Here is a 61,464-nt window from a genome sequence, read left to right as displayed (position 1 = left end):
TTGACTTTCCTTTCTTATTCTTTCATAAAACTGTGCATGAATCTATTTTAAGTAGAAAGGTGAAGTGTTCTTGTCATAGAGTTTGCATTGGGATGGGTTTTGGTAATCTTGGGACTATCACAGGCTGCTTTCCCCTTTTTTTTGCGTTATGAATCATCACACCCAGCTCCAGGGCTTGTGTCTGCAGAGTCAGGAAGGTGCCTGGTGCCAAACAGCATCCTTTGTTCTCTACCGTTGCTCTTCAGCAGCTTCATACCTCTCAGTGCTCCATATGGCTCAACAGTTCAACTTCCTCTAATAATATGTGGTGGTGTGGGAGGAAGGAACATGCCAGAGCCCAAGACTGCTGTCCCCAGAGCTGTGGAGTGTGCTCTTCCCTGCCTTCCCTTTGCTATCCCTTTGAAAAGGCAGGTTTTGTCTGTGGGTATACAGACACAGCCGGAGCCTCTCTTTCCTGCTGCTTCCCTCCTGTCCCACTAAGCAAATACTTGATGGTTCTCGACGCAGGTTTGCTCGTCAAGACCAAAAGGTGATTCAGAGACCATGGGAGGTCCCTGGGTGCTGGGATCAGCAGGGGAAGGGTTGAGGCTGAGCACTGCTGGGGTGGCTGGGGGAAAACCTCTGCCAGACCGAGCCCTGATGGGTCTGTCAGGCTGCTGGATACCAGCGGGCAGGAGGAATGGCAGAGGTGGCCTCTGCTTGGTTCAGGGGAGCTTGTGGGGCCTTCTCAGCACAGCCATGGGGAGAGCAGAGCTGTGCAGAGCGGGCTGCAGGCAGGCACTGGTCCCATCCCTTCCCCATGGCAGCAGGGATTGTTCCTTTGTGAAAGGTTTGCTTCTGTGTACTGAGTGAATCCCTTCCAAACTGGAAGGATAACCCCCAGCATGGGCCCAGTGCCAGTTCCTGTGTGTGTCTGTGCTCATGAGGGGTTTGCTGTGTCAGAAATAGGAATTGGGATCCGAGCCCTTGTCCCAGCCCCAGGTAACTTTCTTCTTCCTTGCCATTTGCTGCTGGCTGGCGGTGATGGAGCCATCCAAAACAGGAAAGAGATGAAACGAGCCTGGTTTTTCATGCAAAAGGTTTTAATGGTAACATGGAGCTTCCAGGGGGTGGGAGGAGCGGGAGCAACGCCAGGGCTGGGTCCCCTGTTCCCCCCCTCCATCCTGAGTGCCTGCGCTGCCACTGCAGGAGGGGCTGCGATCCCTTCGCTCCATCTACAGGCTCCAGCTCTGAGCAGTGCTGCTCGAAACTGACAGTAAGAAATGTCCGAAAGCTTAAAATGGTTTTAACCGGTTGTTTCCCAGGTGCAGAAATACAAAATAAATATCTTGAAGATTAATACAAAACAAACAGAATCCTTTGTTCATCGGCTTCTCTCCTCTCCCCAGGAGCGCGTGAAATTGAAAAAGCCTCGTTAAAAAATGAACTTCACATCATGGAAAAAATAGTAAGCATCACAGAGTTTGTACAAGTGTCTCTGAACCAGCAACTAAATGTACGTATCCTATTGATTCCTCCTACCCACCACCAAATAAGAGATGATTATATATCCTACCGTTCCTAAGCATATACATGTGAAAATAGGCATTTCTGTTTTCTCACTGTAGTGACACGACTGCAACGTTTCTGATAACGATTCCTGGGCTCAGTGCCAGAAGAAGACAGCAGAATTCCCTGCTCTGCTCCCAGGGTCTCCAGGTGAGCACTGCCTGCTCATCCCTGCTGCCTTCAGGGCTTATTTCAGTTGGGACTTTGGTATAACAGGGCCTTTCCTCCACTTTTATCACATGGACAGTCCTCACCAGCCCCACCACTGCACAGAGCCGTGCATGCTACAGAGCTCCCCGATCCCTCCACAACATCCCCTTTGGAGCAGGTACAAAGCCATGGGCTCGCACAGGTATGTCCCCATCGCTTCACCTGCACAGGTTTGGGTTCTGACAGTGACTCTGGGTATTTTGGAGTGTGGCTTTTTAAATGGGGGAGATACTGAGACTTAAGGCAAAACCCCTGAAAAGCGTGAAGTCAGAGCTGTTATTGCACTTAAAACATGGAGCTGCACAAACGAGCTGCAGTAACTATTTGGCAGTGAGAAAACCTCCTAAAACAATGATCATTGTACACCTGAGCTTCCACGTTCCTGAGCTGCTCCAGCACTGTCTGCATCCCCCTTTCCTGGAGCTGGTGGAGGCGGGACCAGCTCTTCAGGCTTGGGGTTGTTTCATGCTTTATTCTCCCAGATTTTTCTCTTCAAGCTCAATTCTTGGGTGTGCTGGATCTGGAGGAGGTGCTTGGTGCTTCAGCAGTTCCTGTTTTGCTTTGGCTTATGGAAAATTAACCAGGATGAAGCCAGGAAATAAAACATCAGTGTTTATGAACATACCTGGTCACCAAGAACGTGGTGTGGATTGGAAATCTGGATGCACAACAGCCTTAAGGGTGTTTCTCTAACAGTGAACATCATCCCCTGGGGCCCTGTGCTCCTGAAGGGGCTGGGCTGGCTCCTCTTCATCCTTCTCTGCCTGGGGTGAGCAGCTTCTGGCTGGGGCCGGGGGGATGTGGAGGGATCGGTCAAGGATCCGTTCCTATCTTTGCTCGTCATCCATCAGGAAGCACAGCAGCCACTCACACGCAGGGGTACTTGGTTACTGAAGCACTCCAGGGGTTCTGCCAGGCTGGGCAGGCGGTTGGAGCTGAGCTGATGGATGGTCTGGTCCAGGCTCCAGTTCATCACTGATCATAAGAAACTAGGAGACTGAAAATAAGCCCCCATTCAAGAGCTTGTAGAGGTTCATTACTGGTCCCTCTGTGCCGGGTGCTGCTTTATGTGCTTTTCCAGAGCTTTTCCAGTGTTTTCCTCCCGTGTGCTGGCAGCAAGCCTGCTGCTCCGGGTGGGAGAGCCCCACTGGCCTGTGTCTCCAGCTGGACGATGTGTCTCATACACAGTGCACTCTGGGTGTGTTTTGCCTTTCCTAACGCTGTTTCTTTGCACTCCGTGCTCCAGGTGATGGTTTGTGGACAACATGAGTCTGCAGACTTGGTGGATCCACAGTGCCAGGGCTTGGAACAGCCTCTCCCCACCACTGAGAGTGTGGAGGGGAGACATCACGAGGGGAATGGGGTGGTCTTTCCTGTGAGCCCTCCTGGCCAACTGGGAATGATAAACAGGGTCCCTATGGCAATGACTAACCTCTCTTCACTGGGGAAATGGGCTGAAGAGAGTCTGGAGGGTGGGCAGGCAGGAGGGAAGTTAAATAGCTGTGTATATAAAAAGAACAGAAACCCTTGAAGTGCTTGCCTGCCTCCATGTGAAGCTGCCACCCTCCTGCCAACATGTGATACCTCCCGTTCCACTGCTGCCCAGCTAACAAAAATGAAAACAGGATGAAGGGCTTGGAGCAGATCCCCAGGGAAGATGCAGCCCAGAGCTGAACCAACCATGCAACATCTGCTCATGCTCCAGGGAGCCGGTGGGCTGATGCTGCTTGCAGAGTCAAGGTGCTTGGAGCTGACTGTTCCAGAGCAGAGGGGTTTAGTCTGGTGCACTTGGAGAACTGCTCCTGCCAGACCCAGCTGATGTTGGTTTCTCCATGAGGACTAGGACCACTGCCTTGCTCCGTGCCAAAGCTCTGGGGTAATTCCAGGAGGTCCTGCTTTAGCCTGCGCTTTTGGAAGCAGAAGGTCTGAGTTCTCGTCCCTCTTCCTTGGGATGTTCCTGGTGAAGTAACAGGGTCCAGATGCTTCCTCCGAAGTGTTGCCAGGGGAGGAGGTGAGGAGGACTTGGCAGTTTTGCTCAGGGGGCTGCAGTATGAAACCCGTGGGCAGGTATGACTATGGGGACCAGATGCTTATTAGAGCTGTTGCTTTAAAATATGCCTTGTTTTCAGTTCTCTCTCCCTTACATATTTTGAATATATTTAGGGCACTTATCACCATAGCATCAAAGCACTGAAATATCCTGTGCAAGGAACTGAGACATCTGTCCCAAAATAACTGCCTGCTCTTTTACCAAAGCACTGGTTTCGCTCACTGCTCCCTTTCCCTGCCATTGCCCATGACTGTGTGTGCACACGAGTGCTGGAGCTTTCCCTGTCCCCATCAGCCCAGTGCTGTCACTTGTCATAGCAGTGGGTCAGGGGCCAAGTCCAGGAAAGATTTGTGATGCATTTGCCTGAAGACTTCAGCATCGTGTGGTGGGCTGAGAGGTTCTGCATGAGCACTGTGAAGAATTATTGCTGTTTGTCTTGCTATGAGAGGATAGAGGGTGGCTTTGTCCTATGGAAGCAGTGTTCTGACCCATCATGTGAGCAGAATGTGGCTGTTGGAACCCAGACAGATGTGCAGAAAGATGCTAAGTTGTGTTAAGCCTTAAGGCATGCTGAGCACCTTTAGGTTTTCCTGGTGTTCCTGGTGTCCCCTGATGCTTACTGTGTCCATTTGGTAAATGGAGCTGAAGAAGCTGCTGTTTCTCCTTGTATTTGGGCTTTGGCAGGACTGAGGTGTGAGAAACACAGCTGCAGCCACCTCTGCTGCTCTCTGAGACTTTCCTTTTGCAGCCCCAAGCTGAGCTTCAAATCCTTCCTCCCTGCTGGTCCCGTGTGCCTGCTTCCCATGGGAAACCCTGCCACAATGGTGGCTCCCTTCCCAAGGGGACCTCCTTCAGTCACATCCCTCTGACCCAGGTGAGTGATGGGGCATTGTTTCCTTCCTGCCCCTTGTCTTCAGCTGCCCGCTGAATGCAGACTGCACTGAGCTCCCCTGGGGCTCAGCAGTCCCTGGTTGCTCCCTGGTCTGCAGGAATCTCCTCCTGAGCTCCTGATGGGACGGGCACTGGGGTCCTGCGGGGCAGGGTTAAAGGACATCAACATGGGGAGCTCTCTGGCTGGAGCCAGTCCCCGGCTGCTCGCCTCGTTCCCAGCTCTCCAGGGCCATGGAGCTGCTCATCCTCTCTTTAGCGCACAGGCAGTGATCACATCTGGTGCAGGTGTGGACAGGCAGCACCTCTGCCCCCTTCAAACCAGAAATCACCTCCTGAGTACCTGTACAGGGTACACATACCTGGTACAATCCTCTTCATTTCTGAACGTGCCTGGGGGAGGTGGATGATCTTGGGTGCAGAAGCAGCTGATGAGGTGCTCTGGGAGATGGGAAGTGTCTTCGGCAAAGAACTGGTGTCTCTGAGACGCTCGGCTGTCCCTGAGGAGGCCTTGCTGAGAGCTATGTTCACTCTGGTTTGCAGCTGGCACCACCTTTTGTACCTGGGCAAGCTGCACATTCTCAGATTGTCAGGAGCACAAGCTTAAGAGCTCATCTGTGCCTCTGGTGGCTTGTGTGCCACTGAAAACCCCTGCCGGCAGGCGCCAGCATCCTGCTCCACAGGCAGAAAAAGGGCTGTAGACCAGGAACTGATTTTGTGTGTTCCCTTTTCTTAGTGCAGGAAGAAAACAGAAGACAGTTCCAGGGCTGTGCCAGTGGCTTGGAGCGTTCCTGTTGACCAGTGGAGTTGTGTGCTGTCCTCTGTGGATGTGGTTCTTCAGCAGGTTGGGATGAAGCACAGCCGCAGGTTTGGGGATGGAGCCATTGGTGGTTGCAGCAAGGGTGGGAATTGCTGGTCTGGAAATGGGCAATGAACCCAAGTCTGAGCCCCAGGAACTGCTCTATGGGGTTTGCTGGGGGTAGCCCTGCCTGGGCCCTGTGTCCCCATGGCTCACACGGGGAGGCTTGAACTGGGGCCAGCTGAACACTGGAGTGGGTGCTGCGGTGGCAGAGGCTGGGCTGTGGCATGGCTGGTGCTGGGTTCTGCTCTGTCACGCAGTGTTTCATGCATCTTAGTGTAGCTTTGAACCCATGAATTCCCCTTCAGATATTTACAAAAGCGGTATCAAAATGGGAAGGAGTTGGAGGGAGCTTGTGGACTGCTGGGAGGTAGCTGATGGGTAATTAGAGGAGGTCAGGCAGTGAGGGAGAAGCAAGACTCGATACCCCTTCTGCAGAGTCTTGCCTGTGTAATGGCACATCCCTTTCATTGTCCCTTTCCTCTCCAAATCACCTTTGGAACTGTATTCTGGTTGGAAGTCCTGGACTAAAATCAAACAGAAAAGCAACCACCCAACAGAAAAAGGATAATCTGCGTGACTCCCCCTCCAAAGGCACCACGAGCCATTAGCCAGGAGCTGACTGATTGCGATTTATGGTTTCTTTACCCAGCAGAAGCAGGAGGGTAATGAGCCAGTGTTTTGATCTCTGTGGGCTTCCCTGCAGCAGGGAGGAGATCAAAACAAGCTTAACTATTCCTGATTCCCACACGTGCTCTTCCCCCTCCCGCTCCTCCTCTGCTGCTGTCGGTAGCCTCACAGGGCGCCAGGGAGCATCAGTCTTGTGGGTGCCACAAACCCGCCTCGGCAGGGCCAGGACAGGGCTCTCCCATGGGGGACCAGAGGTTGTCCTGTCCCGTCCCGCTCCCTCGGGAGCAGCCCCAGAGCGGGGGGTGCTGAGGGTGCTGGTGGTGGGAGACGCTGGGGGTACCTGCGGCGGCAGCAGGATGCTGCGGGTCCGGGCTGCTCGCCCCTCGCAGCGCTGGGACGGGCGCAGGCGTGTGAGGGAGGCAGAGCGGGGTCGCCCTCAGTTGGTGGACACGCTGTAGCTCTTCCTGATGGGGAACGTGAGCTGCCCCGAGAGGTCCAGCGACAGCGCCTTGGGGTGCAGCGCCCGGCGCTGCGGCAGGGGGCTGGCGCTGGGCCTGGGCGAGTAGAACACGGCCAGCTCGGGGCCCGCCAGCCCGGCCTCCAGCGGCACGGGCTCGGGCAGCGGCTCCGTCCTGGCGCGGGGCAGGCTCGGGGACGGCTGCAGGCTGTGCCGCTTGGGCGGCGGCGGGCTGTGGTTCTGGAACCTCACCGTCTTCACTTGCTGCAATGAGAAGAGACCTGAGTCACCGTGGGAAAAGCAGCCGCGCACCCCCTCGCTGTGATCCACCCTGGGAGCCAGGGGGGCTCTTTCCCGGGGGCCGTCTCCATCTAGTGATGCTCTCCTGGGGGCTCGGTTGGGCTTTCAGGGCCTTGAGGAGCAGTTTGCCCTTTGGGTGCCACGGGAAGGGAAAGCTGCTGCGAGGGCAGGTTGCAGAATGACTTTTACCTTTATGAAATTGCCCTCTAGCCACCGGAGGGGAAAGAACTTTCCCTTCCAAATGGCTCAGCCAAAGCAATGTGGGGAAGATGAGGGCAGCTCTGTAGAGACCAGCTTGATGTGAGGTCTAGCACCCAGGTCTGTGGCATTTGCTCATTCACCCCCAAACTGTTAGGGACCTCGGTGGGATTCCTGCCTGATTTAAGACCTCAGAATAGTCTCAAGATTTGATCATGACAATGTGAGTTTACATGCAGGGGCTCTGCAGCATCTTGCCTTTCTAAAGGGCTTAACCTGGTCAGCAGCATCAGCAACACAAATACCCCATTTCTTAACGTAGGTACCAATCCCAGTGGTTTCTCTCAGTAGAAAACCTGTTGGGAATGGGCAGCCCTGGTGGGATCTGGGGTTCCCACATTCCTGGAGCTGCAGTGCCCACTGGCCCTACCTTCTCGGCGCTGTTGCGGGAGGATTCAGGCTTCACCAGGATGGACGGCGGGGCTGAAGCGGGCGGCTTTGGGGCTGCCTCGCTCTTTGCCGGGGGGTCTTTGGCATCCAGGACCAGGGAGCTGCACACGGAGGGGGCTCTGCTCTCCCCTCCTCTGACCACGAGCACCGGGGACGCGTCGTGGGAGAAGTTTGTCCTCGCTCCTGTCTCGGCGGGGATGCTGTGCGGCGCGGGGCTGAGGTGCGGGTAGAGCTGAATCTGCTGAGGCCGCAGCACCGTGGTGAGAGGACGCCGGAGGGAGCCGGCAAGGTGGACAGGGGTCCCCGCCTGCCCCGGCCTCTGCAGGGATCCGTCTGGGGAGCAAGAACCCGTTGGAAAGGAATCAGCAGGACTGAGCATGGCACAGACAAAGCACGGAGGCAGAAGTGAGCAGTGGTTACAGCCCTGCACCAACAGCCCCCTCCATAGGGATGCTGCGGGGTTGTAGCTCCCAGGGATCACCACGCGCCCAGTGTATGCAGTAACTCCATGTGCAGCAGCAGTGTCTGCGTCCACAGACTCTCCTAGGGATGCAGCCACCGCTGGGCTCTGGCAAGGACAGCAACCCAGAGCCCTCAATCCCCTTGTACTGGCACAACAACTTATGCCACTAATTCTCCTGGACGGGAGCGATCTGGTTTCTGAGAGCTTCTCCTGGCCTGCAGGCACGCTCTGTGCACACACTGAAGTGCGCTCACCCTGACCACGGGCTGCAGAGCCCTAGCACCATGTGCTTGGTCGTTCGCGCCCGGCTCCCGAGCTGAGGACCCGCTGTGGGCAGCGCTGCGAGGAGCAGGTAAGGACCGGACACGGGGTCCTCCCTCCAGCCCCCCTCCCGGCACTTACTCTTCCTGGCGCTGCCGCGGCCGCGCCGCAGCGGTGCCGATCCCGGGGCCGCCGCGCTCCGCCCGGGCGAGGGCACAGGCACGGGCACGGGCAGGGGCAGGGGCAGCAGCGCCGGCTTCAGCGGCCGGCTCTGGCGGGGGCCGTGCTCGGGGGCGCTGCCCTGCGAGGACAGCGAGGAGGTCGAGAGCGTCCACGCGGCGTAGAGCGAAGGCATCTTCGAGTCGGAGAGGTTCGGCTTCCTGTGCGAGAAGGGGCAGGGGTGAGCTCGTGCGGCGCTCAGGGTTTGCCCAGCAGCGATCCCGGGGGCTCTGACGTGCCTGCGCTGCCCCGGGCCGGGGCTCTGCTGGGGAGCGCTGTGGACCAGGTTTCTGGTTCCATTAGAATGAGGGCTTTCATCTTTCTGCACCTCGTTTACAAGAGTTATTCCCATGCAGGGTTTGGACTCATTACACAAACCCCATGGCATTTCAAAAGGGGCCTCCAGACACCAGCCCTGCCTTTGTGCTTGGCCCAAACCTCCTGCCCTTACCGCTACCCCATCACCATCCCTCTATGAGCTGAGCAGCACCTACAGCAGTGCTGCCAGAGGCAGCAATTCCTCCTGCCTTCCCTAGGGAAATCACCATCACGTTTTCACCTGAAGCCACTAAACTGCCCAAACCCTGCAGCCTTCCCCATCAGCACAAGGCCAAACACCGCTCCGGATTCCTTGAGAGAGTGAGTGGGCCACAGTGAAATCCTCCTGTGAGCTCCTTAGGGAAGGAGAAAACATCCCTCTGATGATTCTTCACCTTTTTGGGGGTGGAGGAATGATTTATGGTTTGATAACTGAGCAGTGATTCATCAAGTAACTCAGGCATCAATCTATTATGAAGACATTTCCTAAGAAGGGTAGAATAGCAGCTCCAAACCCAGCGTTGTGGTTGGGATACTTTATGAGGCTATTTAGGGTGATGGGGCTCTGCTCTCCATTATTTATTGGTGCTGTTCTCGGTGAGGTGGGGCTGTGTTGTTATTGGAAGCTTGATGGTGAAAAGATGAGCTGAGGAGGTGGAGATTGATCCCTGGTGCTCCCGAGCATGGGGAGGGTGCAGGGGGCAGAGCTGGGTTTAGAGCAGCACTGGGATCTCTGCTCTGAACTGACTGTTCCTTGTTTCTCTGCCTGGCCTGAGCGTGTCTCAGGGGAACTGGGGGCACAGGCAAGTTTTTGCCCTTCTCCTAAACAGTGTATTTTAATTATCGCTGTTCATAATGCATGCTTGTTTGGTGAGGTCAGTGGCGTCCAGTCCTTAAATGCCAGTTCTGAACACAGTATTTTGACTCTAAAAGAACCTGCAATATGTGGTTTCTCTCCTGGCAGGAAAAAAGAAAGACTGGAATGAACCAGAAGGAATAAAGGCGAGTCCAAGCACAGACATGCTGCTGTCCATCCTGGCTCCCACACTAACTCATCAGTGCCGGTGTGTCACCTCTGCCAGAGCTCCTGGACTGAACTGCACAGTGATGGGAGAAGCTGCTGCTGCCTCTGTCGACATCCCAGGTTACAGACAAGTGGATGAAGGCTGCTGTTGTGCTGTTCCCTCATCCCGACCGTGTGGCCCCAGAGGGAATGCTGCTGGACCCCCTGCCATGGCCCTGGCTGCTGGAGGGATGAGATTCCCACCTGGTGCAGCTGAGTTGGGACACGGAGGAACTAAAGAGGTGAGAGCTGCTGGGAGCCATCCCGCCCAGAGGGGAGTCCCGGCTCCCATTAGGGCTGCGGGGATTTCTGTGGGGGAACAAGAAAACCCCAAATCCTGCGTGTTACCCACTCCCCTCCACATGTTCTTGTATCATGTAGGAAAAGCCAGACCTGAAGAGGGGAGCGACGTAGTTGCTGGGGAAGATGCCTGCTCTCCCGGTGACCAGGGACATGCCCCGCAGCCATCCATCATGGTCCTTCCCGAAGACACGGACCCCTTCTCCCTTCTGCAGCTCCAGCTCATCCGGCCCATGAGCCGCATAGGAATGGAGAGCCACGCACCTGAGGAGACAAGGTGAGGGAGGAGGATGCTGGAGCACATCCCAAGGCTCTGGGTTTAACTGTGCTATGGAAGCCTCTGCAGCCAGACCCCACCAACTGCCTGGGTGCTGCCTCATTGTGGAGAGAGCTTGCAGGGAAGAATCTGCCCCGGACTTCAGGCCAAAGGGGGTGTGAATAAGAGAAGGGCCAACAGGAATGGAGAACAAAGCAGAGCCCATCAGTGCTTTGTGTCCCAAGGGCCAGCCAAGCCAGCCATGGGCGACAAGTGTTATGGAGGACAGAGCTGCTGCTCCCCAGCTCACACAGTGAAAATACTGATCAAGGTCTCATGTGCACTTGTCCTAAGGCAAGACAGCATGAAAGAGTGCAGGTAGGATGGATGCTGTGTCCAGTGACAGCATCGAGAATACATTCGGCCTTTGAAGCAGGTGGTGAGCCAGGGGCCTTGCATCTGCTTGCCTTGAGCATCATCTGGAGGTGTGAGGCGCAGCAGGAGCACTGCTCATGCAGCTACCTGCGTGTTAACCCCATCTTCCTCGCTTTCTTCCTCCTCCTCCTGGGAGCAGAATAGTCTAATGCTGGGGCTTCAGCTGCTGCCACCAGGGCTTTGAGGACAAAGTGGGCAAAGGAAGAGGCACATGGCTCCTCTTCAGGCTAGCAAGGACACTGGGCTGGAAATTCATTTGAGATCCCCTCTGGAGCTCTCTGTTGTGATCCTGGGGCTAGAGCAGGGGATGAAGCTTTGCTCTCCACAGCAAACCACGAGCACAAGAAAATGACATATTTTTCAGAACTCTCCCAGTGTTGGTCTTTCAGGAACTTTAAGCTGTCTCCAGTGCAACACATTCCATTGCACTGTAGGTTTGGTTTTTGTTTTCAAGGGGAGTGTGATCTGCTCCCAAACATTAATGAGTTACGGACCAATGCAGCCATTACCAGATAGCATCTAGAAAACAGAAACCACGGGCTAGGGTTCGTTTAGGCAAGGGCTGCCCGGTGACTTTTGAAAGGTTTTTCTCTGGGTGTTGTTCAGGACAACCATGTGAAAGTTTGCCCTGAACCGCCTGTCTCTGGATGGTGATTTGAGTTGCAGAGGCCAGGCGAGGTTCAGCTAAGGGAGTTCTGATTGTGCAGGTTTATCACTTCATACAGGAGTCGTCTTGAGGGGCAGGACATGCAGATGCTGGTTTGCTATTGCAGGGCTGGCGAAGGAGCTGTGCCGAAGAGGCAGCTGGTTGGGCACTTTAACAGGATCCTCACTCTGCAAATTATCTTCAGGAGGAGTTTGCCTGTGCTCACGATCAGGGGTGTGTGGTAGTCTTGGGTGCCCTATGCTAATGCATGGACATAGCAAACATCACGAGCGTGGCACACATTGCAGCTATCACTCATGTACTTGTGCTTCCAGAGGTCGAGCTCGATACTGCGGAGGTGCTAATTGCCATGTAGGCAGCGTGTTGCTGTGCTGTTGTCATTAGGCAGCTCACTACAGTGCCAGGCTGATGAATCTTATCTAGGGGAAAACAAATCACTGCAATACATCAGCTGCAGATTTCAACTCTGGGAAAGTTTTAAAAGATTGGATCATCCAAAACACCACTGACCTGCTTCGAAAGAAATACCTGGAGGCACTTCAGCAGTAACTTGTTTCTTTATATTTAAAACATCTAAAATGTACTCTTGACTAATAGGCAGGACTATGTATATCTATAAATACCAAAGTGAGGTAGTGAGGTGCAAGGACAGTTCACCAGCTGGGAATAGAACAATTCAACCTTGATACTAAGTCTCTGTGAGCCCCTGCCTAGACCCGCCGAGCACATACCTACACGGATCTGCATTGGATCCAAGTGCACGGGAGCTGTGCCCTGCTCTGCCTTTACCTCCCAGCTCCCAAGAGCCTGGGGCTGGATAAGCCTGAGGTGAAGGGACAGAAAATTACATGACACCCTCCCCAAGGGGTATGGGTTTCTGTACGTACATGTAAGCTGATACGTGGTGCTGCAGGTGGGGAAGAGTGACGATGGCTGCTGAGTGCCCCAGCGATCCTGGCGCAGGGTAGTAGGATGCGCTGACCTACAGGGAGAAGGAAAGCAAAGAAAACAAATGTTAATCTGAATATGAACTGACTTTAGCCACTGGGAGAGCAGCTAAAAGCGTCTGAGAGGCTTCATCCGCCCTTCAGAAAAGCTGTTTGAGGAGAAAGAAGAGTTTGGAGCATTCAACAAAATCCTGGTGCCTGCTCCAGGAAAGAAAGGGAATTTGGAGAAACAGCATTTCAAGCCCAGACTTTGCTGACGAGGAGGAGAGCATCCTGTCTGCCAGGTGAGGACTGCTATAATGGCTGCTGTTTCACTTGTTATTTATGTAGCTCTAGCTGGGAGTACTGGCATTGTCTAAACCCCAAATAATACAGTCCTCGCCCAGTGATCTTTTAATAACTGTTATTAAAGCTCTTTAGTACGTCTGTGGCGCCCCAAGTTGCTCCATAGCCCCGTGTGTACACGGAGCTCTGGCTGTGCCAGGAAGAGCAGCAGTGTGAGAACACAGGCAGAGGCTCCTTGCCTGGCTTGGTTTGGTTTTGGGTGACCCTTTCCCACCATCACCCTGCATCCACAGGGAGGTACCAGTACCATGATGCCCCCTCTGCCCTCCTGTAGGGGTTCATGCTCTGGGGAGGAACCTCAGCTCCGTTTCTGCTGTCAAAGGTGATCACCTCAGTATGTGGAGGTTTAAGTGTCTCCTCTGTGCTTTTCCCCTGTTGGGGCCACATCTGGACCATGTGTTGGTATCTTCCCTCTTGGCCAGGAGACTCGCAGTACAGGGGGGTTATCTGTTTCAGTGATGGTGTGCTTGAAAGGAAGTATTTCCCTTGCTGGTTGCAAACATACATACCAGTCAGGGTGCAAGGCCTTCCAATGAGAACTGGAGTCTTCCCATTCCCATCAAAGCCCGGCTGCCCTTCAAATGGCAAGGGAAAATAGAACTCTTTGACCTGTCCTGGCTGGCCGCTGGATGCCCAGCAGTGAGGTGGAAGGTCAGTGGGAACAAGGACACATCCAGAGGTGGTCCCTCCCCCCGGAGGGCTGGAGCCGTGGCTGTAATGCCCTGTGGGTCTGCATTGCCTTGCTCTGCTTTGGAGCCTCTCCAGGGCTGATCTGTCCCTTCTAAAGCACAAAAAGGAACCCCAGGGTGAGCCGTTGTGAGCCAGCCGCCCACCCCCATTGGAATGCTGGGAGGCATCAGCCGTGTTGCGCTGTGGCTGCTGCTGGGATGTGAAAGCGAAGTTCCCAGCAAGGCAGAGCAGCATCCCTGGGGAATGTCAGGGCAGGGAAGGTTACTGGGCTGGGATGTGGCTGGCAGCGCTGCTCGCCAGCAAAGACCACAGCACCTTTCATGAGGAGGTTGTCAGGGCTTTAATCTCTCCTTCATTTCCAATCTAATTTCTAGTGGTCACAGCTGTGACACGGAGCTGGCGCGCTGGCTTAGCAAGGACCGGGGCAGAGCGTGAGTGACTCACCGGCGCTGCTGCTCTCCGGTGAGTTACATGAATTAAACCCCAGCAGCTGTAAGTCTGTCTCCAGAGCTGGAGCTCAGCTTCAAACCAGCTCTGTGGCCCTCCTTTTCTAGCCCAGGCAGGGGCAGAGCAGGCTCTCACATAAATGAAGCTGATTGGAAATTACAGTTGTGTTTTAGTAAACTTCATAATCAAAACCTTTGAAATTTGGGGATTTGGAGGGTTTTTCCTTGCACTGGAACAAAATAACAACCTATTGCTGTTTATCCTGGTGAACTGTGGAGAAATGTCCACTTCTGAGTGGAAAGCTTCATGTTTTCCATCTTTCTATTACCCCTCTGCATGGAAGCAGCGATCCTTCCAGAGCCTGCATCAAAGCTGGGTTTGTATTTTCAACAGAGAGGAAAAAAGACTGAATGATTTTCCAGGCACGTGTGGCTGATTTCAGCATTCCCTTGTGCTGATCTCTTGTGAGTACCTTGCAATCCCTTACAAGTACAAAGGAGTTTATTTCCTGCCTCTCCTAAAATCCCTCTCTTGCTCCATCTCCCTGTCTAGATTGTCACCAAGGGGATTTCCACCTCGGCTCCTCTGTACTCTGCTGACACCAAGAGTTCCCTGTCGGGAGGTTTGTGAGATGCCTCATGGGGAGGGAGATCTGCATTCCATCACAGGGCTGGCGGTGCTCTTGGTGCTCCTGACAGCTGGGTCCTGCAAGGGTAGCTTATTTATTATCTAGGAAAGCCCAATGCACTGGATGCAGGCGCCAGGTTTATCAGCCCCCTTCAATGAGCAGCAAAGGGTTGCACCAAAGGACACTTCATTGTTTGAGGGATACAAAAGATCCCCTTGGTCCCCCTCAAATGTCTGTGGTCTCACAGTCTAGGGCAAGTCTCATGTAATAACTACAAGGTACTGGAAAATTCCCTCTCTTTTGACTCCCACCCCAAGGAAAACAATGAACATCCACTCAAAATGTGTGGATTTGTTTTTAAATTACAAGGGAATCACATGGAATCACATCGATTAAGGATGCATTTCAACCCACTCTCTTCTTTACTGTTTCTAATACCAGTTTGATACTTGTACTCTGGGCTGAGTTTTCAGCGCTGGCAGCAGGCACACAACTGTTCTTTACTTCCAGTCTTCTGTCTTACCTGCAGTATTTTAAACTAGAGGAAACACAGACCTTTTCCTTCCAGGTGGTGTGGTGTATATACAGTTAACTGCATGGAGCAACCACACTTTTGGAGATGTGCTGCTGTTTTCCCAGAGTCTCAGCGCTTGCTGCTGAAGCTGAACTTCCTCTGAAGCTGCTGAGCCAGGTAAACCAGCCCTTGGGATCAGCATCAGTTCCCCTCTCTCCCACTACTCATCAGTCCTGCATCTTTGTTCTGATCACGCAGCTGCCTTATCCACAGATTCATCCCTGAGGCTTTTCTGTCTGATTTATACTAGGAAAAGGGACAAGTGACCTCAGCGGGATGTGGCCAGCACAGTCCAGGCTGGCAGTGCTCAGCGGGGCTTGGGGAAGGCATCAGCTCAGCTCTGCAGTCTGTCATCATAACCCAAACCCAGAGGTGGAAGAAGGGGAAGCTGCACCCTGTGTGGCCCCATGAACAACATGGATCCTGCTGTGACCCTCCAGGAGCAAAACTTGTTCAGAGGAAAGGAGATTCCAGCCCTTCAAAGGCAAAGTGTTAATGTGTTCCCTCTATTGCTTCTGCTGTTGACAATAGTTCACACTGAGACATTTCTGGTAAAATTATATTGGGTTTGTGAGACATGATACCATTGCAATTGAATTATGGTTCTATTGTAAGGCTTCATTTCCTCTCACATAAAACAGGATCTAACATCCAAGGCTCTTTGCAGGCTATTGCTAAGTACAAAACGCCTGCTGGGTTTTATTGCACAGACACTGAACTGCCAGGGGCTGGCTTATTGCTTTATAAAATGTTAGAGCAACCTTGAATATGAAAGATGTCATATAAATCTAAACAAACCCTTTTTTCCTCCCATCTCAGATGATGTGCGAAGATTCTCTATTGAGATCTTTAGTCAGAGCGCGAAGAAGGAATTGAGACTCTTTTGCCTCCTAAAGTAAAGGTCAGTCTACATTTATTATCTCTGACCCAAACCTGGCTTCTTTGAGCATGGTCCCAGGTTCAAACTGGAGCCTGGGAAGGGCTCTGGTAATTGTCCTCCCCTGGCAGAAGCTGTTCCTCAGGTGCTGTGCAGCTGCAGGCAGAGGCCTGGCTCAGGGCACGGCTCCCGGCTGCTCCCCCCGCAGGCTGGCAGCACTTTCTGAAATGAAAGCTATTGCATTTGGTAAGAGAAACTCTCTGCTCTCACCCCCTTGCCCGTGGGGCTCACTGCAGGAGCGCAGGAATCGGGATGGAGGATGCGCTTTATCCATGTTCAGTTACTCTGATAGCTTCATTTCTCTTTTGGTGAATTCCCCTGAGCTCTCACAGACCTTTCCAATTCAAAAGGAGAGGAAAATATCCCAGCAGCCTGACGTGGATGACAGCTCTAACTGGCGCTGGCAGCGTGGTGCTTTGTCTGAGCATTTGTGCTTTAGCTTTTCCAGCCATCAGCTGTGCATCGTGTTTCTACCCAGGATTTGCACTTTGGACTCCTGCCGCCGGTTCCTTACCTGGATGGGGGTGCTGTAGGGAAGCTCCGCTTTCTCGCTGCTCTGGGTGGCCACGGTGGGGTTGCTGGAGCTGATGAGCACAGGGGAGCTGATCTCCAGCGCCTGCCGCTCGGGCGAGTGGACCATGCGGTTGAGGGTGTTGAGGGCGGTGGTGATGGAGAACTGCCGCAGGCTCTTCCGCCGGGAGTCGGGCACCTTGGGGAATGCTGGAGAATCCGCGCCCTTGGCTTTGGGAGACGCCGTTCGCAGGGACGTGCACTTAAACTGGGGGGACCAGTGGCTTTTGCTGGTCTGCAGGAGCTGCCTTGCAGTGGTGTTTGGCTGGAAGAGACAAAGCGAGAGATGACGGCACGTTTCACAAGTCACGCCTTGGATTCTCAGTTTTCCCATTTTCCTCCCTTTTCCTACGTGGCAGCAGATTTCAGATGATGTTACAGGTGCTCTTTACCAACACGTGCCTCAGCCTTTTCCCTCATTGTCTTCAGGGACAAAGCCCAGATGCAAAATCACTGCTGCAAAGCTGACAGCAGATTAAAATTGTTTTACAAAGTTGTTGCTTAGCCAACACATTACGAGGCCGAGTGCTCTCCTGGCACTCTGCGGACAGCCTTTGGCTTGCTGGGGTGCAAAGAGAGCTGGCTGCTCTCCAGCAGTGCTACCATACATTGAACTCGAACTTAGAAGGGATGTTTGGGCACATCTTCCCTGTGCCTGCCAGGATGTGGAGCCCGGCAGCTGATGAGCACCAATGGCTTTCCTGGCAGCATTAGATCCACCCAGTGACATCTCTGTAGGCCTCAATATTGGTGGCTTGATCCTGCTGCTGTTGGAAAAGGCCTGGCTTGTTGGGGATTGGGCTTAATGAGGGAAGTTTGCATACAGGCAGTGTTCAAACAGTACTTGTTGGAAACTGCTGATGAGGCAGTATTAATAGCAGAGGGCATGTGGTGACAGTGTTTGTACCACGATGGCTGCCAGAGGAATTAATCCTGATTTACTGCTGACACCAACGAATTGCAAAACATGGAGATTCTCACCCACTCGTGTGGGGCAACAGGCCCAGGACCAGCAGCGCTGGCTCTCAGCAGGGGAGGTGCAGGAGGCTTCAAGTGGCTGTGTTTTAAAGCGGGGCTTGTTGTTGCGTTTCCCTTCTCCTCACTCCTGAAAGCAAGCTTTAAGCCTGAGTGTGTGCGTGTGTACACATGTGAGATGGCGATGCTGTCAGCTCTATATGCAGTTAAACTTTAGGCTGAACAGGAAACTTTTTCCTGCCTTCTCTAATCACCAGGAGATGCAATAAATGTCAAGCCAAGTGTCAAAGCCAAGACAAGCCTTGCATCTCCCCAAACAGACCTGCCCTTGCCTTCTCCATAATTAATTTCTAATTCCTTGGTGCCTTTACCGTAACTAACTTACTTCTGTTAACGCCAGGCTTAAATGAGTAATTACTGAAGCTAAAATGATTTCAGTAAATGAAAAGACATTTTACAAAATATATTAGCTCTTCAAATAGGATCTTTTACTTGTGTTCCTTTATAAAACAGCACCGAGAAGGGCTTGCTGTAATTATGATGATTACAAGTATTAATTTTATTTCTAGGAATTCTTGTTGGTGCCACTTACACCCTGCATCTCACGCCAAACTGCAGGAATACAATTAGCGCCAGGAATGCCGCCTGTGCTGCGCTGAGCTGGCGCTGGGGCAGGCTGGGGCACTGGGACCAGCAGAGCCTGGCACCAGCACAGCAGTGGGGGGCTTGTCCTGCCTTTCCAGAGAGCAGCAGCATCAAACAGCGTGTCACGTCCTCTGCTCAGCGTGGCTTTCACAGCATCACAGGGTGGTTTGGGTTGGAAGGGACCTTAAAGCTCACCCAGCTCCAACCCCTGCCATGGGCAGGGACACCTCCCACTAGAGCAGCTTGCTCGGAGCCCGTGCAGATGCGCTCTGAGCCGCCAGCTCCTCTGGCCTTACTCAGCACAATGCTCAAGCTTGGGTTTAATTTAAAGGTGTGAGCGTGGCTGGATCGGGGCCTTGGACACAGGTCTGAGGGTGAGGACATGAAAAGCTTTTGACTCGCTGGAGGTTTTCCATCTTGTGGAAATGCCTCTGTAATTGCCACACACAGAACTAATGATGCAAATGGCATTTTAGCTATACACTGAGAGAAAACCCCTGTGTAAGCACTGGGGCAATTGCTGCCATGCTGAGCAGCTCAGGTCTCTGTTTCAGGAGCTGAAATAACCTGGCGGTGCTGGGGTGCAGGTATCTGGAATATTCCAGAGGAAAGCTGCTAGTTTGTATTGACTGACAGCTAGATCTCTTTGGAAAGACATTTCTGAGCACCCCAGAAGAGTTAAATCTTGTTAACTTTTAAGACGTTTCCATTTCATCTTGTGAAGGATCCTGCCTGGGGAGGGGAAGTAAAGAGAATTTATGGTTTTCTCCCTTTTGAACTAATGTGCATTTTTCTGCTCCAGTTTTATGGACTTCAAGGCTGAGGGCTCAGAGAAGGCTCCAAACCACTCACCCCCATGCAGGACACGTGCACAGTCTCCATCTGAACTCACGGGTATTGTGTATTACTGCTGCAGTAAGGTAAGGAACTCTTTGGTTTCATTTGTGTGTCTGAATAGTGGAGGACCTGGCACTGGCACTGCCTTGAGGATACTGTGGAAGGGAGTTACTGGTAACTGCCCCAACCTGTGTCATTTCAGATGGTAACAGCCAATGGCTGCACAGAGCTGGGGGATCAGAAGATGCTCCTGCCTCTCTCCACAAGCATCTGCGTGCTTTCGATGTGTGTTAACTCCCCATGTGTGAACTCTGCTGTGGGAGCAGAGACCACGACACCTCCCAGTGCAAAACCCAGGAGTGAGTTGTGCAACCAGGGCAAATGGAGTGAAACCCAAACCAGTGCAGGTGGCAGAAAACTGAGGAAGGTGCCTCCTGCCAGTCAGTGAATCCTCATGGCAGGGAGTGCTGCTGCCTGCCTGGCTTCTGTGCTCCTCACCAGGAGGCTGAGCACCCACATTTCACAGAGCCGCTGGTGGGTGTGATGCTGCTCCTAACTGATGCTTTTCCCTTCTTTCCTCCCCTTAGCAACCACAGCTGACTCCCAGCTCCTGTTATAGCCACTCCACATCCAGCTCTGACCCCCTGGGACACCCATCCCACAGCCTTCCTCTCCTGCCTCCTCTTCCCATCCGTGAGAACGAGGAGCACACAGCAGCAGTGTGATGGAGAAGGAGGTCACTTCTCTGTGAGGATGCTGATGCCTTTGGGCAGTGCTTTCTGTCCTGCTGTGCCTTGCCTTGTCTGGCACTGCAGGGACAGCTGGCTTTGGGACGTGCAGTTACTCAGAGCGTGTCCTTTAACAGAGTCAACAGCTCTGTAACCTCTGGGGAACAAAGGGGAACACAGTGCAAGCTCAGGTATTGCTCTGTTAACGTGTGCCACAGGAGGACAGGCACGTGTGCTGCATAAACGATGTACCCCAGTCGTGGAGGCAGTTTTACCTATGTCAGTAGGTGCATTTTAGAGGAGTGCTTGGAGTGTTTTGATCCTGACAGGGGACTGCCACCATCAGCTGCTCCACATCACCCACAGCAGTGTGGGAAGGGGGGGCAGCCACTGCTTGTGGTGGGAACCTGCATCCCTGGTCCTGGTCCTGTGCCCCTGGGGATTAACTGCTGCAGCAGGGTCTGAGGGGGCCTGGGAAGCTGCCTGGTATCCAACAGGGAGCTCCTGCAGAGGTGGGGTGGGTAGGACACCCTACAGCTTACGCAAGACCCCAGCCCAGCCCTGGATGCTGCTGTTACCTTGTGCAGGGTCAGGCTCTCCTTGTTTTCGGTCCTGTCCTTGCCCCTGGTGTCAAAGCTGCCCAGCGCCCTGCTGAGGGGCACAGGCAGGGGCAGGTGCTTGATCACCTGCACGGAGCTGGCCGGGAACACGCCGCTGATGCCGTTCACCTCCCCCAGGTACCAGTTCTCGTCCAGCTGCCGGAGCAGCACGATGATGTCCCCCTTGTTGAACCGCAGCTCTCCAGGGTTGTGCCCTCGGTACGTGTACAGCGCCTTGGCTCGCGGGACCTGCGGGGTGGGAAACAGCCCTTGAGCTCATCCAATGCTGAACACAGACAGAACTCCCAAAAGCATCCCTAATTACTGGGGAAAATGTAGAGGTCTAAGTCTTCAGCATGCATTTCTTGGGATTAACTACCCACATCCTTTCTTGATGTCTTTTTCTAATGAAGACAAGCTGCAAAATACTTATGCTAAATTTGTATCAAGATGAAAAGCAGGCTGAACTTGTTTTAGAATATTAAGAAACAGTTAAAGCCTTAAACCAGTCTTCCCGTGGGCAAAACACGGAGTTTTGTACGTACTGCCAAGTGCTGAGGGCTTATGAGTAGGACCCTGCTCTGTTTTCCCAGCCATCACCACCAACAGCCTGTCAGCCCCATGGGAATGGAGCCATTGTACCAGTGACACACTGGCTTTTCCTGCCTTTTTCTGCCCAAATCCACCTGTGTCAGTGGCCAGGGCTGAGGCAGGATTTCTGCAGAGTTCACCCCCATCAGCCACTTCTGGGAGGTCAGGAAGGGGGAAGAGAGAAACCCAGCTTTTGTTTTCCTGAAGCGTGGAAAAGACTGAATTTTCCATGGAAATTTAGGTTTTGGGAAGGAAACATTTTCTAGCACTGCCAAACACTGATGCTTGGTACAGAAAAGGAACCAAGGAGAGAAAAATTGTATCAATTGGATGTACTGTGTTTACTTCAAAGCTTTTGAAACAGGAAACAATTAGTTTAATGCTTAGTTCTAATTAACTCCCTTTGCCTGTTAGTTTCTGCTTATAGGAAACATTTGGCTTCGTGACACTGAAAGTACATTGCTGGAAAAGAAAGGGAATGGAGCTGGGTAAGCTTTAAGGTCCCTTCCAACCCAACCCATCTTGTGAGTCTCTGAACTCCCACTGCCGGTGCTCGCTTGGACGTACGCACCTTCCCAGAGGGAAAACAGGCTGTGGGAATGGGATTGTAGGAGCACCGGCTCTCCTTTGGAAAGACAGTGAGAGAGTCCCTGGTGTTAAACAAGGACAAGGAGCCCAGGAGAGCTTTGATTGCCTCAGGAGCCACCAGAAAACAAACGGGGCTCGTGCAAACAGCAAACACAGGGCTTGTGAAGGAGAAGCACAAACAGATGGGATGGTGAGAGAACGGCTCCACAGCAAAATCAGGCAGAACATAAAAGGCACCAAGAACGAGTTATGGAAATATATTAAAAATAAGAGAAACTCTGAAATGAAATGCATGCCTGCTACTGACTGGGAAAGGTGAGCAAGCCATGGGGGTGCTGAGAGTCTGGAATATTCTTTCTTCAGCAAGAGAACAGATGAGACAGGAGGGCAGGCTGGAATAGAGAGTGGAAACCCAGGTTTCTGGGGTTTCCCCAGGGTAGGGAAGTTTGTGACATTAGGGCTGGCCAAAGCTCATCCCTGTGTGTCTTCCTCTGACCTTGGTCACAATCTTCACTCCTTCACCTCCTTTCTAACCCTTTCCTCCCTCTTCCATGCCCTTTCAAATCTCAGCCCCTTCTGTTTTCAGGTTTCCCTATAAGCCTGGTTTTCTTTCCCGTTGCTGTTTCCTGGAGCTTGCAGTGACCATTGATATCAGCTCACCCCTCATTTTATAGAGCACTTGGATTCGCTCATTGAAATTTGTGTGAAACTTTGGATCTCAGTGAAGAACAGTTCATATTGATGTTACTCGCTTCTTTAGCATCCAAAAATCCTTCAGAATATGGGTCTTTTGGGGCTTGCTGGTAAGTTCGAACACTCTGCAGGTAGCTAACACTGCTGTGGTCCTTCATGTACTGTCGGTGGTCCTTGACCGCCACCGCTCCCTCTCCACCAGAGCTCCTGTACTGCAGGGATGGGTTCAGCATCTCCCTGTACTTGGGCCTCTAATATTTTAATATGCTCTTAACAGCAAAAATCAGGGTAATTTAAACCAAGAGAGGAAGGATTTTTAAAAGCCACAGCAAGGCAAAGCACTTTGGTTTGGACCCAACTAAAATTCACTTGAAATGAATATTTTAAAGATCTTCAGAAACCCCTTAACCATTCAATTCAGGTGATTTTTCAGGGCCCAAGTCAGTTTTTTTCCAAGGTCTGTTGCCTTTTTGTACTGATTTTGTTTGTATGTTCAGATACTGAGCCCAAAATATCCCATTAAGTTACCAGCTTTATTTAGGATGTAAACCAAGCCTTTATCTGCCCACATGGAGCAACCCATGTGGTTTGCACTGCACTGGGTGCTTTTCTGCTTCACAGGCCCTGCACAAAATGCATCTTCCAGATGAAGCCTTCCAAAAGACGTGCATCAGGGTCACAGTTGTGTAACGTGTGCACAGAGTGCAGGAAAGGCACAGAAAAGCATCAGAGTCCCAGCAGCAGCGCCCGGGCTGAGCAGGCATCTCATGGGCACCTGAGCTCGCGCCTTATCGCTGGTGCTAGAGCGCGGGCAGCCACGGGTGCAGCTCGAACCTGAATTCGTTCTCAGGATGGGCTGGTTTCTGTCCACTCGTGAACGGGCAGGATCCTCTGCAAGGCATCTGCTTGGCTTTATGTAAAGTGGGTTAATTGCAATGGCAGAAACTGTGGTGCTAATTAAGCCCTGCGATAAGGACAAGGTGTGCCTGGAGGTAGCTCCCTGCAGGCAGAGGGAGCGGCTCTCCTGCGCGCGGGCTGAGGAGGGACCAGGTTTGTTTTGATGGAGTTTCCTCCCGTTAGCATCGCCAGTTGCTTTTTGTTAATCCAAAAGCAGCATTTGATGTAGTAGGGTGTTGTGGCAGCAAAATGTTCAGCCAAATATTGCAGTTCCTGGCGCGCTCCCGAGCTGTGGGGCCAGTGCCTGCCATTATGTTCCATTGGGAAAACACTATGGGAAGCTTTGTGAAAAAAAACAGATTTTCAAAATCAGCTTAGGATATTTGCTGCCCAGTAAAAGAGAGGCAGCAATACAGAGATAGAACATCAGAGTGAATGGAGAAGGCTTTCTTTCCCAGTCTTGCCATGCAGTACTGCAGCTGCAGTAGTAATGCTGGCTGTGGCAGATGCCCCTCAATGCCTTGCCCCCATTCCTAGTGCTTTGAGGCCCATAAGGGAGCAGGATTTGATGCTTTGCTATTTTTGGCGTCTGGCATCAGCTGTGCAAGGGCAGCCATCCAAGACATCTGAGTCTCCCTCTGTACAAAACAAAGCAAATTAAAAATATGTACATGTGTGTGAGGAAGCGATTCAAAGCATCCCTCATAGCTGGGAGAAACGCACACTATAATTATCCTAAATGAGCTAGTTATAACTTCCTCATTATTGGCAGCAGATTAATGTAAGACCACACACTCATAGTGCTGGTATTTAAAAGAAGAGAAAGACGTGTGTGAGGCTGGCTGGGGAGGGGGGCACCTGGCACAGACATGGGGAGCTGTCAAGGAAGGAGGAAAGCAAAGCTGGGGGGTGCAGTGGAGTGGAACTATCTCTGATGGAGGCTGTGAGACCCTCACCCTTGTCCCAGGGGCCTCCATCTGACACCACCCTGAGGAGCAGCACAGCCTCGTGGTGATGCTGCCCGTGTGACCAGACCGAGCTGCTGTCTGTGCTACCCCGGGCTGAGCACGAGGCTGTCAATGTCCCTGCATGTGGGGTTCATTCAGTCCACCAGCAAGGCTCATCTCAAACAGCTTCAGACAGATACAGCTGATGACATCAGATGGGATCCTCCTGCTTCCCAGATGCTCTGACTTCTCTCATGTCCATGACTACCTTGATGATTGCATGGGATGAGTGACAAATTAATCTTTGGAATAGCTGTTGATGTCCAGGATTGCTTCCTTCTGATTTACAACATGCCAAAGGGAGGGTGGCAGGAGCAAGCTCCAGGAGTGCTGCCTGCTCCGGGCATCCCTGTTCCTGCCTCACTGCCCAACCCAGTGCTGGACTGCGCCCCCCAACCCTCAGTAGCACCCTGCTGACTCCAGCGGTGCAGACAGACCCATGGGGCTGAGGAGCAGCTGGCACATGAACGGGAATGGCCTTGGACAGGTTTGAATCTGCAGCCGGTGGTTTCCCAGCCCTCATTTTCATAACTCCGCACAGGGAATGTCCTGGAGCCGCTCTCCGCTGTGGCCTGAAGGCAGAGCCATCCCGAGCATGTGGCCTCCTCTCCCAGCAGCTCCACATCTTTGCAGTGGGTGCCGAGGGCCTGATGCTGGTCTGGGTTTCGCGGGTGTCGCCCCATGGGCAGGGATGCAGCCCGAGACCTGAGCTCTGGTGCAGGGCATCTGTGGAGCCCCGGAGCCACGGCCCCTCAGGGGCTGCCCCTTCACAGCGGACCCAGGACCCTGCAGGGGAGCTGTGAGAGGCAGGAGAGCCCCGGCTGCCCCCGGCGCAGGGCCCTGGTGGGAGCTGGTGCACCCCGTGCTCTGCACGAGCTCTGCCCTCGCCTCCCACCCCCGGCGCTGCGCTATTTGTGTAGGAGCTAAACCCCGTGCTGTGCAGAGGCAGCGATATTCCTGTACATACACGACTCCTGTAGCACAAAACAGCCTCCCTGAGAGCAACTGTTTATTTCTAGGATGGTGCCAGGAAGAAGAGGAATCCGGTCCTGGATGCCTTCCAGCTTGTTTTTCTCCTAGCAGGTACTGTGGGTTCAGTTTGCAAGTGGGTTTTGATTACTTTTCACTTTGGAGCTGTTTGGAACTGGGCTGCTGTTGGTTGGAGGGGACTGGCATAGGGGAGGGCTGGATTCGCCAGGACTTGCTCCTCAGGGAAACATGTTGAATTGGATCTTGTGGAGCCTCTGAACTCCATCACACTGCTCTAAGAGGTGGTATGCGATAGGTGAGGGCATGCTTCATGGCCCAAGATCACAAGTGAGCACTAGAGGTGTCCCAGGGTGGCATACAGTGACCCCAGACAGATCTGAGAGCACAGCCCAGGCCACGCTCCCGAGGAGCAGTGATTTACACATCACGAATGGAGAACTGGCTGTTACCTGCACACTGACACCAAAGGGCACGCTGGTTTTCAGTCGATAACAGCTGCCTGATTTGATTACTAACTTCCTGCAAACTGCCTTCAGCATCCTGGACTGCCCACACTTTGGTGGGATGAATGAGCCCCACATAGTCTTCTTTGTGTGTTCCAGTAGCACAATTTCAGGGCTCTTTAGGATCCAGTCGGATGAAAAGAGCTATTTGAATGTAAATCAATTTCCATTACAATTCTGTTTTTCTGCTTTTCAGCAGAGGAGATAACTTCAGCCTTGTCACAGAGAACAAAACCATCAAAAGTGATCTTGTCATTTCAAGCTCTTCATATAATTATATTCGAAAGGTTCAGTCAGTTGGGTGGTTTCTGCATTATTTCTCCCCTGAGGAGGTTTGCTCCCATCTTCCAAGCACAAGCAGACTGTGTGCATCAGGGAGAACAGCGTCAGGCCCCTCCTGCTCATGTCAGTACTGGAGCTCACCCAATTCCAGCTTGGGTTCACTGGGACCCAAGGCCAGTGCTGTCCTGGCTAAAGCTGGTGGCTGCCCTGCACCGTGAGCCAGCACCAAGGGGGAGCTGGAGAGGCAAACTGTACAGGTTTAGCTGGGCAAAGACTTCAGTGGCCGCTGTAAGCGGGTGTGATTTACACACCAGGGAGATGGAAGGCAACCGAAGGGGTCAGCAGGGGCAGGTACTGGAGTCTGTCACTGGGACTGCTGGGGCTGGTTTCTGTGCTGCCACCTCTGCACAGGGGCGGTGGCAGCGGTGACCGGAGCACTCAGCCCATCTGCTACCCAGCACCCGTCTGAAACACCACCGCACCGAGGCGTAGGGCTCTTCCCATCCTCGCCTGCTGGGGTTCTGGCTTCGCACTGCAGAGATGAACTGGAAAATGGGAAGAACAAAGGGAATACAGAGCAGCTTCTGCCATGGAGAGGCCGAGCGGGTGCTGCACCAGCAATGGCTGGGGCAGCACTGCAGGTGCTCAGCCCCATTGCCTGTCAGTAGCATCCCTGTGGCCTGAGATGGACAGCGTTGGATCAGGCTCTACTTTGCCTGTGTGAAACCACGAGAGAGATCTGTGTGGGCAGGAGATGGGCCGAGGTGCACACAAGGCAGGAGCAGGACCAGAGCTGGCTTTGCCTTGTAGGCACGTGCTCCTCGGTGCCGGCATGGGCAGAGCAGGGATGGGCCTGGGAGCTGTTGTGTGAGGCAGGAGGGAGGCTGGCACAGCCAGTGCTGCTGGCGCCAGGCACAGTCGGTGCTGCTGGGGACCAGCGTGCTGGAGGTGCAGTGTCTGCACGAAACCTCTTCACGCCTCTTGCACTCATTGCTGCTGCTATCAGATGTTTGTGTCTCTGCTGCAGTCAGCAATCTCGGGCAGTGGTTAAGTTGTGTGTCATGGTTTTAGGCTGCATGGAAAACAAACTGTGTCAGCCCTTGGCGTGCCCGGTCATGATGCCCTGCCTCAGCACCGCGGTTCTCAGAAGTGGCTGTTTACTGTGCAGGGAGGAAACCTGCATCCCGCTCCCTGCTCCTGCTGCTCCGAGCCCTCTCCCTGCTGGCTGGTGCCCTCCCTTTGCCGGTAAAGGCAGCACTGCCAGGCCTGGCCCACAGGTACAGCCACGTCCTGGTGCCCTGCCCACCGGTGGGGCTGGTGGCAGGAGGGGACGAGGGATGGTGGTGGCCATCCCCTGGCAGCCGGCCTGCACAGGGGGCCTGTGCTCAAAGCTGCCCTGTGCCTCCCGATTGCCCAGCAACCCAGGGCTCACTTTTCACATGGTTGCAGGGAAGTGCCTGGTCAGTGACAGGCATCTCCCTGAGCTGCTGCCTCCCATCCATGCCATCACCATAGTAAATGAGCATCAAACGATGGAGGATGGATCGGGAGGACTCTGCCTGCCTGGCCTTGGGTGTCCTCGTCTTGCCCAGACCTGGGGCTGGACACTGCAAAGCCAGTGGGAAGCTCTGGGCCCATCAGTTGTTGATGGCGCAAAGGGAACCCTCTCAAAGAGGTCAGATTGATAAAGGACACAAGCCTGTCTGTCAAAATCAGCATCCTAAGCCATTGTCTCCCATCCTGGCAACAAAGAAAAATGGAGGTTCCCCAAGTCAGGGTCAGCTCAAATGTCCACTTACAAGCTCCTAGGGAAAAGGTTTGCTTAAAAACAAAGCTCATGTATTTTTATTAATTTTCCCAGGTCCTTGCACACATTGGTGCTGAATGGAGTTTGGATCCCTGAGGATCAGTAACAGCAGAACAAAGTGCAGTATTTAAGTGCACGTGCTGTAGTTTTCCCAGGATGCAGTAAAGCAGAGCAAAACAAGGTTTAGATGGCAGCAGTGAATGGGCCTTCTCCCTGCCACGGTCCAGCCTCAGCTCTCAGGACACCTCTTAGCTCCAGCCCTGGTGTACTGGCAGTGCTGCTCATGAAGGTGTCTGCTCCTCTTCCCTTCCCTCCAGAGGGGCCAATTACAAGCTTAGGCCAATGACCAGCTTCACAGACCTGGGGCCAGATGGGAACCTGCAGGGAGAGGAGGACTCCGGCTTGCATCCTCCTGGCTGATCACGATGCTCAGCAGGCGAGCGTGCTGTGGAGCCCTGCTGCTCTATTCTGACCCGCACCTGAGCCTGACTCCCTGCCCTGGTAACAAGTTAAAACACTTCCTGTGTCTGCAGCTCGGTACCTAATGGTGTGAACCCAGGGAAGCTGCCTCCTGGGGCTGGCCTGGAGGTCCCTGCGGCATCGAACGAGTGTCCAGGTGTGTCACCTGCTGTGTGTGACACCAACCCTTCCCCATGCCTGCAGCAGCGCTTACAGCTACTGCAAAGCCTCCTGCTTCTGTGCTCGTGAACCTGTTGCTGTTGCACACAAGCTTTTGGGGTGTGTATCACCAGGCAATCTGTATGGGGGTGACTTCACTCTCTGATGTAGATAAAAGTGCTGAAACTACATGCAAGGGACAAAAAAGGCACATGATGGTATCCTGTGCCAATGCTCCTGTGCTGAGTCCCGGGTTTGTGACGTCGGTTTAACGTGTGTCCATCCCAAGATGGTATGACACGCGTGATGAGGTCATTACTGTGACTGCACAGGAACTGTTGGGTGTTTTTGGGGGTGTGGAGGGTGGCTTGCACAGTGAGTGCATCCTTCAAAGCAAACGTGAAGGTTGCTTTGAATAAGGTTTCCAAAAGATCCAGTAATCCGAGTCCTGTCTGTCAAATTCAGAAAGGAGCTGGTGATGTTTCTGGAGGAGAAGAAAATACCAAGACACAAGCGCTATGTATAGACATCCGTGTGAAGGTGGCGACGTTGGAGTGTGGTGTATTTTTATCTCAATAGAGGTGTTATCTGTCTATCTCCCATGATATGCTGGAGGGGGGTGTTACAGCGCTCAGTTCATGCAGAGAAAATAGCCAAAGTCACAGTTAGATCTGTGTGGTCTGTGTTTTCCAAAGGCAAGCTGTCATACCCGCAGATTTTCTCCTCTGGCTCACTGCCCTGTATTTGTTGCATGACAAAGTTCATCATCCAAATAGCTGTTCAGTGGCCTGGGTGATTTTTGCTGTGTGTACGGTACAGTTTAGGCCTGCTGCTCCTCAGGGACTACGGGAGTTTCATGTACAGCTCAGCACACAGGAGCCTGTTCTCTCAGCAGCGGCAGGGCTGTGTTTAGCTGACACTGGGGCTGAAGCCAGATAAGAAGGATGCTTCAGCACAAGACGTAGCCACATCTGGCACACGCCAGGGGCGGTTCCTAAGAGTTCAAAGGCTTCAGCGTAGATTATTTACGCATTCACCTCCCAGCAAATCCTTTTATTCTTATAATTCCAGACAGTTTATTATGAGGAGATCCTGAAAACCCAAAGTCTTGGCTTCTCTGCATAGATGCTAGAGATCCTAAAGCCTGGACAGGTGTCCTGGCAGCAGGTACTGGGCAGTGCCAGCGGTCGCAGTGCAGCACTGTAGGTTTCTACAGAGGCACATTCTGGGTACAGAGACGTACACATGGGCCCATGGGCACAAACCCAGGCTGTGCCCACCTTGGGTCAGCAAGTAGGAAGTGAATTCAGAAGTGATTTAAGTGCTAGCAACTGAGAAGGAGTTTGGGATGGGGTGTAACTGTAATATTGCCTGTTTTCTGAGGACTGGCTCTGTGAAATCCCTGACTGAAACCCAGGTATTGAATTGCTGCTAATTCAGCAGCTCTGGGGCAGCTGGCTCACGCTTACCTCTCAGAATGGTATGAGATCTTGGCTTGCTTGGTGATGAGGGGATTTATTTCAGTTTTTGGCCTTCATGGATGCTCACATGGTGAAGAGCAAAGAGTTGGCAAGGAAACACCTTTGCTGAGCAGAGGAACTTCGATCAAACTTGAGATTTTCTCAGCTCCATGGAGTAAAGGAAGTTTATTTATAGAACAGCTTCTTTGGTAAAAACAAAACACCTCCTGCGTCCTGCTTTGGATGGCATATCTGGCTGCAGTGCAGCATGGTGCACCTTAATTCTCCTTGCTTTGTAGCATGAAGTGCTGTATAGCATTAGCAGTAATTAGCAGGCTGCGAGACAGGGACAGTCTCTTTGGTGAGCACCTTGCACTGTAGTTGCAAATGAATGCTGCACTTAAGCGCAGCCAGGAAAACAGCTTTGTGGGATCAGCTGTGCTGCAGCAGGCTCCCAATAGCTGTTCCCACCGAGATTCCTGACAAAAGCACCTGCTCTGCCACCGCTCACCCCAACCACTTCAGATGAATACCCCATCTCCAGCACTCCATGGTGCAGGACACAAGTCACCCTCATCACTGCCCTGTCCAAAGGAGTCCCAGCTCTTGCTGTCACCAAGTACCAGTTTTGAAGAGGGTCTGCATGCAGCAGCATCCCACTGGAGCACCACAAGTAACGTCTGCTCCCGTCTGCAGGGATTTAAAACCACCAAACCAACCTGTGACTAACACGTTGCATTCTTCCCCTTGCAGCCGAGGATTCCAGGGTGTTTTCTAATTAATTAACCAATTAAGGCTGAGAGTGTTTCAGTGTAACGCGTTTCTGTATCGCTTCACCACAGAGCACCTGAAATCGGAGGCTATCTTGGTACTGCAGGAGCCACATGCAGCCACAGCCCTCACCCAGCGTGCAGCAGCTCTGCCGATTCATAGAACCACAGCAGGGATGGGTTGAAGGGACCTTAAGGCTCCTCCAGCTCCAACCCCTGCTATGGGCAGGGACCCCTTCCACTGGAGCAGCTTGCTCCAAGCCCCTGTGTCCAACCTGGCCTTAAGCACTGCCAGGGATGGGGCAGCCACAGCTTCTCTGGGCACCCTGTGCCAGCGCCTCAGCACCCTCACAGGGAAGAACTTCCCAGAAGTTTGGTCTTAAAATGCTTTTGGGAGCTCAGACTGGTGGGCGCTGCCATTACACAGCATCAGCAACAAGTTCCTGCCTGTCCTGAGAACTGGTAAAGGGAAGGTGAAATGGGTGAGAGAGCTGTTGCTGTCTGAGGGTTCAACCTCACACGAACACGCCAGCAATCCTCACTCCCTGCAGAGCCGGTTCATGGCAAGGGGTCTCCCTGATGTGTCCCAGTGCTGCTTTTCCAGTGGAAAACCAGAGAGGGGCTGGACAGGGCTTGAGCAACCTGGTCCAGTGGAAGGTGTCCCTGCCTGTGGAAGGGGTGGAACTGGATGTTCTTAAAGTCCTTCCCAACCCAAACCATCCCATGCCTCTGTGTCTGGTTTTGATGTGTGATCCACCTGGGATGACTTACTAACACCACAGAGATTCCCTGGGACAACACACCAGTTTGCACCCATGGGACACAGGGGTTCTCCACACTCCACAGCCAAGCACGCACATGAACCACGACAGTGCACAAATGGGGAAACCTGCCCTACGTCTGCATTGACATTTACAGCTCTGCAATTCTGAAAATGCCCTGAGATTTAACAGTCACAGCTTTTGAATGTTATGGAAAGGTTTGTAGGGATGCTGCATAGAAGAATAGTTCAGGTGGGAGAAGTGGGAACCCAGGAATACAGAGCAGGAGAGGTAAAGCCACATCTCAGTCTCTACCCCACATTCTGTCTGAGCCAACCTCCTCGAACAGCTCTAGTATCATGTCCTTATTAGTTAAGAAAAGCTCTTGTACTGTTGAAGAAAATGACAGAAACAACTTAAAAACCTCCCTAGATACAGTTAGTAAGTCAAGTTTAATGCTTTTCAGTAGTGAACCTCAAAGTACTGTGCCAGAGACACAAGCATCACTAGACACGCTCCTTCCTTTTCAGTGCTGGGGAAACTGAGGTGCAGTGATGGGAAATACCTTTCTCCACCTCTAACAGTTACAGCTTTGCAATTACTGATTTAATTGCTATCACTCACAAATCAGTATATTGCCCTGAAGTCAAGGTGCCTCAAATGCCCCCCAGAAGTCAGGAAGCACCTGAAAATCCCTGGGGAAAACAGCTCTGTGAAGGTTTTGTCAGAAGGGCAGCCTGGCTTTGTGTCAGCCTGGGAGGCAATGCAATCAGTTCAGTGCTGCCCCTGAAACAGTCAAATATCAAAGGACACAGCCACCAGATTTGCAAACTGATCTCCCTCACTTCAAACATTTCTGCAGGGCTGCTAACAGGGAAGTTTCATAGCTCTTGGCACACGGGAAGGAACCTGTCTATGCTCACAGACACAGTAAAGAACGTGGACTCTCCTTACCCCTTCCATGAGGAGCCTGGGATTGGTCGCCAGCCGGTGCTGATGGAGTTGCAGCCCCCTGGGAACTCTCCTGATGGAGGCAGGGGACGACAGGAGCCCCGTCCTCTGCATGGAGCCAAACCTGGCCACGTTCTGTCCACACCTGACGCCATCCAGGAGGCGAATGAGAAGCAGGTTGGAGGGCAGCTGCTCGATGCTGCAGAGCACCAGGGTCCTGCACTCGGGGCACCTGAGCTCCTTCTGGGATTTCAGGATCCTCTGCAGACAGGGCTTGCAGAACGTGTGCTGGCAGGGGAGCACCTTGGCTGTGGCGTCGAGCTTCTCAAAGCACACAGGGCACTCCAGCAGGTCGAGGAGAGCTAAATCATCCATGTTCAGTGCAGCGCGGAGCCGGAGCCATCCGCACGCCACATCCACTGGAGGAGGCTGAGGCACCCTGCTGCGCCTGCGAGAACCGCACCAGTGTGCTGGGCTGAGGCAGCTATCCTGCACGGAGGGAGAGGGAGGAGGGAGGAGAGAGCACAACTTGACTGCTGGAGTATGTAATACATCCCACCTACATTGCGAAGCGCTGCCTCACCAGCCAATTTGCAAATGTATACTTTGCGCCCGCATCCAAGTTTGAAGTGAGTCACTTGTGACTCAGTGCGTGCGAGGGGATGGATGGCGTTCGAGGGGATAGCAAGGGGGCAGCATCAGGGCTGGCACTGGGGGCAGGAGCACGGGCCCTGCTGGCTGGGCTCAGTGGGGTGAGCTGGACAGGCACACTCAGCCTTACTTGGGCTGCTGTCAAGGTGTCTTTAGTGCTCCCTGGTCTGTGGATCACAACTGACACGGCAGTGAAGAATTCACCAGCTCAGGAGACAGGAGTCCCTGATAAGCATCAGACTGGACCCGTTCAGGCTGGGCTCTGGCTGGAAGCAGCCGCTCACTGCACGCATCCCTCACACACCCACCCACTGCCTCGCTTCCCACACTGGTCCCAGTTCAGCTTGCTCGCCACCCGTTCTGAGAGCAGCACTATAAAAACCCTTCAAACACAAACCCTCCGAGGTACCTGGCAGAGGCTGAGGCTCTCCGCGGTGCCATCCTCGCCCGGTTTGGCTGCCTCAGCTCTCTGAAGCAACCCAAGACGATTATTCCTCCCACAGCCTGAAGTCACTCAACCTGTTCAGCTCCCCTGGTGCTGGCTGGGGCTGAAGCACACACCACGGGTGGATGCAAGTCCGGGCCTGTGGTGGCTGCGTGGCCCCACGGTGCCGATGGGAAGCCTGCGCCTGCTGTGTGCTGAGGGGCCGAAGGGGACCCTTTGCATGAGGAGGTGCTGGGGTGGCTGCTGGGGTGGGCAGCGAGTGCCAGACCTGACCCAGCCTTGGCTTTCTGAGCCCAGGGCTCCAAAGAGGGAGCGACTGCTCCAGCACTTGTTCCTAGGGATGCTCGCCTCAGCAGCAGCTGCTCCATGGGACAAGAGGAGAAAACCTGAGATGTGTGTTAGTGCCATCACTGCGGGCTCCAGCAGCACCTGGCTGTCCTGCTCCTGGTGATGGTTCCGTGCTGGTGTCAGACGGCCACAGCTGGGTGCTGAGTGTGTCCAGCATCCACCAGTGCTCCCCGTGAGCTGCAGTGAGACCCCAGTGGCAGCAATGCAGGGTCTGACACAGGCTCCTTCTCACCCCAGTGAGGCTCTGGCCATGGCACAGGCAGGCCAGGGACGTTTCATGGGATCTGTGATTCCCATGCACTTTCTCAGCTGAATCGCTGTCTGGAGTCTGCCTTGCACCTCCTGATGGATTGTCAAAGGAGAGCAGTAGATGTGCAAAGGCCTGAGATAGTTTTCCTTACAAACGCTGCTACATCCCATTGGTGTGCTTACAACCTACAAGTGCTAGAAATGTTAGAGGAGAAGGCTGTAAACCTAAGGGAATGGTTTCTACCTGAGCCTCTCACAGATAATGCCATCAGACTGCACAAACTTCCCTTTTCTCAGAGTTACAGACTGGAAACAGTTCAATACGGTTCTAGGTTCTTTCCCCTAGATCACCATTTTGTCAGAATAAAGGGGTTTCTTTCATTCTATTTATTGATTTATTTTTTGAATGTGCCCATTTGGCTACATTAAAATGTTGACAAACATCTTCAGGATAATGCAGAAACCAGTGACCTCACTGCGTTTCATCTCAAGTTTCCTTTGACTTTGGTATTTCTTTGTAGTCTGTTGATTTGCACTTGGCTGGCTGAGTGCACACTTTTTAATGAATGATGTTGCAAATAGCATCATGTAATCTGCTGGCATTTTTAAATGCAATGCATGACATAAACTAGAGAGAAAACAAAGGGTTGGAAGGTTGTTTTTCCTTTTTACATATTCTTCCCTATTTGTGCCCTGTGATTAACACTCATGCTGTATTTTCATTTGGCTAGAAAGGAAACAGAACGATGAAGTACCTTGCGGTGGGCAGGGGCTGGAAATGAGGTTGGATGGCTGGTTTTGTGTACGCTGCTTAATGCTCATCTCTGGTCAGATCTGTCCTGTGAGCACTTGCTCACTTTTTCCCATCCAGTAGGGCCAGGCTGCTGTAGCTCTGCCGTGAGAAGCAGCTCCTGCGTTTGCAACACACAGTTCCCAGAGAATTCCCAAGGGAAACCCCAGTCACCTTGTGGGCACCGCAGGAGGGCCCAGGCCGGGGATCCCAGGGATCCCATGTGCTGTGGGCATCCAAGGGCTCCAGGGGGATCTGGTGTGCGCTGCCTGGAGCAGGCAGTGGTTACTCTCTGGGCTCCCTGAGGAGCTGGGTCCATCCCCTCCCTGGCTGCTGCAGGGCTGTGCTGTCCTCTCCTGAGGGTGCTACCTTCCATCCCCCTGACAGTGCTTCCAGCCCTGCTCCTGCCTGCCTGGGGCTGGGACAGGGACTTCTTCCAACAGCACTTTATAAACTGCCTGGTACAACAAAGCAAGGCTCTGATCTTGATTGCAGTCTCTGGGTTCTGCTGCAATAGAAAGGCTGGTGATGTTAACACTTGGCATTTATGTAACCCTTCAAATCTTCAAAGCACTTTCCGAATGCTAACTCATCTGTGGAACACCCCTTGGGCTAAACATCACCCCCACTTTACCTGGAGAAAACCAGGGGACACACAGAAAGCATATCAGTGTTCCATTTGGGATCGGGATGTGAGGCTTTCCTGGTTCTCCACCGAACACCCAGACCATCCCACTGAACCTTATTATCTGCCACCGCCTCTCCCTTGCAGTGCATCTCGTAATTGGGGTTAGAAGATAAAGGCAGAGCTGGGAAGCTGCAGGTGCTTCCCTTTCATTTAGAACGTCTCTGTCTGCTGCCGATGCTGTAATTAACTGCGGCGGGACACAGCAGGGTGCCTGCTCTGGAGGATGCTGCAGAGGGCTCAAGCCTGGGCACAGCCACCCGTGACTGGCTGCATCCCATCCACTTGGCTGCAGGAGGCCTCTTGGACTCACCAGTGCTGGGATGCCTTGTACTGAAGGGATGGAACTGCTGAAATATGCACTGCCAGAGTCTCTTCATTGAAGAGGTTTATCATGAAGCTGGAAACTGGGAGACACTGGGAGCGGAAGTTGTTCTGCTCTGATGTGCTGTCCTCACTGCACATAAGCATCTGCCCGGGGAGCTGCCACTACCCCCACCTCCAAGGTAGAGTCAGAAAAGAGCTCAGACAGATCCCAAACCAACCACCAAATGCACCTTGTCCCCATTGTCCCCCAGAGCCGTGCTTTCCATGAGCACATCCGTGACCCAGGGACAGGCTGAGTGTGCCAGGCTTGCAGGGACACATCCATGTGCTCCTCGAGGGGAAGGCTTGCTGTCCACAGCAGGGAGCGTGGTGGAGATGCGCCCTGTGACCCTGACAGCACGGAGGGTTGATGGCAGAGTTTCTTGCTGCTGCCTCCCCAGGCCCGGCGAGATGCGCCATGGTGAGGAGCACGAGCTCTGTGCTCTCAGCCTGGCGTGGCAAGTGCCTTGCAGGAGCCTCCGTCTGTCCCACCACCTTGCTCAAACCTTCCTCCGCTTCGGTCCTCTGGCCCAATGTCAGAGGGATTTCTGTGGTCACCTGAGTGTGTGCAGCTCCTCCTCCCCAGGGCCACCAGCCCGGGGCTGAGCCTCCAGCTCACAACAGCACCAGAGAAAAGGTTTTGCCTTTTCCCTGCTCTGAATCGCACGTATTTTAGCTGGGCTGTGGTTAAATGCATGCTGCAGCACTGGCGCGTGTGTGCGGGGAGAGGGCACGGCCTGGCAGCGCTTCCCGGGGTTATAAAAAGCCTCCGCATCTCACAAGTGGATGCCACATGCCTCCTCCTCCGGGAAGAGGGACCTTTCAGGCTGTTTATAGCTGCTGGGGGGCAGGCAGAGGGGGTGCCTCTTGCAAGCTGCTATAAATCAGAGATCAGAAGCTAACAGCTTGTCCTCCTACCCACCCCCAGGCACAGCGCCGGTGCTGCAGCTGCAGGGGGGTGAATGGCAGGACCCAGCCATGCCCCCGGGGGTCAGGAGGGGAATGGGGACCTCCCAGCACCAGATCAGGAGCCCACTGCCCTGCTCCCCATGGGCCACATGCCACCGGTTGTGCCAAAGGGTGGCACTGGGCTTGGTGCACCGGATGAGGCTAATCCTCAGACTGAGGGAATCACTGTGTTTGCTTGAAGACAGGGGCAGGAACACTTTCTGCAGGTCGAAGCCGGGGTTCCTGCCTCTCTATTCTGTTCTTTTGAGACCCCACTTGCAGCACTGTGTGCAGTTCTGGTGTCTTCATCATAAGAAGGACATGGAGCTGTTGCAGCAAGTCCAGAGGAGGCCACGAGGATGATCAGGGGCTGGAGCACCTCCCATATGGAGCCAGGCTGAGAACACTGGGGCTTTTCAGCCTGGAGAAGAGAAGGCTCTGCAGAGACCTCAGAGCAGCTTCCAGTGTCTGAAGGAGGCTACAAGGATGCTGGAGAGGGACTCTTCATCAGGATCTGCAGTGCTAGGACAAGGGGTGATGGGTTCAAACGAAAACAGGAATTTTAGGTTCGATCTAAGGCAGAAGCTCTTCCCTGTGAGGGTGCTGAGGCGCTGGCACAGGGTGCCCAGAGAAGCTGTGGCTGCCCCATCCCTGGCAGTGCTCAAGGCCAGGTTGGACACAGGGGCTTGGAGCAAGCTGCTCCAGTGGAAGGGGTCCCTGCCTGTGGCAGGGGTTGGAGCTGGAGGAGCTCTCAGGTCCCTTCCAGCACAAACCACTCTATGAGTCTAAGTTGTAATGGGGCCACCACAGCTCTGCAGGGATGTGCCCAGCACTGGGCCCTGCACCCAGCACAACAAAAGCCTCCCTAAAACCTCCCATCTCCCAAGCTATCCCCTGCTGTGCCCGAGGGGCAGCAGCCAGCAGACACCTCCCTGCTCCCTCTGTCCCGGGCTCCCAGGGAGGAGGGACCCAGCACGACCAGGAGGGACCCGCACCCACACGGATCCACTGCTGCTTTTTGTCCTTCACCTCCTTCCCTTCCTGAGGTGCGCAGCAGCTGGTGGGCAAAGCCCAAACCGCGGGAACCCATGTACACCGCTGCAGGAGGAGTGGTTCAGGGAGCTGTTTATTAGTCTGACGGGGAGCCGAGTGCTGTATTTTGCCCAAAACAGACTTGTGCAGTCTCTCTGCTGGGTAACTTGAAGGCTTCAGCTATTCAGAAGTAGCTGGAGCAGAGTGGCGCCTACCCAGAAATAGAGAAGTATTTTTAAATGGAATTTATTCAGTGATTTTCCTTAAGACAGATTGTTATGTGTTTGTTGAAGTGTCATTAGAAGCAGCTGGCAGTGGAGCCGGGCCAGGCAGCAGCAAGAGGATGGAAACCATCTTCCCTGCACCCAGGGAGGTCACCCTCACCTCCTCCTACTGCTGCTGCTGCTGCTGCTGCCCGGTCTCTGCACCGGCAGAGAGTGCCCTGGTGCCAAAGCCTGGCCAGTGGCTGCTGGAGGCTCCACGCCACCATCCTGCCATGGCTCTGGCTCTGCTTTCTGCTGCATTCATCCCTTTTCCCTACAGTGCAGTGAAGAACCACAGAACAGAGCATCAAATCCTGCATCACTGGGGTTTGTCTGATAAAGGCTGAATGCAGGGATGCAATTCTCACTTTTTAGGACAGGAAGATAAAGGATTCCCAAGTAGCACTACACCTGAACACCACTTAACAGGCCTTTGGAGGCTGCTCTGGGCACTTCTCAGCTGTTCTTCGTGCAGGTCAGATCACAGGTAGGCATCAGGCTTCAATTACCTCTTTAAACACAGATGCAAATACACTGCTTGCAAGGTTGCATCACTCTTTAGTGTTCCCAGGTGCTTCTGGCAGTGCTGCAGCCCAGAGCAGAGTCCACAGCTCGGCCAGCACAGCCAAACCAGGTATAAAACCACTGCTCGGGGGCTCTGAGTGTGGGTATGTAACAGATCACTGTAGAGGTCTCTGCTTTACTGGGGAGGAATTGGCTCAGCTGTGTGCTGCTGTGGTTGGTCATGGTGTGGTTTTAAGGGGCCAGTTTGAGTTTGCTTCCCACCACCTTCTGCTTGTGGAGCACTGCTCCTTGTGGAATGGGGTCTGGAGAGCAGGATCCAGGCTGCTGGTGAGCTCAGTGAAGAGCAGCGTTGTGGAAAGGCACAGTGGAGCTGGAGCTCTTGTAGCTACTCCATGTGGGCAGACCAGATTCCATGTCTGCAGGCATCCAGGAGCCATGGCCCAGGTGAGTGTCCCTCAAGGCTCATCCCTGCTGGTGGTTGTTCTCTAAGAATGGTCCATTACCCTCACATGGCTTCTTTCCCACTGTGTGTCCAGTGGTGCTGTGGCTGCTGCTCTGCTCCCTGCCCTGGCCACGCGTGTTCCAGCTCCACTCTGGGGCTGCTCTGCCTGGGATGAGCCGGAGCAGTTTTGCCTCCCCAGGTAGAACTCAGCCCTCGGGAATTCCCCTCTTTGAAGCGCTTTTTCCTGGTTTTTGTTCCTTTGTGACTTCAAGACTTTTGTGCTTACTCAGGGCTCTTCCCTGCCCGGGTCGGAGTCTCGGGGCTGAGGTGGGGGCTGGGTAAGCCGCTTTCATCAGGACCTGCGCTGCTCCGGGGGTGCTGAGCTCAGCCCGCAGGAATGCGGCCCCGCTCCCGCCGAGCGGCACAAGCGAGACCTGAGAGCTGCGCTCCTCCGGGGACGGGAAGGCGCGGGTGCAGCCCCGCACCGTGTAACCGGTGAGCGCCGGGCAGCGGAGGGGGGGTCAGCCGGGGTTGTCCTGAGCCCCTTGCGGAAGGAGGCGGCTGTTGCGGCGGCACGGAGCCCGTCGGCCCCTCCGTGGGGGGCGGGGATGATGCACCGAGACTTCGCGTCTTGCTTCAACTCTAATTAGATACTCACAGCTCCCCATGGGAGACGTTAAATGTGCTTCAAACAAGGGAGGATGTTTGTATCTTAACAGACATCAGAGAATCCAGGCATGAGCTAAACCCACACAAAATCAGGCTTTCCTTAGCTGCTGCATGCATGTCTACTAGTTTTTGCCACGATACCAATGGCTTCATTTCTGCTGTGTCCCAGTCCCTGAGCCTCTATGGGGTGAACTGACAACAGGTTTCAGCCCTCGTTGTAACAAGAAGTTTGGATGGAGGATGAGAGATGCTTAAGAAACCCCATGGCAGGGTTTGCTCACCAGGGGCTGCTGGTGATCAGCACCTCTGAGTACATCAAAGGTAAAAAGCAACTGAGAAGCTGAAGGACAGTACTCCTCACACCACCTCGTTCACTGGGGTGATGCCAATACCTTCCCCACCGTTAAGTCTTGCAACTAGTAACTCCTTCCCTTCTTTCTCTCTGCATCCAAGAGGTGTCTACATGTGAGTGAGTTTTTCCTACTATAGCTCCAAAATGAAACCTTGTCATTAGGTTGTAAGCAAGCAGCTCTGTCTGTGACTCCCTGCAGCATAGTTTTGCTCCTGCCTTTACTTGCTGGCCTCTTCAGCACACACAGCACCTGCTCTAACTCTAAGTTACTAGCTAAAATTACCTTCTTGATCTGATGGTCTGAACCTTTCTGCTTGCTACTCCCACATAGAAACAAGTTTTATGCTTGTGTCCTTGTTTTTAAGCTTCTGCCTTGCTCCTTCCTTCATATTGAACTTGCGCTCTTATCTCTGACCTCTTGCCCTTCTCCATAGTCCCTGATGCTGCTCAGGCCCCTTTTTTCTCTTCTCCAGCAGTGACCCACAGACCTTGCTTTAAGATGCTGTGTGTGCTCAGAATACAACACAGTGGGGAAGAACAGGAGGGTTTGGGCATTGCTGCAGCTCTTCCCCATCCCGACCAGTGCCTGCCCTCTGCTTTCATGAGGAGGAGGACTGCAGTGCTTGCTCGAGGAGGAAGCAAAACACAACCAAACATTTTTCAGCAAAACTTGCAGGTGGAAACATGCCTTCAAAGCCTTGCTGTCCACTTCCCAATGGCTTTTCTGTCCTTCTTTGTACATACCCTGCTTTGTTGCAATACATCTAAACCAACGTTACGCTCCTCAGGGCAAGGACTGTCTCTTTGTTGTGCAAAGCCTCCTGCAGCTTCCAACAATCGCTTGGTATTGCCTGATGTGAGGAGGAGGGTGAAGAGAGGCTCTGTGCTTGAAAGGCAGGTGCCATTACAATACAGTGGAGCAGTCTGAAGCAAAGCATAGTGCAGTGATGCTCCAAATCATGAAACTTACTGATTTCACTGTTGAATGCAAAATGATTATTGTATTTTTAGCAAGGCTTGTGCTAGCTGTGGGAAACAAGCCCGCACTGACATGCGAGTGCAGCATGAATGCTGCTGTGCTGGTACGGCTGCAGCAGGAGCAGCAGGCAACCTGCAGCCCATCCATCCATCTATCCATCCATCCTGCAGCTGTCCAGTGCTCACAGCTCTACTGCCTGCCCCCAGTGCTGGAGTGAGAGCGGTATGGCTTAGAGACAGGTCAGCACCACCTGGAGCGTCCCTGCTTGGGCGTGTAGTGTGGGAAGGTTGACCTGGGCTGTTCAGAACAGGTAGGAAATGCAGAAAGGCTGTTTGGAAGTCTTTTCTTTGCAAGAGTTATCTGCAGAGGGATATAAAGAGAAGGCCATACATATCTGAGCGTGGGGTCCCCCTACAGCAAGCCTGAATCACAGCCTCTGCATGCTGACCATGGCTTTGCATGGGACTGTGGGGTGAAAGGATGAGTTTCACCCCTGCTGCAGCCCCGAGGGGTTTAGTGAGCAGCAAACCCAGCCAAGAGCACAGTGGAGGGTGGGATCGTTCCAAGGGGAAGATTACAGGGCCAGGGCAGACCTGTTGTGTTTTGGCAGCACCTGTAAGTAACTGTAAGGGATGGGAAGTCACTTTGCTCGTCTCGCAGCCATGGTGCTTGCACTTGTGTTCCTTCATTGCTGCTTTGAACTTTGCTTCCTCTTTGATTGTTCCCCTAATCAAAAGAAAATGACCTCGATTAAGGTATCTGGCACAGCAGTGTTTGTGTCGTATGGAGACTGCTGTGTGCCTTTGGAAAAGCAGCAATGCTGAGGCCTGATTCACATGGGAATGACAAGAGAAAGGGGTGGATCGAGCTTCCCGAGTGCAGCGAGCCCAGTTTGATTCATGCAAATCAGGGGTTTTGTGTAATGTGAGCTCCACCTGTTTGAGATAGGATGGGAGACTGACACGGACCTTTTCATAGCGCTTTGGAAATGGAAAGGGCGTCTCCATGGCGGAATGTTTACCCAGGCGTGTTCATGCATGTTCGCATGGAGGAGCACGCATCTCCTACGTGTGCTTACGGTGAGCCCCAGGAACCTGCACGAGCGGCGTCTGTCGTGACAGAAACTGCTCTTGGCACACGAAGGCTGCTCGGTTGGTTGGGGTCTGTGCTGTGTGTTCTCAGCCTCCAGCCTTCTGAGCTGCTGGCCTGGTATTTGGAGAGCAAATTTTAATAAACACAATACATTAGTCTATCGAGAATGTTAAGCTTTAGAAGCACTGGCTGTGGATTACAAGCAGATAGATAGCCTTGGCAGAATGGAGGCAGAAAGCTTAGATTAAGTCCCACTCAATGAAACTGCATTTAATAGTGGAAATGTACTGATATCATGGAAGGTGAAAGAAGAGAGATTTTAACTCCTGTTCTGTGTGCTTGATACAAACAGGTAGCAGGAGATGCAGTCAATGCTGATGCATTTTGCACTAAACCTACTCTCTGTTTTTTCCCCTTGGAAGCAAAGATGAGTCCCAGGTGCTCAGCTGGGCCTGGGCTTGGTGAGAGAACAAGGCACTTTCCAGTAAGGTACCAGTCTGGGGTCACTGGTGGGGATCAGTGGGGATGGGCTGTCCTGGGGAGGTACCTTGGGTGCAGGTTTGTGTGAGTGCTGAGGGGGTGCAGTCCCGGAATGAAGCTGAATGCAGCGGCTGGAACCCACATCCTGCAGAGCCATGGGGTGCAGAGCAAAGCCCCGTGACCAGGGTGACCAGGACAGGCGCCCGGACCCTTCTGCTCCGCACCCCAGCAAACCTCTGCTCTGCCTGATGGAGGCATCGCTGCACTGAGCTCCCTGAGCACAGGCAGGGGATGGCAAACGAGCCGCGGATGGGGCCACTGGCGGCTCTCAGTAGGGCACTCTCTGTTAAACATGAAAAGCAAACCCAGATTGGTCGAAAGGGCCTGGAAGGAAGCAGGAGTTACAAATAGGGACTGAAAGCTAAAGAGAGAAAATCTTAATTAGATCTCCACAACCTGTAGAGGAACACATTTGGATTAAAATGAAACGGAGCTTTGTACTCTCTGGATTCAGTGCAAGAACGGAAGAATTATTCACATTTGCTATTTGTGAAGCTGGATTGCTTTTTCTGTGAACTTGTCTTTTTAACTTCTCACCTTGTCAGAAAGCTGTGAAAAGCTGCTGGGATGGTGTATTTGGGGTAGTTCTTATCGCAGCACATAGCAGAACCATTTCCATGGTTTCAGAACATGGGCAGAGTTCCCTATTTAATCTGATCCTCCCCACATTAACTCCTTTCCTCTTGTGGCAAGCCGGTCTGTCCACCGTTCACCCACCTGCCTCATCGTTCACTACCGCTGATGTTTTCTCTTTGTGACTATCTATCAATATTTAATAGGGTGGTGTCAGTGTTGCTGTAAGATGAGAGGAACTACCAGAAACCTTGAATTATGCATTGTGTGGCTGGGGGAAGCTGGGCAGAGTTTTCTTTTGGACCCAGCGCACTTGGAGTTGATCTCCAGGAGCCGCAGCGAGAAATCCCGGTAATGGAAGAGCCCCAGATGAAGCTCAGTGCTCGGCACGAGGGGAGGCCCCGCAAAGTGAGGTTCAAAATATCATCTGCTTACAGCGGCCGGGTGTTGAAACAGGTCTTTGAGGACGGGCAGGAGCTGGAGCTCCCGGCCAAGGAGCACTCCCGGCTCTTCGTGCGGCACTGCTTCGAGCCGCGGGACCATTGTGCTGCGGAGCTGCCCGAGCGCAAGCTGCTCCCCCCGGCCAAGCTGAGCGCGCAGCGGGTCAGCATATTCAAAGAGGGGCAGATGCTGGGCCTGGGCAGCACCTCGCCTCTGCTCGACCGCCCGCCCGCAGACAGCTCCGGCCAGGTAAGTGCTGCTGCCCTGCCGGGACCGGTGCATTTGGTCAGGCCAGGATTTAAAGGGGTCTGTACCTCCTAGCCCCACGCACGCTCTGCTCTGCCCGCTGCAAATGGCAGGAGCTGTGTGCTCGGCAGCAGCCAGCAGCAAGTGAACGGCATCTGCTGGGCTCCAGCTTCCCAGTGGGTCCATTTGCATCTCTCCATTTTGCAGACCAATATTTCCATATATATCAGTATCTGTACATAGTAATCCTGACACATCTAACCCAGGCAAATGAAAGGTGGATATTATCTTAAATAGTTATATTTAAGACATTGAAAGTGCACGACTTCAGCTGGCGAAAAGGTTTAGTGTCAACAGTGTGTATCAGTGAGACTGAGCCAGATCTGCATTCCCTGGCAGGTCATAATTCCCCTTTGGCTACTTTGGAGATCCCAGTTCAGTCTCACTGAATGTTTTGTTAACATATAATTAATGCCATTGATACCAAACTGTCTCTTTATTCCTACTAAAAAGCCAGTACATGTGTAATATATGCTAAATTGGTTAATACACAGGGATTATGCTCTTACACAGGTAGGAAACCCGTGTATTCAAACTACATTTAACTGATATACTGGACATCTTCTTTAACTGAAAACACCACATCATCATGACTCCTGCCAGAGCACCAATGTGATCTTATCCACATATGAATTTGTTCTGCATTCCTGGGGAACGCTCATCTCTATTCCCTGGTTTCCATAACCATAAATACCTTGAGTAATCACAGTGCCCAGTGTCAGTGTTGTTTAGTATCAACATACATTTGGTCTGTGGAGACACCGAGTCTGTGTAGCAACAGTGAGGCTTTAAAGCCTTTTTTAAAGGGGCAGGATCTGGCCTCACTGGCCCCGTTCCCAGTGTGCAGTGGGTGCCTGTTTCCCAGGAGAGCTGCTGGCCCATGCGACCCTGGCAGGGTGTTTCCCTATGGGAATGTCTCCTGCATCGCTGCTTGACACAGATACTTAAAGGGAACTAGGAAGAGTGTGTAAAGCAATAGGCTGTGGGAGCTGCCACCTGATCCCAGGTGCAGAGGGGAGAGGGCAGGGTAGCAAAGTGCTGTGTTCAGAGGCATGCTCACCCATACCATGCTTTGCATCCCAATCACTAGAATACAAACCCAAGTAAGCTCAGAGATGGTTTAGGCTGGCTCTTCAGTGTCAGGAACACAGTTCAGCATTAGATAATGAGTGGGGTTTATGATCTGACCCTTTTTCCAGCATTAATAAGTTACACAGAAAAGCTTTATTTTACATCTGAAAAATACCTTCAAAGGCTGCAGAATAGGTGGCTTTCATGGGGAATTTCTACTTCTGGCAACACCCATGAAAGCCCCCTCTAGCTCCCCCATCCTCCAGCTACTCAACCTTCAAAGCATGGTAGGTCAGTCCCCAGTGCAGGGGTTGCTTTTCCATAGGTGCCAGCACCACTGCTCTTAGAATTGTGCCCTCCTTTTCTCTTGCATATGGGTTGGAATGAGAATTTACACACCGAGAGCCTTCCCCACCCAGAATGGGACATTCAAGTGAAGTTCCTAAGGCCTGACTGAAGTTCTGGTCCGATCTGCAGCCCATCTCTCTGAGCCTTGTCCTGCTCCAGGTGGTGGGGAGGGGGGTCATGCCACAGTGCCAGCTGAGCCCATGACCAGGCAGAGGGGATGATCTGGAAGCCTGGGGACCACCAGTGGTTGTAGAGTGTATTTGTACAGGTGAGACTGATAAGATCCTTCTCCAGCCTTCCCCAATTCTAGACTTTGGCAAGATCATCATCTACACAAACAACCTGAAAATCATCCGTGCGCCGATGAACCAGAAAGAGCTCATGAGAAGAATCATCCAGACTGAGGGAATAAATGACTGGGCTTTCATATACCGGGAAAAGAAAGAAAAAATTGGTGGTGGACATAGAAAAGATGTGGAAAAAAAGGTTGCCTGCAACCAGTATGTGCAGGTAAGAGAATGGCAAGTGTTATTTTTCTCCTAAGGCTGTTGGGTTTTACAGTTATTTCCAGCCAAGCCCCATCTATTCCTGCATCTGGCACTTAACTAAATTTGAATGAAAAGCATGGCTTTGTTCCTGTTTCCACTTGAGAGATAACTGACCAGTGTTGCACTGCAGCATGTGCTCTGGGGGCCACTGTCCTCTTTCCAGATGCTCAAGTCTCCTACTTGATTCTTCCCCTAGAGGCCACTGACGCTGATGTAGCTTGGCTTAGGTCCATCCTTTGTCACCCTCTTCCACTGGAATAAGAGCAGGCCAGGGTTTCTCCAGCCTGACCAGGCTAAACACAGCTGCTCTGTGGCTGAGACTGCCGGAGGCTAACATTTTAATATCAGTCGAAATAAGGTTGTGCCTTCCACTTGTTTCTCATGGGTTAGTCTTTGTTGGTCAGAATCCCAATTAGTTCGACCGTAATTTGATCCCACAAAACATCGCGTTGTCGTGCAGGGCAAACATGAAGCATCCCAGTTTCACAGATCTGGTGCAGGTCACCCTGGTTGTCCCACACCCCTGAGCCTTGCCTGTGGCTTCATGCATAAAGACCCCCCAATAGCCCTGAGAAACCGAGGAGCAACGTTGGCCTTTGCCAGTTTTGAAGGAAACCTCATGTTCAGAATAAGGGCTTTAACATAAGAGCCAAGGTTCATCTACTGAGGACCTATCTGAGCCATCAGAAATAACCTCTGATGTTTGAGAGAATACATGTGGAGAGGGACCTCCATCAGGTAACTGATTGCCTTCCTCCAGTCGCCCTCACTGACGAGCACGCTTTGGAGGACAGCAGCTCCTGTAAGGCACTGTTCCAGAGAAACTTGTGAACCTTGGAAGAACTTATGTTCTCCTTGGTGTTTGGGAACAAAAAGTAAAACTTGAAGGTCCTAAAACTATGTTTTCAAGAATAATTTTGGACTTACTCTACATTAGTGTTATGAGCATTCGTTTAAAGATGACCAAACCACAGCAAGGTTATTCTTTTGAGAACGGAATTAATTTGGATGATCAAATTCATAAGCAGGCACCAATATGAAGCATATCAGGCACCAATTCCCTTTGTCTTAGTTAAACCCTCATTCTATAGTGCCATGTAAATTAGAATGGCTGCGCAGGAACAATGCATGTCTCTGAACCGAGTGAACCTGCACTGGGCTGTACTCTTCCTGATGCAGATATTTGATATCTCTGGGCTCTGTGGGAGCACTGGGTTTTGAGCTGGGGTCTGAAAGAAGCAGTCTGGCATCCTGGAGATAGGTGCAGGCACAAGGGACAGCTTGAAAGAAGCTGGGCCTGTTGGTGTTCAGGGATGTGTGGGGAGAGGGCAAGGAGAAACGCTCAGAAAATGAAGCTCCAAACTGAGGATGCAGAGCCTGGAGGAGGGGTGTGTTAAATGACAGGAAGCCAGGTGTTGTGCAGAGCCTGGCAGGTGGAGAAATGTGAGTTTGAACGTACTGTTGTAAGCTGCCATGTTAACTTCTCATCTTCTAGAAGCATCCACAAATTGTCCCCTTTTACTTGAAGATCTTGCTGTTGAGAACTGAGTATTATTGATAGAGTGGCATGTCAGGAGCAACGACTACTTACAAGACCACAAGACAGCAATTCTCTCTTTCAAGCGTGTTACTGACTTTGGTGTCTGATACCCAGTAACCGATCTTTCTTGTGATCTGTCTCTTTCAGGAAGGAGATGACGAACATGGGTGCTCCCAGTGTAAGGGGTCGGGCTCTGCCCCTTGCTCCCTGTGCCATGGAAGCAAGTTTTCAATGCTGGCAAACAGGTTCAGAGAGTCCTACCGGGCCCTGCGCTGCTCGGCATGCAAGGAAAGCGGCATGCAGCCCTGCCACATCTGTGCTGCCTGACCAGCAGCGCTGCTGCGACCTGCTGCGGAGACTGAGCTGTTCCACCTGCGGGCAGCCCCGCTGTAATGCAGGGTTTAGGAAGTGGGAAAGGCAAATTGCACATGTATCACCTCTGATACCAACTGTCCCTCCTGTCTGTGCCTGCCTGCCCACTGCATCAGCCCAGACCCCAGGGGCTGCAGGGTGGATGTACGCCAGGTCAGGTCCTGACCCATCAGTAGCATTACTGAATGCAGCAGGAGGAGGCGCAGCTTGGGCAGGGTACGTGTCAGGGTGTGAAGTTGTCTGTAGCACAGCAGCACGGTGCCTCCCCTGGGTTTAACTTGCTGAATGATTTAGAATTACACTGGCTTTTGTAGTTAACTCTGTCCCTGCCCTGCACTGTCACAGGCATTTCCCAAAGACTATTTTTCCTTACATATGCTTTAGTGGTCCCAGTGGTTCCTTTGGGGTCTGATTTGTGGGAAAGAATTGAAAGCCCTTCCCAAACCTGGAGCTATAAAAATGTACCATACTTTATTAGTACAAAATGGAGTTATTAAGTTTTTAGCCTACTTATGCGGAAGTGCTGAACCAGAATTCCCCTGCACGATGCTCAGCACTTTTCAGGATCAGGCTGATGGTGAGCAGCACTTCTGTTGCTTAATATTAATCCCATGTTGTAATCTGCAGAAGGTAAACTCTAATTAGGTGAGGTGAAGCAACGATGGGGGGTACCCTGCAGGCGGCCCCTGGTGGCACAGAGCACAGGGGCTTCACCAGGCTGAGGCAAACAGGGGAAACGGTATTTTTTCCCCAAAGCATTGACTTATTACATTATATATTCACAAGCAATGTTAATGCAGCCTTAACTTGTGTACTGCCTCTGAGACTGATGAGTTAAGAGCCTGCTCACATGTACTTCGTGCTGAGGTTGCAAGCCTAGACAGGGAAATTTATGGCCAAGTTTCTATGGTAGGTTATAAGATTTCTCTGCAATACTTCAGTGGTTAGGAATTATGCTGGTTTAGCTCCGGGACTTCCACAGGTCTCCTCCTGCAGCTGTTGAGAGAGTACCAAGGGTTTAATTTCCAGAAAAGTGCATAAATCTACAGCAGGTACTTGATTGGCTTCATTTATCACAGCAGGATCTGCAATACAAACACACGGGGTCCTTGGGGTATTCACGGAGGGCAGAGGAGACCTCGCAAATCAAGTGGATCTCCTCCCTCCAATTTGACCTCTTTGATCTCAGTTTGCTGGGTCTGTCTAAGAGCTTGCTGGCAGGATACGAGAAGAGCAACTAGGTGAAATTGTTGCCCGGCAGTTTTAGTGTTTACAATGACCCAGATGCAAATATGCATTTACAAAATCAGTGTTTATTGTTCTTCGGTAATCACGATGTTTCTCAACCACTGTAACTCCTCCTGGCTGTGTCAGCTATTCCCATTCATCCCCACGCGTCACCGGGGCGATGCTCGCAGCCGAGCTTTTCCCTTATCCATCCCGGATCCCTCAGTGCACTGGGGACCGCAGGGATGTCCGTGCCCGGGGCCGGGCTGCAGCGGCACGGTCAGAGCGGCGCTCCCAGCACGTCCAGCACACGGGGTTTAACACCTGACTCCATTTACCCAATAAACGCTCTTATTTCACAGGGGAAGGAGCTCTGAGCATCGGGGGGAGGCTGACGTTGAGGCAAGGGGTGGAAGCGCTGCCGGGTTCAGTCCCGCTGCAGCCAGCGGTGCGCACTGCAGGCTGAGGAGCAGCCCCGGTCCGCGGCTCCCCGCGGCCGCGCACAGGATGGTGGCGGCGGAGTGGGGCTGGCAGCGCCGGTACCGGCACCCGCTCCGGTGACTGCGCGGCTGCCTCCGCAGGAGCCCGGGGCCGGCCCCGCGGGGCGGGAGCGCCTCACGGCAGCGTTACCGGAGGCTCTGCCCCGGCTCCGGTCCTGCAGCGCACGGAGGGGAAGGCGGCGCGGGCCGCGGGCGCTGCCGAGCTCTCCTGCGGGTCCCGTGCGGGTGCCGGGCCCTCCCTGCAGCTCAGAGCTTGCGCTCCCGTTGGTCGGAGCTTTCGCTTAATGCTTGGGTAAAAGAATGACTTCTGTTTCCCTGCCCTGGCAGGGCGCGGACCCCTGTGTCGCTGCTCAGTGCAGTGCGGCGCTGGCCTGGTAGCGCAGCAGTTGTTAGACTGTTCCATGGGCTCTGAATTGAAAACGATTTGCAGTAGCAGTGGACTGTGTTAGTGGCAGGTAAACAGCTTTTCAGTGCGGTATCTGCTCCTGACAAAACAGCATCCTGCTGAGTTCTTCTGAGCACAGCTCTTTCAGACCTGAGCTCCAAACTGCATCGACGCTGTCCTTTCTGCTGGTGTTTCCCTTTGAACAGCAGCACACTAATAGGAATTAATTCTAATCTTTATTAAAGCTGGTGCTGGGCTTTTGCCCTCTAGCTGTGACTGGTGTTTGCGAATACCAAGGTGAAGAGCAGCACGGGCTCCACTGTATTTGTTTTGGCCATGTGTGTTTAAACACTAAGGGTAGAAAGGAGCAGCTGCATAGAGCAGGGCATTTCCCTGGGATGACTCCCTGGGCTTGTGAATGTTCTCCGCAGGACAAGGTGTAACCAGTGTTGACTTTGAGCCGGTTCAGCCTCGATGCAGCCAGCTTGAAACACAAGGAAGGATTTTTGCCTCAGCCACTGCCAGTTCTCAGCCTGCTGTTATCAGAGGTCTGGCTTTGACAGAGGCAGTGCTCAGAGGAACCTGGAGCAAGGTGAGCGTCCAGCTCTGCCAGCCGAGCACTGGGTGACTGCTGCAGAGCAGAGCTCCAATTCACGGGCAGTGCTGTGGTGACCTGTGGTGTGCAGCTCCCAGTGATGCCGTCCAGGTGCTGGGAGGCAGAGAGTGCCCCTGATAAATAACCTTTTATTTAGAATGGTCAGGTCCTAAACCTGGCTTGGTTCTATGGGTTAGGGCAGGAGTGGAAGATGGTATGTTGTGCTTCTACCAAGAAACAACATGTTTTTCCTGTTTGCTGGAAGCCTGTCAAGGCAACACTGGGCTTGCTGGTGTCACCAGGCTCCTGCACGCGATCTCAGTGGATCAGCTCCTGGTCCTCAGTGTTCATCATGTGAGGGGATGACTGATGAGATACCCGAATCGCTACAAGATGTGCTGGTGTGGGTTTGTTTTAATTGGCTGCCTAGTTTTCTCTTGGTGGTTGATGGCTCAGTACAGAACAGAATTGGATCCCTGCAGTGGTGTCCTGCCTTGTGATGGAACCCAAACTGTCAGGCCTGTGAAATTCGCTTCCAAAGGGAAAACCCCAAATATCCTCACAAGCTGAAGTGCCAGAACTTTGAACCGTAAATGCAGGCAAAGACGCTTACTCTGGAGTCTTTCTGGTTCTCTTCTGTTTCTGTCAGCCATCTACAGCTGCTCTTTTTCTCTTTTGCCTTAGAATAGGACTGTGCAAAGACCCGTTTCAGTTTTCTGAACGAAAAGAAAGGTAAAAACCAAACTCTTCCCTGTGTCCCTGCGGCAGGAATCCCGAGCTGTGTTTGGCAGGCTCGGGCAGCCAGCTCTGCTGACCGTGTGGCTTAGACTGCCACACGATGGCAAACCCGCGGATGTGCGCTGAAAGACTCGTTTGAAGGCTCTGGAGGGACTCAGTAGAGGAAGCAGGGTACCTTTGGCTGATTTCCTGGAGTGCTAGAGGCAGTTAGAGGTGAGATGAGGAGTGGAGTCAGTGCTTTTGATCGTGAAAGGTCTGAACCAGGGCACAAATGCAAATGGAACTTGTATTCTGTAGTATAAACGAGTCCATATGACTTGAGAAAGGCAGTTGGAGGTGAACAGTGAAGCTAATTCCGACAGCCAGCGGCACAGAGCAGGAAGGTTAAAATAATCCTCATTTGTATGTGGCAGCAAAGTGCATTGCATGCTTTTAACCAGGAATTTGATATGATTGAAGAAATAATTGCCCTAGTTACTCATAAATGCCACAGTTAAAGTTGACTTCAGGGCTCCTGCTCTTGTTCTTTCTGTTGCCACTTTGCAGGTTGAACCTTTGAATGTTGTTATGCCGCAAAACAGGAAGGGAAGGTGACACCAGACCAAAGCAGTTGGGGTGCTTCAAGGGCACGTTTGTGCCAGGACATCTCCATGTACTGCTTTGACTGTGGTGTTTTGCATGTGGGCTGCAGTTTATGATCTCTGACAATGGAGCATGAAGTCACGCAGACTGTGGGAAGCATTGGTGTGGGCTTTCTTATTTCTGTATACTGCATTGGACCCCTCTCCCCTGGGGCATGTCTCAGGTTTGGTTTAAAACATCCCTGCACTGCAGCAGAATTACACCCACCTTCTCCAGAAAACCATCGTCTTCACCGCAGAGATGTGTGCTCTGCTTTTGTTACATGGCATGAATGAGAGCTCGTGGTACCCTGATGGACAGCCTGCACGTCAGGTGCTGGTGTGTGTATCTGGGTATGTCAGTTCAGAAATATGCTGGGAAACGTCCTGCATTTGCCACGTGTTTCTGGTGAGCACAGCCCCTCATGGTGGCTCCGGAGCACATGCGCTGGCACAGCACCGTCCCCAGGCTTAGGGCAGGTGTCACCTCAAAGTGAGCCCGTGAACCGCACGTCAAACGCATGGTTCAGGTGTGACAAACTGGTCTGTGTTTGAAATCAGTGTGTCTGCATGGCAAAGGGTTTGTATTCATCACTCTTCAGCACAGAGGTGATCTGTGCAAGGGCAGATCCATTTGTTTCTGTTTATTCACAGCTGCCACCCTTCTGAACCAAGGACCAAGAGGAGGGCTCTGCAAGGGTCCCACTGATGCTGCAGCATCACTGCTTCATTTCCTTGCAGTCAAACCCAAACAAAGGGGCAATATTTATGAATTGAAATATTGTTATTTTTGCAAGTCTTTGAGGCTGTCATTTTGATTTATGTTGGCTGCATTTGATCTTGCATGTAAAACCAGCCCTTCATTGCTTTGGAATAATTCATTTTTTATACAAATCATTATCTGTAACCTGCAGTGATTTCTCTGTGCTGCTGAACACTGGGCTGCTTTTAGAGACCTGCTGTTTCCCTCAAATAACTTCTAAGAAACATCACCGTGGTTAGGAACTGCTGCTTTTGATAAATGGTCGCACACTTTCCGGTTAGGAAAGGTATGTGGGGGTCTTAATTCCCTGGATTCAGAATAATGAGTAATGCAATCAATTCTGCTCGTTGTTGTTTGTAGAAAACAATCAATACACCTGCAGGAGACTGAATGGGAGCACAGGAATTCTTTTATCTCATTTTAATTGTTTTTTTGCAAGTGGAGAATGGAGTGCTTCAGTTCTACTAGGAATGAAAGGAGCAGGGACTGTCTAACTCTCTGGGTACCCCCGTGGCAAGGGGCTCTGGGTGCTTCCAAATTGCTGTTTGCTTGTACCTGTGCAAGGGGCTCTGGCATCTTCAGGGCACACTCGTGACTGGCAGCCGGGGTAGAAAACAATCATTTGAAGGGGCGGATAGCTCAAAGGCAAAGTCAGCTTCGTGCCTGCCACTGTCACCGGTTTGTTTGGAGTCCTCTTCGCGTGATGGAGGAGAAATGCCTTTAAAATACGCAGGTCTGGAGAGCAGCCTCCCGCAGGAGCTCACCGGGGCCGTCTCACCGTTAGAGACAAGCACGCGCGCTCCGAGAGCTGTTTCCTTCCGCGCGGCTCCAGCGCTTGGGGCGTCCAGGGCAGCTCCGATCGCGCTGCAGCGGGGCGGGTGCAGGGGCAGCGCAGCCCCAGCCGGGACGGGCCCGACCGCTGCTCGCCCACGAGGTGGCGCCGCGTCCTTGCCCTCCGCGCGGAGCCACCGTCCGCCAGAGGTGCGCGCTGCCTGCGCTGCGCCCCGCGCCTCCGCCGCGCACCCCCGGGTCTGGTGTGCAGGGCAAGGGAGCGGTGCCTTGAGGCTCCCGGGCAGCAGCCGGGGCGCAGCCTGACCGCTCCCGGCACCGGGGCTTCGATCCGGGCTGCAGCGTGGGAACGGCGCATGGGGGGAGCTGCGGCGGCCGGGCACGGCCGCGGCCAGCAGTGGGGTGCAGCCACCGCTCCTGGGGCGGTTGCAGACTGGAAGCCCTGTGCTCGGTCCTGTGCCCAGCGCAAGGAGCTGGGGATGAGGGTCCCGGAGCCAGTGCCCGTGTGCGCCTGCCCCGCGGGACAGGGCATTATCCTTGTGTGCTTCGGTCACGGGACCGCAGGGCTGAAGCCCTGGGGACAGGGACGGGACTCCTGTGCCCCTGGTGCTGTGGAGGAGGGCTCTGGGGCTGAGTTACTGCGGGCTGAAGGACCAGCCAGGATGAGATCTCCGTTTTCTGCTGCTGTTAGCTTTGGCATCCCCCAGGGAGCAGAAACCTTGCAGGGAAGCTGTGTCGGGCTGGAAACGCTGTTTTTGTGATGCTAGACTCTCATGGCCATTACATCTGCTTGACTTGTAATGTTTTTTCTTTTGCTGTGCTGTGTAGGAAATTGAGTCTATTTCTGTTTAAATACTGGGGTAATAGAGCCTACTATTTAGTGAAAGATTTATGTAAATGGCTCTTTGTTTCACACGATTGGGCCTTAGAGAGTGTAAGTTACATCGATAATGCGATTATGCCACTACTGCCATTTCAAAGCAGCACATCGTGGAGAAGCCTCCAGTTTCTGTGTAGAATAGGACTTGAAAACCTTGTGCTTTTAAAATCAACTTGTATTCTGCAGCCATAAAGAATAGTAGAGCTGGATTATAGAACAGCCTGTTCTGAGCCTTAAAATGCAATTTCCCCACCTTCCCTAAAACTTCTTATATTATTTATCATCAGTCTGGTGGTCGTCATTATTTCTTCAGTCTGGCATTTGTATCACCATGGAGGTTACAGTAACTTTGGAGTCTGATTTGAGTTCAATGAATTACCTGGTGCTTTACAATTTGGAGTTCATTATGCAGGGTTTCCCCTTTGTTTTCTAATCCTACTAAGCTAATCTTACTAAATTCTTCCTTTCCGCAAACTTGAATGGAGAATGCAAAGTGTTAACATCTGGAGCTCATACCTGTTGAGAGAAGCTATGGAAATGCTTCTGACTTGACAAGTGACAGCAATTCTCTTTGTGAGCAGTGGTAATCTTTACCCTATGCATTTTTATCCCAGTATCCCAGTCCCATGAGAAACACGTCATGGCTGTGGAAACAATGGAAGAGAAAACAGGTAAAACAGGTAACTGCCTGTTTTTTTTCTTGCAGAGCTGAGTAAAACATTTCAGAACATTTAAAATTAACTATGTGCCCAGGAGAAGCGGGGCACTGCAGCCATGCCTGGGATTCCTGCCTGCTGGACTTTGTATAGGCAATACCAAGGAAATCCACTTTAAGTATTTTAACTGCATTAAGCCTTTGAATTTTCAGCTTATTCCGAGGCTGTTAGATGTGTTGCTCCTGGTTTCTCTGTAGTGCATTCTTTTGTTGTACGCTTCTTGCTGTTTCTGTGATCATTTCCATCTGCAGTGCTTTCTGGATCAGATGTAAGGCCCCTGGAAGGAAGCACAGCGAGCTGTGTGGGTCGAGCCTCGGGCACTCCACAGGCATTGCACTATTTGGCTTTCATGGTCCCTGCCTTTGGAGGGATCACTTGCTGTTTCACTTCCAGATGAGGAGGTAGTTCTGTAGTTGATTGCTTGCTGTTTCACTTCCAGATGAGGAGGTAGTTCTGTAGTTCTGGGAGTGAGAGACTTGCAGAGTGGCCTTGCAGGATGCTGACAGTCAGAAAGTGGTCACAGATCCTCAGGCTCTTGCTTTATCAGTCAGGACTCCCGAAGTACCAGTCATAACGATGGTAGATCTGCTCGGGTCAGATCAGGTCTGCTGTCACCACATAGGGTTTTGTTTTCCAGTGCTGAGCTTGCAGGAGGTGATTGCAATTAGGCACTTACAGTAACGTGCCTGTGCAGAGGATGTATTAAAGAGTTATGCCACCATGTGGGAACTGGGTACCGTAGGATTTGTGTTGGAATAACCACCTTTCTTCCTAACATGGGAACTGTCATCAAATACTCATTTGGGATGAAATAAAAACTTAGAGGCTTTAAGTGCTTAGACCCAAATGCTATAATCCCTAAAGTTTTAGTCCATAAACTCTTTATCATACTTTTAAAGAGGTCTTCTGTCTTGCAGCTGAGGTTTAATGGTAGCCCTTAATTCCACGCTTATGCTCTCTTTAGTTGTTAGTGAGGCTGCCCTGAGATCCAAGGAAGCATTAGTGCTGCTGTTGCTATTTTCTTCAAGTGCAGTAAGCCACTCTTCCCAGAGAGTGCTTTTCTGCTCTGTTTCCTGGAGATGCTTCATATTATTAATGTGATGTGTCTGTCAGAGTTCTGAAACCAAGCCTCCTGAAGTTTTCACTTCAGAGATCCCACCACTGTTCGAGAAGGTGCTCTTTTATGCCGGAGAAGTCTTGAACCTGGGCTGCCTGCCAGTTGGCTTTGTGTTCGGTAGCATCCTGTTCTTGATCTGGGTCATTAAATATTAAAAGGCAAAGTGGTGCTAAAAGACAACCTTTTTTTTTTTTTTTCCCCCCAGAGATACTCAATAACTGTAATTTGTTTCCTAATAGATAGTTTTGTCCTCATCACTGGGCCCAGCTCCATACAAAGATAAACGTGTGATGAGCCAGGACTGTTCTGTAAAGCCCATACGCAGCATGTTTGCCCGGAGGATGAGCCTGAGAATATAACTTGGGGTGAGGACAGAAGGAAGCTAAAGCTGCAGCCTATGTGCTGGTCTGGGAGCTCAGTTCCTCAAGCTTTCTCTCCCTCCTCCATGGTGCGCCGGTGCCACCCATGCTGCAGGAGGGAGCCCTGCACTCCCGGTAGCCTGGCTCTGGCTCTGCCACTGCCTGCGGTGCTTTGTCACCCAGAGCAGCACGGCAACAGCCAGTGAGGTGTTTGTACCACAGGCTGGAGAAGGGGCCCTTGGCTTGCAGTGATGGATGCAGATGTCCTCCTGAGGCAGAGTGCATGCTGCCCGTAGCAGCCTTACAGCCCTCGGACTGGCAAAGCAGCAGCAGAACCGGGTTATACTTTAAAACACCCCCCAAAAAACCTCCTCCTGGTGCTCTGTTAAGATGCCACTGTTTCTGCTTGTGCCTTTGCTCTGAAGCCTTACCACTACTTCGGTTTTATGTAAGAAATGGCAATACTTGCTGCTGTAACTCTTCCTTCTGGATTGCTTTGATCATCAGATCTGCCTGCAGCGATTATTTACTGCAGGAGAATCGCAACGTGCCAGAATGTGATTCCCGAAGTTTTTGAGGAAGGTAACCGCTCAGAGGAGTTTACTCAGGCTGTGAAACCCCAGCGCCTCACTGTGGCGGATGCCGTTTGCAAGGATCCCGTTTCCTGAAGACTCCTGTTAACATTTGTAAAAGTTACTTTTAAAGGGAAGTCAAGACAAAAAAGTTCTCAAGGCGCTGATTTTACACTTGACTGACCGAGATCGTAGCCTGGAGCATGCTGGGATGTAACTGGTGGTGGCTGCACACAGTGATGGGCTTTTAACTTCTGGACCTGGAGAAAGTAAAGCTGTTTTGAAGTGTTACCTGGGCCATAGTGGGAGCGCAGCCATTCCCCATCCCAGGGTAGCAACCTTCTTGCTGCTGAGGCCCACGGGCTTTGTGTGGTGGATGGTATTTCTGTGACAGCCCTGGCTCGTGGGGCTCAGCAGCCACTAAAAACCCTGGGAATTGGTTCCAGCAGCAGTGGGTGCAGGGGGAGAAGATGTCTCCTGATGCGGAGACACGTGCATGATGCATGAGCCGCGTCAGCGGCCGGAGGTGGGAATGGAAAGGGTCTCCCCTACAATAGCTCCCTCTTTTGAAGAGCCTTGAATGGATGTAACTTTTAATTTAGCTTTGAAAGCCGTGCAGGATCTGGATACTCTCCCTGACACTATCTGAACAAGAGCATTGCTGGACTTTTTATATGGAAGACAGTTTAATTAAACTCCCATCATGAAGACAATTAGAGCAAATTTGCTGTACTTAACTGGCCAATAATTTAGTAGTTGGCTCTCATTAATAGACTTCTCCCTGTGACTGTTGTAGTGGTGCTGCATTGCCAGCTGTGTGCTACAGAAATCAATCAGAGATCAATGCTCTCCTTGAGCCTCCCTTTTCCTGTCCCCTACAATGGTGAATCTGCAAAATGAAGAACTACCCCCAGCTGAGGCCAGCGGTGGGTGTTTGAGATCCATCCTGTGACTGGGAGAACTGCTCATGTTCTCCAGCTCCTGCACCTGATCTCCACGTGCCCGTGTTCTTACCCAGTTGCATTGGCAGATAACAAATGGTTGCGGCCTGCTGAGGGTGTCGATGCTGGCAGGTCGTTTTTTAGTTATCTAATGGAGAGATTCATTTTTCAGATCAATTGGGTGTCCACAGTTCAGATCATGCCTTGTGCCAGTTTCAGTTATTCATGGGTGGTGAATACAGGTGAGGTTGGTTTGGTTTCTCAGTGGCATTAGCAGTGCCCTGTCTCTTCCCCCCCCTGAAGTGCCTGGGCATCCCCACAGTCCCTTTGGACACTCTTTTCGGGCAGGGCTGACAGCCCCTGCTTCAGGCACTCATTTGGGAAGCTGTGCGCAGGAGCTGCAGGAGGAGACGTGTTCCAAGCAGCACCGTGGTTTATTCATTTGCTTATTCTTGATGCCTTTTTGCTGTGGCTTTAAAAGAACAAAGCAGACAGCATCAGACAGCTCTGCCACTGTGAGCAGTGACCGTGAGAGGGAAGTGCGTCTTGCGGCTCATGACAGTGCAGAGCTAGCAGATAGAACAAACCAGCTCACAGCATCTCTACAAAGCTGCATTAGAAATCCCTTAGCGATTCTGGCTGTGTCTGCAGAGCTGGGAAGAGGAAATACAAGCACACCAGGTCTGGTATAGCCACACAGTCTTGCCTGGTTTCTCCCCCTGCCTCCAAACCCATCTCCACAGGGCAGCAGCTCTAGAGATGCATTTCATGTCTTCTAAGCTGTTAGATGAGTTCCTGCTATGGCTTGGCCATGGAGTAGTCTGAGGCACGTTTTACCCAAATGCAATAAATGGCAGTACAAAGGTGGTATCTGAAGTTTTCAAACATATGTTGGATGAAGGACAGTGCCTCCAGGCTTCCATTTCCTTCTTACCTTCCAGTGCCTGGTCTGCATCCTTCCTAATGGCCTGACCAGCAAGGCACTGCTTTTCTTGCACCTGGAGTAATTGTTTGCAATAAGAAGGATGTTACTTCTGCTGTATCTCCTCGACCCTGACAGCAGTGCAGTTCTCCAACCACCCCTTGGAAGAGGCTCAGAGGAGATAAGGGGGTAGGGAAACCATGGGAAGCAGCAATGTGAGGGGGCAGAGGAAACAGGGTAGGGGATGAGCTACATGAACAGCAGGAGGAAATACTCTATGAGTATGAAATTTGGTGAATGACAGCAATAAAGCTCATGTATTCACACAGGCAATATTAAATATCTTTTATAGAATGAGGGGGAAAAGTTACTATTCAGGAAACCATTCATGGACACGAGAGGCACTGATCTTTTTAATCATTATTTTTGTAACTGAGGGATGAGCCTGTTCTGTGGGTAGGGTGTTTTTAATGCCTAACACAACAATGACATTTTATGGTTTCTTATATTTGTCATGTTTATCTTACTTTATTCCAACTCTGCACAAAAATAGTGGAGATAAAGTTCTCTTACCCTTTTGTTTGTAGCAGTCAGTGTGTTTGGATGGAGATTGCAGCATTTATGACTATCTTTTTCTTACCTGTTCAGAAAAGCTGTTACTGAATGAGGTGCACCCACATTATTGCCCACAGCACTTCCCTCTGGAATAACTCAGCAGTCGAGCAGATGTGTAGGTAAATCCCAGCTCCCAGCCCAGCTTCCTTTGGAGGGGGACCAGGATGCTCCATAGACTTCCAGCAAAGCCTGGGGGATGCTTGTTCCTGCAACAGTGCCTCCACCTTTGAAAAACGAAGCTGTTGTATGGCTGGTCCATCAGAGACAGTTTTCAGCTGCAGGTACAGAGGTGCAGACTAGAATGGGAAGGCGATGTTTGCTCTGCATTCATTGCACTCTAACAGTGTAAATTTAGCTCCTTCAAGCCTGATCTCGTGGGGCTGAGATTTATGTGTTTGAACTTTAGTTGAAGGGAATATATTGATTAGGCTTTGATTTAGTTGTTTCTTGCTGAAGAGATACTGGGCAATGACTCGTACCTGCCCTTTTGTATTTTATTCATTTAATGGAGTCCTCTCTCACTCCCCTTCTCCTCAACACCATTTTCTCTAAAAGTCTGCGGTGCTAGGAGGAAAAGGAAAGAAAAAGCAGTTGTCACACTGTGAGCATAATCGATGAATAAGTAACACATTCCCTCGGCAAACCTCGAGCCTTCCCTTGTGTCAGTTAGTGCCTCTGTCTGTGAACAGTGGCATGTCCAGTTCAGGCTGATGAACTCAGGTTGCTGCCTTCTCCACCGAGCAGGCTGGGAAGAGGAGCTGCTTTTCACAACTGTAACAAATCTTGTCCTTTCTGCTTTTTCTGTAGAGATTAGGACAGCAGCTGGAAGCGCAGCATCCTTCTACAGGTAGGAAAAGTTGTTTGGAGTCTGGGATACCCCTGCATGTGTGCTCCTTGTGGTCCTACAGATAAACGTGGGGGTTTGCCCATTAGAAATAGTGTGCAACTTCTGAGGAATTATCAAGAAAACCAGTGACCTACAGCAGCGTTAGGCCCAACTGCTCCAGAGCTGCTCAGCAGTGTGCTGGTGAAGATGACTTCTGCACTCTGTGTTTCATCCTCTCCTCATGAGTGTGATAGTCCAGGTAATAAGATGTTGGTTCTAAGGGCTTTTCCTGGGCAGTAGTATCATCAGGGTTTATCTGTGAGGGAAGATCTGGTCAACTCTTAAATTAGCTTCAGAACAAGAGCAAATGGCTATTGATTGCCTCCTAATAAATTTCTTCTAAAGCCTATTTTCTCTGCTTCTGCCTGTGAAAATGTAGCTGTGAAGAGTTTCCCTGCAACTGCGGATTGTCATTGTCATTGGAATTCTGTGGCTGTTGTCTACACTTAACTGGTATCATCTTATTGAGGGAAGAGAGTTTAATATGCAGAGCTGGGAGGAAAGAAGACCACAGACTGCAAACCTTTCACAAAGGATTCAGGAATTGTATTGCTTGAGGGAATGCTGATCATGAGCATCACGGAGGAACAAGCGTAGGCTTGGGAGCAGCATCTCCCTGTGAACTGCTGGTGTGATCCCCAGGGACTCAGAATTGTGTGAGGGAACCTGGAGCAGCAAACCAGAAATAACCCTCATTGCTCTGAAGTCCCTCTTGCCTGTCAGCACCAAGGAGGTGCCAGCACCCCCAACACTGTCCATGTCATCATCCTGTGGGGCAGAGGCTTTGTCCTGCAGAACCGAGGCTCAGCTGCAGCAGTGGGGCAGGGTCATTGCTCCTGTGAGCCCCCTTTC

At 52.2% G+C, this 61,464-nt stretch overlaps 2 protein-coding genes across 2 annotated transcripts; one reads left to right on the top strand and one right to left on the bottom strand.

Annotated features, from left to right (window-relative positions):
- Window positions 1–6,524: 6,524 nt before the first annotated feature.
- Window positions 6,525–32,787, bottom strand: SH3RF2 (SH3 domain containing ring finger 2). Its single transcript, XM_061343964.1, has 8 exons — window positions 32,416–32,787; window positions 20,474–20,743; window positions 16,655–16,975; window positions 12,460–12,554; window positions 10,308–10,478; window positions 8,456–8,694; window positions 7,571–7,923; window positions 6,525–6,906 (listed from the first exon to the last, which is right to left on the bottom strand). The coding sequence occupies exons 1-8, from the start codon at window positions 32,785–32,787 to the stop codon at window positions 6,622–6,624; spliced, it is 2,106 nt and encodes a 701-aa protein (XP_061199948.1). The 3' UTR covers window positions 6,525–6,621.
- A 10,008-nt stretch (window positions 32,788–42,795) lies between these two features.
- Window positions 42,796–47,959, top strand: GRXCR2 (glutaredoxin and cysteine rich domain containing 2). The gene is made up of 3 exons (XM_061343994.1): window positions 42,796–44,051; window positions 45,822–46,037; window positions 47,763–47,959. The coding sequence occupies exons 1-3, from the start codon at window positions 43,620–43,622 to the stop codon at window positions 47,940–47,942; spliced, it is 828 nt and encodes a 275-aa protein (XP_061199978.1). The 5' UTR covers window positions 42,796–43,619; the 3' UTR covers window positions 47,943–47,959.
- The last annotated feature ends 13,505 nt before the right edge of the window (window positions 47,960–61,464 follow it).

The sequence above is a fragment of the Neopsephotus bourkii genome, unplaced genomic scaffold, assembly GCF_033783945.1.
Source record: "Neopsephotus bourkii isolate Nb327-2 ecotype Australia unplaced genomic scaffold, CSIRO-AGI_Nbou_v1 NB_1846, whole genome shotgun sequence".
Classification (NCBI taxonomy): domain Eukaryota; kingdom Metazoa; phylum Chordata; class Aves; order Psittaciformes; family Psittacidae; genus Neopsephotus; species Neopsephotus bourkii.
Note: the sequence above shows the minus strand (reverse complement) of the source record. Positions and strands in the feature narration are given on the sequence as shown.

Excerpts from the sequence above, each read along its gene's own strand:
- SH3RF2 (XM_061343964.1), bottom strand. The coding sequence starts at position 32,787 with ATGGATGATTTAGCTCTCCTCGACCTGCTGGAGTGCCCTGTGTGCTTT. Across the intron at positions 20,744-32,415 it reads CCAGGCTCCTCATGGAAGGG|GTCCCGCGAGCCAAGGCGCT; the intron begins GTAAGGAGAGTC and ends CCCACCCCGCAG. Across the intron at positions 8,695-10,307 it reads TACGTCGCTCCCCTCTTCAG|GAAGCCGAACCTCTCCGACT; the intron begins GTCTGGCTTTTC and ends CTTCTCGCACAG.
- GRXCR2 (XM_061343994.1), top strand. The coding sequence starts at position 43,620 with ATGCATTGTGTGGCTGGGGGAAGCTGGGCAGAGTTTTCTTTTGGACCC. Across the intron at positions 44,052-45,821 it reads CCGCAGACAGCTCCGGCCAG|CCTTCCCCAATTCTAGACTT; the intron begins GTAAGTGCTGCT and ends ATCCTTCTCCAG. Across the intron at positions 46,038-47,762 it reads CCTGCAACCAGTATGTGCAG|GAAGGAGATGACGAACATGG; the intron begins GTAAGAGAATGG and ends TGTCTCTTTCAG.